Source organism: Lygodium microphyllum, chromosome 6 (assembly GCF_053477565.2).
Source record: "Lygodium microphyllum isolate KBCC chromosome 6, Lygodium_microphyllum_v1.1.10, whole genome shotgun sequence".
In the NCBI taxonomy this organism is placed as follows: Eukaryota; Viridiplantae; Streptophyta; class Polypodiopsida; order Schizaeales; family Lygodiaceae; genus Lygodium; species Lygodium microphyllum.
Window position 1 is genome coordinate 51248364 of NC_141140.1, and position 72089 is coordinate 51320452.

The window sequence follows — 72089 nt, forward strand, 5'->3', positions numbered from 1 at the left end:
TTGGAACATACTTGCGAGAAGTGATATAGGGTTTTCCTAAGAATCTCTCGCTAAAAAGATGAAACTCGGAACCCTAGGACCAACAATGTCGGCCTAATGCAATCAAGAACGGATTGTTATATCTAATCATGATACCGTGATTAGAAGACATCGTTGATGGGTAGAATAGTCCCATAGTTTGATGTGACACTTGTGCAACAAGTTGCAGAGTTGCATGATCTTGTGATTTGATCAAAAGGGAATGGCCAATTCCTCGGAATGAGATTGGCAGATTCTTACGCAAGTTTATCTTGCAAGAGGATGAATAATTGTCCTAATATAGTACCTTTCTTAGGTAAAGTGACCAAGATACGAGGATTAGATATTTGCTTGGAAGGAAAAGACCAATCAATAAATTGGAATAATATATGAACTTAAGGTATTGACTAGGTTGGGTTAATAGGGTACGGCCCTAACCCAAGGATATAGGGTTAACAAACAAACCCTTGGGGATCTTGCCAAGTTGCAATTGATCCCAGATCGAGTGTTGGATGCATTCGGAAAGAAGGATTCACTCCTTCGCAGCTGGCCAAATAATGACCAACGGAAATGATTATGCTTGTAACAGTTTTAAGAGTACTGTTTTGCTTTGTTTGCTCAAAGAATTTAAAGGATGAAAAGATATATAATGCTTCAGGTTGAAGGCCAAGTGCGTCCTAAAATATCCCCTCCCCAGGATTTAAACCCATTCTCGTGGGTTTCTTTCCCCCCCTCCACGGAAATATCCCTTTTTAAGGTCTTTTATACCCTTTGCCCTTTTTCAATCCGCTAAAGTCCAGTTAGTACCCTTTTTCCCGTGGATTCCTATCCGAGGCCTTTAAAAAGCCTCGTCAAGCCTTTTTTTTTCTCCTTGGATTTCCTACAATCTCCCAATTAGCCCGAGTGCTAACCCCCTTCCCGTGTAGACAATTTGCACCCCGGAGCTTCTACAAAAGGAAGGAGAAATTAATAAGTTCCATTTCTAAGGATCGATTCTGAAGGACAGTGGAATCACAAAGGAAGTTTTGCTTTGTCCACCAAGTGCGTTCTAAACTATCCCCTCCCCCGGATTTAAACCCATTCCCGTGGGTTTCTTTCCCCCCTCCACGAAAATATCCCTTTTTAAGGTCTTTTATACCCTTTGCCCTTTTTCAATCCGCTTAAGTCTAGTTAGTACCCTTTTTCCCGTGGAGTCCTATCCGAGGCCTTTAAAAAGCCTCGTCAAGCCTTTATTTTTCTCCTTGGATTTCCTACAATCTCCCAATTAGCCCGAGTGCTAAACCCCTTCCCGTGTAGACAATTTGGACCCCGGAGCTTCTACGAAAGGAAGGAGAAATTAATAAGTTCCATTTCTAAGGATCGATTCTGAAGGACGGTGGAATCACAAAGGAAGTTTCGCGTGCAAAGGAGACGGCTAACATCATAAATCTGCATCCAAGGTGGAAAGGCCGAATTCACGATGGCTCCTAAGAAAGCTCAAGGCGCAATCGCAGGAGGATCGTCTCCGAACATCCATGTGGATATTTCACCACAAGTCCAGGTTCCTCTTTCTAAATTTGATTAACATTGTAATATTTCAATTATGCATGGATCATTTGAGGAATAAGGATGCATGTTTTTTTTTCGATTGAAAATACTTTGGCTAATAGATCACAATTGAGGGATGCGGTCATTAGTATTTTTCAATAAAACGAACAAAATAAAGTGAGCATAAGATTTCTATGCATTTCTAGCAAGTCATTTTTATGCATTGCAAAGTAATGAAATTAGATTAATTAATGTCCATTTTTACAAAACAGAATTATGATAGTACACTTCCATTAAGCATGGAAGGAATAATCCGCATATCGCATTATTAAACATCTTTTTCGAAATGATTCTTAAAGAAAGTTACTAGCAACCGTAGGAAATTACTAGGGATGCATGAAGAAGATTTAACTCTAGGCAAGTGGCCTAAAAAATCAATTCAACGAAATGTTATGTAAGTTCAGCATATGACAAATTCATTCGAAAATGAAAGTAGAAAAAGACTACTTGTTTAAACATAAAATATTAAAGCTTAGTAGCATGAATCTTGTTGCATATTATAGGATGATAAATTGGAATTATGCTATAACTTAACCTATGCTTTGACCTTAACCCGAAAAGTTAGGGTTTGTAAATCTATACGTAGGAAATGAATCATGTGGTTATACGGAAATGATAGCGTAATTATCTTCAAGAATAGACAAGTTAAATTGGTTTAAACCTAAACACCTAAAACCGAGAGGTACTCGTTTAGAAAGGGTTAATTCAATGCAACATATCCCAAAGAGCTAACTAGGGTTAGCATGCTGAGGACATTACCTAGTTGCTCGTATTACCAAAACTGAAACTCCTATAGCCTAAAGACTTGCCCACATTCACGGAATGTAGGGACATTGGAACATACTTGCGAGAAGTGATATAGGGTTTTCCTAAGAATCTCTCGCTAAAAAGATGAAACTCGGAACCCTAGGACCAATAATGTCGGCCTAATGCAATCAAGAACGGATTGTTATATCTAATCATGATACCGTGATTAGAAGACATCGTTGATGGGTAGAATAGTCCCATAGTTTGATGTGATACTTGTGCAACAAGTTGCAGAGTTGCATGATCTTCTGATTTGATCAAAAGGGAATGGCCAATTCCTCGGAATGAGATTGGCAGATTCTTATGCAAGTTTATCTTGCAAGAGGATGAATAATTGTCCTAATATAGTACCTTTCTTAGGTAAAGTGACCAAGATACGAGGATTAGATATTTGCTTGGAAGGAAAAGACCAATCAATAAATTGGAATAATATATGAACTTAAGGTATTGACTAGATTGGGTTAATAGGGTACGGCCCTAACCCAAGGATATAGGGTTAACAAACAAACCCTTGGGGATCTTGCCAAGTCGCAATTGATCCCGGATCGAGTGTTGGATGCATTCGGAAAGAAGGATTCACTCCTTCGCAGCTGGCCAAATAATGACCAACGGAAATGATTATGCTTGTAACAGTTTTAAGAGTACTGTTTTGCTTTGTTTGCTCAAAGAATTTAAAGGATGAAAAGATATATAATGCTTCAGGTTGAAGGCCAAGTGCGTCCTAAACTATCCCCTCCCCAGGATTTAAACCCATTCCCGTGGGTTTCTTTCCCCCCCTCCACGGAAATATCCCTTTTTAAGGTCTTTTATACCCTTTGCCCTTTTTCAATCCGCTAAAGTCCAGTTAGTACCCTTTTTTCCGTGGATTCCTATCCGAGGCCTTAAAAAGCCTCGTCAAGCCTTTTTTTTTCTCCTTGGATTTCCTACAATCTCCCAATTAGCCCGAGTGCTAACCCCCTTCCCGTGTAGACAATTTGCACCCCGCAGCTTCTACGAAAGGAAGGAGAAATTAATAAGTTCCATTTCTAAGAATCGATTTCTGAAGGACGGTGGAATCACAAAGGAAGTTTTGCTTTGTCCACCAAGTGTGTTCTAAACTATCCCCTGTTAGAAATGCGGGATCTAGAGCATGACATAACCGGAAGCTATGGAGGATGGAAGGAGAAGTGTAGACTCATGATGGAATGGACACTGTTTGTTACACAAGTGAATTAGGTTCCAAGATTGAGACTTGGACTCATAAACACAATCTTGTGTATGTGGACAATGACATTGACACTTTACTGAAATGAAAAGAGTACTATCATTGCATTAAAAAAGGAAGCAAGTACAATGCTTTATAGGAAAGTAGGAAACTGCAGTAGGCACTATTGTGCATATGGGATAAGTTAGCCTGCATGTCCTTGACCCTGAGACTCCATACAAAGAGGCTGTTTGAGTGTGATTGCTGATTCTCAACACCCCTCCTCAATCACAACTAGGAAAGGCACAAAGTGTGTAGAGGCTGTAATGAGAACCACCTGCAAAGTGTGGGCATACCACAGACATGGCAAAACACCAGAGGCTGTCGCAGAAAAAGCTAAGTGTGGGTACCATAAACATGGTGGACATCCAGAGGCTGTTTTAGGGGCCTCACAAAGTGTACAGGGACTGTAATGCCAAGTTACATAAGGATTTTACAAAGCTTATGGCAGGAAGCATTAGGGTAAGGAAAATACAAGGCTATTAAAACAGTCTATCAGAATTATGAGAGTACAAGGACTGATGAGTCTTGTCCTTCCGATCCTGGTGATCTTCATCTTCTTCTTCCTTTGCTTCATTTTCTTCTTCTTCTTTGACTGCGACTAGATAGGCCTTTTGGGATCTCTTTCTTGCGTGGCAGAACTTCTCGGTGTGTCCGGTCCTTTTGCAGAAGTCACAAAAGAGCTGACCTTTCTTGCCTTTGTACCTGTTGCCAACATATAATGCATGCTCATCTCTAGAGGTACTTGGTTCTTCTTTAGTTTTTAGCTTCTTTTCTTCTTCTAACAGTGATGCCTGGATATCAACAAGTTCAGGATTTGGCATGTTGATTAAAGTTGTTGATACGTTATTATATTCAAGAGGCAAGCTCTTAAGTAGAACACCGATGCAAACATCTTCATCCATTTTAATGTTTATTCCTGAAAGCTGGGTTAGGAGTCCTTCCATGTAATTGAGATGTGTGGCAAGTGATGTGTTGGACTTCATTTCAAGCCTGAAGAATTCAATCAGGAGACCATACTTTGATGATTTAGATTGTGCACCGAACAGGGTGTCAAGTCTTTTCCATGTATCCTGTGAGGTCTCACAGTTATCCACATGATGGATATAACTGTCGTCTAGCTCCAATTTGATAATGGCCTGGGCTCTGTCATCATTCTTTTGCCAAGTAGTTGCAAGGTCCGCGTCCCGCGGTTTCTTCTCTTTGCCATTTGTGATGGCCCAGAGACCCTTCTTCATCAGGATGAGCTTGATTTTGGTTTGCCAAGTGTGGAATCTGACTCCTTTGAATCGAGCATTTGGCGAGTCTTTGCCCATGTTAGATTTACGGGAACAGTAGCAAATCAACTTCAGACTTTATTAGATTTGAGCAACAGAAGAATTGATTGAGAGACACAAGTGCTAAAAAGCACTAACTTAGTGTCAATGAATACCAAATCTGCAAAAGTCTTTTACTCCAAGTGATCTTCCCCTTCTTGATTTGATGCTGATTCCTTCAGATCTGAGTGACAGTACTTTAACGAACTTCAGAGAGTATTGCTCAGTGATTAAAATCACTGTTGATAACTTCAGTGAGAGAAACAGTGAAAAATGTCAAGATTTTGAAGCTTTTGGCTATGGTGGAATTAGGGTTTCTGAGACAGGCGCCTGGTTTTTTGCTGATTGCAGGAGCTACAGTGCATCATTTTCAAAACTTTTTACATATCTAGGAAGCTTATGTCATGGGCTACCAAAGCCCCATCATGATCATCAACATCGTGGTCAATATGCAGCGCGCAGGTGCCGCGAACAGAATCGGCGCAGATCTGGACAGCGAGGTCGAATTTGAGCAATGCTGGAGCTGTAGATCATCAATGTTGGTGTTTAAAGTGACAGGAAGCTGCGCCCTGAGCCAAGGAACATTTTTCCAGAATAAATCGTGTTGAAATTCTGTCTGGTTGAAGAGTTATGGAAGCTCCAAGCAAGGTAGGTCCTGTCTGGCTATGGCAAACACAGAACAGAGATTGGGGATTTTCACAATGCTGAGCTCCAGATGGTCCAATGTCCTGGATTGATGTGATACAAGGAAGCTTTATGAGTTGGGGAATACTTTTCCAGAAGGAAGCTCCAAGAGATTTGACCTGTGGAGTGAGATATAAGCAGTTCAATCTGACAGGGTGCTGCTGGCTATGGCTGCCATGGAAGCTTCAGTGAGAGTAGAGTTGAGAAAAGAAGTCATACACTGACACTGAGCTGGATGGAGGTTCAGAAGAATCAAGAGAGGCTGAAGAAGCAATGCCATGCCCAACTGGGCTCTGATACCATGTTATAAATGCGGGATCTAGAGCATGACATAACCGGAAGCTATGGAGGATGGAAGGAGAAGTGTAGACTCATGATGGAATGGACACTGTTTGTTACACAAGTGAATTAGGTTCCAAGATTGAGACTTGGACTCATAAACACAATCTTGTGTATGTGGACAATGACATTGACACTTTACTGAAATGAAAAGAGTACTATCATTGCATTAAGAAAGGAAGCAAGTACAATGCTTTATAGGAAAGTAGGAAACTGCAGTAGGCACTATTGTGCATATGGGATAAGTTAGCCTGCATGTCCTTGACCCTGAGACTCCATACAAAGAGGCTGTTTGAGTGTGATTGCTGATTCTCAACATCCCCTCACCAGGATTTAAACCCATTCCCGTGGGTTTCTTTCCCCCCTCCACGAAAATATCCCTTTTTAAGGTCTTTTATACCCTTTGCCCTTTTTCAATCCGCTTAAGTCTAGTTAGTACCCTTTTTCCCGTGGAGTCCTATCCGAGGCCTTTAAAAAGCCTCGTCAAGCCTTTATTTTTCTCCTTGGATTTCCTACAATCTCCCAATTAGCCCGAGTGCTAAACCCCTTCCCGTGTAGACAATTTGGACCCCGGAGCTTCTACGAAAGGAAGGAGAAATTAATAAGTTCCATTTCTAAGGATCGATTCTGAAGGACGGTGGAATCACAAAGGAAGTTTCGCGTGCAAAGGAGACGGCTAACATCATAAATCTGCATCCAAGGTGGAAAGGCCGAATTCACGATGGCTCCTAAGAAAGCTCAAGGCGCAATCGCAGGAGGATCGTCTCCGAACATCCATGTGGATATTTCACCACAAGTCCAGGTTCCTCTTTCTAAATTTGATTAACATTGTAATATTTCAATTATGCATGGATCATTTGAGGAATAAGGATGCATGTTTTTTTTTCGATTGAAAATACTTTGGCTAATAGATCACAATTGAGGGATGCGGTCATTAGTATTTTTCAATAAAACGAACAAAATAAAGTGAGCATAAGATTTCTATGCATTTCTAGCAAGTCATTTTTATGCATTGCAAAGTAATGAAATTAGATTAATTAATGTCCATTTTTACAAAACAGAATTATGATAGTACACTTCCATTAAGCATGGAAGGAATAATCCGCATATCGCATTATTAAACATCTTTTTCGAAATGATTCTTAAAGAAAGTTACTAGCAACCGTAGGAAATTACTAGGGATGCATGAAGAAGATTTAACTCTAGGCAAGTGGCCTAAAAAATCAATTCAACGAAATGTTATGTAAGTTCAGCATACGACAAATTCATTCGAAAATGAAAGTAGAAAAAGACTACTTGTTTAAACATAAAATATTAAAGCTTAGTAGCATGAATCTTGTTGCATATTATAGGATGATAAATTGGAATTATGCTATAACTTAACCTATGCTTTGACCTTAACCCGAAAAGTTAGGGTTTGTAAATCTATACGTAGGAAATGAATCATGTGGTTATACGGAAATGATAGCGTAATTATCTTCAAGAATAGACAAGTTAAATTGGTTTAAACCTAAACACCTAAAACCGAGAGGTACTCGTTTAGAAAGGGTTAATTCAATGCAACATATCCCAAAGAGCTAACTAGGGTTAGCATGCTGAGGACATTACCTAGTTGCTCGTATTACCAAAACTGAAACTCCTATAGCCTAAAGACTTGCCCACATTCACGGAATGTAGGGACATTGGAACATACTTGCGAGAAGTGATATAGGCTTTTCCTAAGAATCTCTCGCTAAAAAGATGAAACTCGGAACCCTATGACCAATAATGTCGGCCTAATGCAATCAAGAACGGATTGTTATATCTAATCATGATACCGTGATTAGAAGACATCGTTGATGTGTAGAATAGTCCCATAGTTTGATGTGACACTTGTGCAACAAGTTGCAGAGTTGCATGATCTTCTGATTTGATCAAAAGGGAATGGCCAATTCCTCGGAATGAGATTGGCAGATTCTTACGCAAGTTTATCTTGCAAGAGGATGAATAATTGTCCTAATATAGTACCTTTCTTAGGTAAAGTGACCAAGATACGAGGATTAGATATTTGCTTGGAAGGAAAAGACCAATCAATAAATTGGAATAATATATGAACTTAAGGTATTGACTAGGTTGGGTTAATAGGGTACGGCCCTAACCCAAGGATATAGGGTTAACAAACAAACCCTTGGGGATCTTGCCAAGTCGCAATTAATCCTGGATCGAGTGTTGGATGCATTCGGAAAGAAGGATTCACTCCTTCGCAGCTGGCCAAATAATGACCAACGGAAATGATTATGCTTGTAACAGTTTTAAGAGTACTGTTTTGCTTTGTTTGCTCAAAGAATTTAAAGGATGAAAAGATATATAATGCTTCAGGTTGAAGGCCAAGTGCGTCCTAAACTATCCCCTCCCCAGGATTTAAACCCATTCCCGTGGGTTTCTTTCCCCCTCTCCACGGAAATATCCCTTTTTAAGGTCTTTTATACCCTTTGCCTTTTTCAATCCGCTAAAGTCCAGTTAGTACCCTTTTTTCCGTGGATTCCTATCCGAGGCCTTTAAAAAGCCTCGTCAAGCCTTTTTTTTTCTCCTTGGATTTCCTACAATCTCCCAATTAGCCCGAGTGCTAACCCCCTTCCCGTGTAGACAATTTGCACCCCGCAGCTTCTACGAAAGGAAGGAGAAATTAATAAGTTGCATTTCTAAGAATCAATTTCTGAAGGACGGTGGAATCACAAAGGAAGTTTTGCTTTGTCCACCAAGTGCGTTCTAAACTATCCCCTCCCCAGGATTTAAACCCATTCCGGTGGGTTTCTTTCCCCCCCTCCATGAAAATATCCCTTTTTAAGGCCTTTTATACCCTTTGCCCTTTTTCAATCCGCTTAAGTCTAGTTAGTACCCTTTTTCCTGTGGAGTCCTATCCGAGGCCTTTAAAAAGCCTCATCAAGCCTTTATTTTTCTCCTTGGATTTCCTACAATCTCCCAATTAGCCCGAGTGCTAAACCCCTTCCCGTGTAGACAATTTGGACCTCGGAGCTTCTACGAAAGGAAGGAGAAATTAATAAGTTCCATTTCTAAGGATCGATTCTGAAGGACGGTGGAATCACAAAGGAAGTTTCGCGTGCAAAGGAGACGGCTAACATCATAAATCTGCATCCAAGGTGGAAAGGCCGAATTCACGATGGCTCCTAAGAAAGCTCAAGGCGCAACCGCAGGAGGATCGTCTCCGAACATCCATGTGGATATTTCACCACAAGTCCAGGTTCCTCTTTCTAAATTTGATTAACGTTGTAATATTTCAATTATGCATGGATCATTTGAGGAATAAGGATGCATGTTTTTTTTTCGATTGAAAATACTTTGGCTAATAGATCACAATTGAGGGATGCGATCATTAGTATTTTTCAATAAAACAAACAAAATAAAGTGAGCATAAGATTTCTATGCGTTTCTAGCAAGTCATTTTTATGCATTGCAAAGTAATGAAATTAGATTAATTAATGTCCATTTTTACAAAACAAAATTATGATAGTACACTTCCATTAAGCATGGAAGGAATAATCCGCATATCGCATTATTAAACATCTTTTTCGAAATGATTCCTAAAGAAAGTTACTAGCAACCGTAGGAAATTACTAGGGATGCATGAAGAAGATTTAACTCTAGGCAAGTGGCCTAAAAAATCAATTCAACGAAATGTTATGTAAGTTCAGCATACGACAAAATCATTCGTAAATGAAAGTAGAAAACGACTTGTTTAAACATAAAATATTAAAGCTTAGTAGCATGAATCTTGTTGCATATTATAGGATGATAAATTGGAATTATGCTATAACTTAACCTATGCTTTGACCTTAACCCGAAAATTTAGGGTTTGTAAATCAACCTATACGTAGGTAATGAATCATGTGGTTACGAAAATGATAGCGTAATTATCTTCAAGAATAGACAAGTTAAATTGGTTTAAACTTAAACACCTAAAATCGAGAGGTACTCGTTTAGAAAGGGTTAATTCAATGCAACATATCCCAAAGAGCTAACTAGGGTTAGCACGCTGAGGACATTACCTAGTCGCTCGTATTACCAAAGCTGAAACTCCTATACCCTAAAGACTTTCCCACATTCACGGAATGTAGGGACATTGGAACATACTTGCGAGAAGTGATATAGGGTTTTCCTAAGAATCTCTCGCTAAAAAGATGAAACTCGGAATCCTAGGACCAACAATGTCGGCCTAATGCAATCAGGAACGGATTGTTGTATCTAATCATGATACCGTGATTAGAAGACATCGTTGATGGGTAGAATAGTCCCATAGTTTGATGTGACACTTGTGCAACAAGTTGCAGAGTTGCATGATCTTGTGATTTGATCAAAAGGGAATGGCCAATTCCTCGGAATGAGATTGGCAGATTCTTACGCAAGTTTATCTTGCAAGAGGATGAATAATTGTCCTAATATAGTACCTTTCTTAGGTAAAGTGACCAAGATACGGGGATTAGATATTTGCTTGGAAGGAAAAGACCAATCAATAAACTGGAATAATATATGAATATAAGGTATTGACTAAGTTGGGTTAATAGGGTACGGCCCTAACCCAAGGATATAGGGTTAACAAACAAACCCTTGGGGATCTTGCCAAGTCGCAATTAATCCCGGATCGAGTGTTGGATGCATTCGAAAAGAAGGATTCACTCCTTGGAAGTTGGCCAAATAATGATCAATGGAAATGATTGTGCTTGTAACAGTTTTACGAGTACTGTTTTGCTTTGTTTGCTCAAAGAATTTAAAGGATGAAAAGATAAATAATGCTTCAAGGTGAAGGCCTGAAGGGACAGGCAACTTCAGTTACCCGCGACTGACGCTTGGGTGCCAGAGGGGGCTCTGGCCATAAATCCCTTGCCTTCCGGGCCCTGCACAAGAGGCCAACGTGACTCGGGATTGGATCTCGAGGCCTGCACACTAGTCTACGGGCAGAATCTTGGATTAGTAATCCCTGTGGATTACTGGATAGCCTTCGGGCAGATTATGGATAAGCCTACAGGCTGGACTTTATATATTTCAAAGATAAATATGATAACATGTTGAAAAGGAATTTGTTTGACATTGCTTTTCTATGTCAAGTGCTATGATTACGTGAAGGAACCAGTGCCTAACGGACTAATTAAGGAAGCCGATTGATGCATGTCCAACTAAATGTGGTAGGTAGTTAGATAACTAAAACAACTTGAGGAAAGTGCGGTGGATGTGGCCATGGGCCGTCCTACGGATGGGTGGTCTTGGTTGGCCGGGAACTTTTCTCAATCATGATGGACAGCGAGGAGATCGTTCAAAGGATACGAACAGAAAAAGGACGCTGACCTAGAGTCTAAGTTATAAATGATCCTGATTTACGCTATTTTAAGGGAACGGAATGGGACTATGCCTTATGGCAAAGAGGTTGAGCTTCACATCCCTCTCGTTTCCCATTCTCCTTGAACCAAGTGCAGCGTGAATCCACTTCGGACCTGGCATTTCTGCATAAAGTAGTTCGCTCAGGTTCGACGCTAGTTGCCATTAGGAAATGACCAATAGGGAAAACCCTAAGTCAGGTCGGTCCTAAGTGGTAAGTGGGAATGGCTGGAATACTTCCACTACGTGGCAGACACGGAAAGTCCTAGATCACAAACCCCGTAACATTCCATGAGAGTGCCGAGCGGAGCTTTCTAGACATCCTTTCTGATGGACTACTAAGACGTGTCCTGAAGATAACAGGTGGATATGTTACATCTATTGATGGATTTTATGAAGATGTTGCAGATTATGGCTGATTCTATTAAAATCTGTGGAAGATATCGAGTATGATGCTGCATGAAGATTTGTTTTTTTCCTTGTTATGGTTCTCAAAAGAATGAAACAAAAGCTTGTTGATGCTACAAGATAGTTTTTCTTGTAGTAGAAACCCCTTTTCCTTGATGTTCCTCTTGGGGCTCCATGTTTTTTGTGCACAGCTGGGAAAAATTCCCATCAACAAGCTTCAGAAGAGGCTGAAAAAGAAAGAAATGGCATTGCCAAGAAGAGAAGAATTCAATGGATGTTGCAAAGTTCCTTCTTCCACTGAAGAGTAAGAGATTATTATTGTCAAAGCCACTTTCTACAAGAAGTTCATCCCACAATGGTGAAGACATATTACCATCATGATGCAAGCTCTACCTAGTGGACTATTTCCTCTTCCTGTTGAAGCAGCAGAAACTTTCATCTTGGTGGGAAATTGTTTGGGAACAAACTGAAGGGTAGAAACAAAGAGAATGACCATCCACGGAAGATTTGGCATTCATTGAGAAGTTTTCAGACATCATCAAGTGGGAGATCCTGAAGAAGCTGCTTAAGGAGTCGTGGTCAGTGGACATTCACGAAAATAAGAAAGGAAAGAGTTGGAATTTGTTTGTGGATGCTTAACATCAAGATATGTGGGATGCTTGGTGCACTGACAACCTCCTGTTTGTTCAATTAAAAACCCATTGGAAGTTGGTAGACAAAGTGTTTTTCACAACATATACTATTCAAAACCCTCAAAAGCTGGCATTATTATAATGATGGCACAACAAGGATCCTAAGAAGAATGAGTTTTGATACTTTTAGAATGGAATGTCTCCCCCTCTGCAGTAGTTTGAAAGCTAAATTTAGAGATGTTGAAAAGAAGGAAGTGGAAGAATTATTGGCCAAAGAGTCCTCTAGAGACTGAAGCCCCTTTTGATTCTATTTTGTTGAGTACAAACCAAGGGTTGGAGCCAACCCCCTGATAAATGACACAATCAAGAGGCAAGTGTTAGAACAAGTCTAGAGGTATATAAGAAGAGAGAAGGCAAGAATCAAAGCTAAGAACAAGCTTGCAGTAGAAGCCTCCTTTGATGCCCTAAAAGCACTCTTTATAGAAGTTCCCATGGTGACTCAAGGTCTCCTTCCTAGTCAGATTTGTCCTGGACATATTGATGACATGCCAACAAATGTAGTCCCATTGCCAATTTTTAAGGGAGAGTACAATGAAGACCCTAATCTTCATGTAGTAGAGTTTATGGTGGCATGTGTGGCTAACAATGCTAGAACCCCTAAGCATTTGTTAGCGATATTCCCAACCACTTTCAAGGGCGCGGCATTTCAATGGTATGAGAGACAAGTAGCATGAACTTTTAGCACATGGGACGACTTGAAGTTGGTCTTCCTCACTAAATTCAAGCGTGAAGGTTTTGAAGAGCGGATGCGAGAGGAGTTCATGAACTTAAGTCAGTCTTCTGGAGAAAGAGTAGAAGCTTATGTCTCATGAATGGAATCCATCTTGAAGAGATGGACTAACCGTCATTTGGATAAAGGTATCCAGAAAGGAGTGTTTCTCAGAGGCCTACAACCAGAAATTTGCAAGTTCATGGAATTGAGAAGACCAGTCAATCTGTAAGCTATAGTGGAAGGTGCAAGATTGTATGAAGAATTTGAAGCAAGGGTATCAATGACTCCTGGAAGAGGTGTCTTACCTCCTCCCATGCCAGGAATGGTATACCCACCAAATGCAATCCCAGAGACAGTTCCCTACGCCTATTCCCAGATGCAAATAGTGCCGCAGTACAATGCACCTAATCCACGGTGGCCAGAGACAGCAATGCCTCAAATGATGGTTCAACCACAACAATAGTGGCCTCAAACAATTCCTCCAATGGTGACTCAACAAAAGTGGAACCCTACCAACTGGAGTCAATAACCCCAAGTCTCAACAGGAGCCCTGAATCAGAATCAGAATAGAGAATCGTCTAGATCAACCCAACCAATGTATGCAGTAATAACGAAAGCAGCTATAGATGGATGTGATTACAAAGCAGCTACAGATGCTGAAGGTGAATATCACCAATATATCTACTCTTGCGGGAGCTGGGAGAGATGTGATGTGTTCTAATACATGGTGTGGAAAGTGTCATCAAGGGGGACATTTAGCGACTGAATGTACCCAAAAACCAACCATTCTTGGAGCCTTCTGTTCCTACTGTTTGAGGAAGAACTATAGAGAGGATATCTGCTCTCTGAAAGAGATGCACGAATAAAGACAAAGATGAAAACACAATATTCAACTTACTAGAATCTAAAATGACAACATTTTTTGGGCTGATTTTTTGTTCTTTTTGTTGCTGAATGGTTGTTTTTGGTGATGGATTGTTTAAATTTGAAGATTTTTTGAAGTTTTTGGAATGGTTTGAGTATGTTTGACGGGTTTATGATGGTTTTTGATGAGGATATGTTGTTTTGTATGGTTCTGTAATCTTTCTTGTTTGGTTTTGTAATTTCTGATTTTCTTTTGTTGTCCTCTGTTTTGTTGCTATTTTGGTAGTTGAGATGGTTGAATGAATGTTTGGAGAGATGGTTGAGGTTGTGTTAAAAGTTTTATGAAAGATTGAATGGGTTTTGGTTTGGTTTTTATGGTTTCTATCATCTTTGTTGATCTTCTATAAGGTTCTATGGTTCTGTTGTTCTGTTGTTCTGTGCTCTGTTCTGTTCATTTCTCTTTAGTGTTATACTGGGTGTATGGATGTTTTGGGAAGTGTTTTTGTATTAGGAAAGTATGAATGCAAGATCTATTCAAGCTAATTGAAGTGAAGAAGTAGCTGCTGAAGATTCACATAAGGTTACAGAAGGACAGTGACAAAATCTAGATCTCACAGGACACTACGATGTCTCTAGTACCTCTTCGCATCAAACATACCTTTTGGGAGGTGTATCCACGACCAAGAGAGGATATTTGAGTGCCATTCTTGAGTATTGTAATGAGGCTATGATGTATTATTGAGAGAGCAAGAGTACATGATAAAAAGAAGTGAGAGAAACTCAGTTTTATGCCTAAAAACAATGCATCTACTATGAGAGATAGAGAGAGAACTATGAAGACATTGAAGATGAATACTATATGATTATTTCCATTCAAAAATGGTGTATTCTTTTGTGTTCCTTATCCTATTGATGGATTTTATGAATATGTTGAAGATTATGGTTGATTCTATTAAATCCATGGGATATATCTACTATGATGCTGCGTGAAGATTTGTTTTTTTCCTTGTTATGGTTCTCAAAAGAATAAAACAAAAGCTTGTTGATGTTACAAGATATATTTTCTTGTAGTAGAAACCCCTTTTCCTTGGTGTTCCTCTTGGGGCTCCATGTTTTTGGTGCACAGTCGGGGAAACTTGCCATCAACAAGCATCAGAAGAGGCTGAAAATGAAAGAAATGGCATTGCCAAGAAGAGAAGAATTCAATGGATGTTGCAAAGTTCCTTCTTCCACTGAAGAGTTAGAGATTCTTATTCTTAAAGCCACTTTCTACAAGAAGTTCATCCCACAATGGCGGAAACATATGACCATCATGATGCATTCTCTATGTGGTGGACTATTTCCTCTTCCTGTTGAAGCAGCAAAAACTTTCATCTGGGTGGCAAATTGTTTGGGAACAAACTGAAGGGTAGAAACAAAGAGAATGACCATCCATGGAGGATTTGGCATTCATTGAGAATTTTTAAGACATCATCAAGTGGGAGATCCTGAAGAAGCTACTTCAAGAGTCGTGGTCAGTGGAGGTTCACGAAAATAAGAAAGGAAAGAGTTGGTATTTGTTCATGGATGCTCAATAGCAAGATACATGGGATGCTTGTTGGTGCACTAACAACCTCTTGTTTGTTCAATTAACAACCCACTCGAAGTTGGTAGACAAAGTGCTTTTCACAACATAAACTGTTGAAACCCTCAGAAGCTGGCATTATTATAATAATGGCACAACAATGATCCTAAGAAGAATGAGTTTTGATACTTTTAGAATGGAATGTCTCCCCCTCTGTAGTGGTTTGAAAGCTGAATTCAGAAATGTTGAAAAGAAGGAAGTAGAAGAAATGTTGGCCAAAGAGTCCTCTAGAGACTGAAGCCCCTTTTGATTCTGTTTTGTTGATTACAAACCGACGGGTTGGAGCCAACCCCCTGATAAATGACGCAATCAAGAGGCAAGTGTTAGAACAAGTCGAGAGGTACGTGAGAAGAGAAAATGGAAGAATCAAGGCTAAGAACGAGCTTGAAGCAGAAGCCTCCTTTGATGCCCTAAAAGCACTCTTTACAGAAGTTCCCATGGCGACTCAAGGTCTCATTCCTAGTTAGATTTGTCCTGGAAATATTGATGGCAGGATAACAAATGTAATCCCATTGCCAATTTTTAAGGGAGAGTACAATTAAGACCCCGATCTCCATGTAGTAGAGTTTATGGTAGCATGTGTGGCTAACAATTCCAGAACCCCTAAGCATTGGTTAGCGATATTCTCCGCCACTTTCAAGGGCGTGGCATTTCAATGGTATGAGAGACAAGTAGCATGAACTTTTGGCACATCAGATGACCTGAAGTTGGCCTTCCTCACTAAATTCAAGCATGAAGGTTTTGAAGAGTGGATGTGAGAGGAGTTCATGAACCTAAGTCAGTCCTCTGGAGAAAGAGTAGAAGCTTATGTTTCATGAATGGAATCCATCCTGAAGAGATGGACTAACCATCATTTGGATGAAGGTATCCAGAAAGGAGTGTTTCTCAGAGGCCTACAACCACAAGTTTGCAAGTTTGTGGAATTGACAAGACCACTCAATCTGCAAGGTGCAGTGGAAGGTGCAAGATTGTATGACGAATTTGAAGCAAGGCTGTCAATGACTCCAGGAAGAGGAGTCTTACCTCCTCCCATGCTAGGAATGGTAAAGCCAGCAAATACAATCCTAGGGACAATTCCCTACCCCTATTCCCAGATGCAAATAGTGCCGCAGTATAATGCACCTAATCCATAGTGGCCACAGACAACAATGCCTCAAATGATGGTTCAACCACAACAATAGTGGCCTCAAACACTTCCTCCAATGGTGACTCAACAAAAGTGAAACCCTACCAACTAACGTCAACAACCCCAATTCTCAACAGGAGCTCTGAATCAGAATCACAACAGAGGATCGTATGGATCAACCCAACCAATGTATGCAGTAATAACGAAAGCTTCCCAAAACCCTACCACAAGTACTTCAGGAAGTGAAAATCTGAAGGACTACTTATCCAACTCAGTCACAAGTATCAAGAAAGACTTTATGGATGTGATTACAAAGCAGCTACAGATGCTGAAGGTAAATATCACCAATATATCTACTCTTGGGGGAGCTAGGAGAGATGTGATGTGTTCTAATACATGGTGCGGAAAGTGTCATCAAGCGGGACATTTAGCGACTGAATGTACCCAAAAACCAACCATTCTTGGAGCCTTTTATGTTCCTACTGTTTGAGGAAGAACCATAGAGAGGATATATGCTCTCTGAAAGAGATGCACGAACAAAGACAGAAAGATGAAAACACAAGATTCAACTTACTAGAATCTAAAATGACAACATTTTTTGGGCTGTTTTTTGTTCTTTTTGTTGCTAAATGGTTGTTTTTGGTGATGAATTGTTTAAATTTGAAGATTTTTGGAAGTTTTTGGAATGGTTTGAGTATGTTTGAAGGGTTTATGATGGTTTTTGATGAGGATATGTTGTTCTGTATGGTTGTATAATCTTTCTTGTTTGGTTTTGTAAGTTCTGATTTTCTTTTGTTTTCTTCTGTTTTGTTTCTATTTTGGTAGTTGAGATGGTTGAATGAATGTTTTGAGAGATGATTGAGGTTGTGTTAAAATTTTTGTGAAAGATTGAATGGGTTTTGGTTTGGTTTTTATGGTTTCTATAGTATCTGTTGATCTTCTGTAAGGTTCTGTGGTTCTGTTGTTTTGTTGTTCTGTGCTCTGTTCTGTTCATTTCTCTTTAGTGTTATACTGGATGTATGGATGTTTTGGGAAGTGTTTTTGTATTAAGAAAGGATGAATGCAAGATCTATTCAAGATAATTGAAGTGAAGAAGTATCTGCAGAAGATTCATAGAAGGTTACATAAGAACAGGGATAGAAGCTAGATCTCACAGGACACTATGATGTCTCTGGTACCTCTTCGCATCAGACATACCTTTTGGGAGGTGTATCCACAACCAAGAGAGGACATTTGAGTGCCATTCTTGAGTATTTTAGTGGGGCTATGATGTATTATTCAGAGAGCAAGAGTATGTGAGAGAGAGAAGTGAGAGAAACTTAGTTTTATGCCTAAAAACAATGTATCTACTATGAGAGATAGAGAGAGAACTATGAAGACATTGAAGATGAATACTATGTGATTATTTCCATTAAAAAATGATGTATTCTTTTTTGTTCCTTATTCTATTGATGGATTTTATGAAGATGTTGAAGATTATGGTTGATTCTATTAAATCCGTGGGAGATATCTATTATGATGCTGTATGAAGATTTGTTTTTTTCCTTCTTATGGTTTTGTTATGGTTCTCAAAAGAATGAAACTAAAGCTAATTGATGTTACAAGATAGATTTTCTTGTAGTAGAAACCCCTTTTCCTTGGTGTTCCTCTTGGGGCTCCATGTTTTTGGTGTAGAGCCGGGGAAACTTGCCGTCAATAGGCATCAAAAGAGGCTGAAAATGAAAGAAATGGCATTGGCAAGAAGAGAAGAATTCAATGGATGTTGCAAAGTTCCTTCTTCCACTAAAGAGTTAGAGATTATTATTATCAAAGTCACTTTCTACAAGAAGTTCATCCCACAATGACGAAAACATATTACCATCATGATGCAAGCTCTATGTGGTGGACTATTCCCTCTACTTGTTGAAGCAACAGAAAGTTGCATCTTGGTGGCAAATTGTTTGGGAACAAGTTGAAGGGTAGAAACAAAGAGAATGACCATCCATGGAAGATTTGACATTCATTGAGAAATTTTTAGGCATCATCAAGTTGGAGATCCTGAAGAAGCTTCAGGAGTCGTGGTCAGTGGAGGTTCACGAAAACAAGAAAGGAAAGAGTCGGAATTTGTTCGTGGATGCTCAACAATAAGATATGTGGGATGTTTGGTGCACTGACAACCTCCTGTTCGTTCAATTAACAACCCACTGGAAGTTGGTAGACAAAGTGTTTTTCACAACATACACTGTTCAAAACCCTCATAAGCTGGCATTATTATAATGATGGCACAACAATAATCCTAAGAAGAATGAGTTTTGATACTTTTAGAATGGAATGTCTCCCGCTCTATAGTGGTTTCAAAGCTGAATTTAGAGATGTTGAAAAGAAGGAAGTAGAAGAAATGTTGGCCAGAGAGTCCTCTAGAGACTAAAGCCCCTTTGATTCTGTTTTGTTGAGTACAAACCAACTGGTTGGAGCAAACCCCCTGATAAATGATGCAATCAAGAGGCAAGTGTTAGAACGAGTCGAGAGGTACGTGAGAAGTGAGAAGGCAAGAATCAAGGCTGAGAATGAGCTTGCAGTAGAAGCCTCCTTTGATTTCCTAAAAGCACTCTTTACAGAAGTTCCCATGGCGAATCAAGGTCTCCTTCCTAGTCAATTTTTTCTTGGAAATATTGATGACAGGCCATCAAATGTAGTTCCATTTCCAATTTTTAAGGGAGAGTACAATGAAGACCCGAATCTTCATGTAGTAGAGTTTATGGTAGCATGTGTGGCTAACAATGCAAGAACCCTTGAGCATTGGTTAGCGATATTCCTCTCCACTTTCAAGGGCGTGGCATTTCAATGGTATGAGAGACAACCAGCATGAACTTTTGGCACATGGGACGACCTGAAGTTGGCCTTTCTCACTAAATTCAAGCATAAAGGTTTTGAAGAGCGGATATAAGAGGAGTTCATGGACTTAAGTTAGTCCTCTAGAGAAAGAGTAGAAGCTAAGTTAGTCCTCTAGAGAAATAGTAGAAGCTAATGTCTCATGAATGGAATCCATCCTGAAGAGATGGACTAACCATCATTTGTGTAATGCGTTCTCGTGTCCACTTGTAGGACACGTCTTAGCAGTCCATCGGGAAGAGAGTCTAGAAAGCACCGCCCGACACTCACAAGGAATATCACGGGGTTTGCGATCTAGGTCTTCCTGAGTTTGCCACAAAGCGGAAGCATTGCGGCCGTTCCCACTTAGGACCGACCTGAATCAGGGTTTTCCTGATGGTCAAGTTCCTAGGAGGTAGCTAGCATCAAATTCCAGATGAGCTCCAGACGAACTACTTTACGAAGAAACATCAGGGTCGAATCGGATTTATATTGCACTTGGTTCAAGGAGAATGGAAAACAAGAGGGATGCGAAGCTCGACCTCTTTGCCCGTAAGGCATAGTCCCATTCTGTTCCCTAAAATAGCAAAATTGGGACTCTAGTTCTATAGATTCTAGGTCATTGTTACCTCACTATCAATTTCCTTTGAGAAAAGTTCCCGAACAATTGGGATCACCCTTCCATAGGACAGACCCAGGGTCACATCCACCACACTTTCCTCGAGTTTCTTTAGTTATCTAATTACCTACCACGTTTAGTTTGACAAGCAAAAACAGCTTCCTTAATTAACCATTTAATCACTAGTTCCTTCACGTAACTTAGGAACTGACACAGAAAAACAATGTCAAGCAAGTTCCTTTTTCAACATTTGATCTTTATTTATCAGTCTTTGGAATACATCAAATAACCTTCCTGAAGGCTATTCCAGCAATTCTCAAGGATCGGTATTCCAAGTTCCGCCCATTGACTAGTATGCGGGCCTCGAGATCCCATCTTGAGTCACCTCGGCCTCTTGTGCAGGATTCAGAGGCAAGGGATTTACGGTCAGAGCCTCCACTGGCACCCAAGCATCCTCTTGCTCCAAGTAGCATCCACAGAGAGACCTCTTGCGGCAGGTTCGGTCCACGTACCCAGTACGGCTAACAACTATCTTGGATAGGGTCAGGTAGACAGTCGGAGGTAACTGGTATTGCCTCTCCCTCTAGGCTTTTAACCTAAAGCATTAGTTTGTTTTTCCTAAATTAGTTCCTTGAGCAAAGAAGTACAAACAGTGCACCTAAGTGTACAATCACGAGCATTCCAGTGGTCGTTTGTACGGCCAACTGCTAAGGTGGGATTCCTTCTCCCCAAATGCTTCCAGCATTCGATCCTGGATCAATCGCGACTTGGCAAGATCCCAAGGTTTTCGTAAGCTGAGTTGCTTGTTTACCCTCTTTCCTTGGGTTAGGGTTTATACCCTCTTGACCCAAATTGTCAATACCTTAGGTTTCCTTATATTAAGGTCAATAAATCCTAGGCAACCTCGTCGCCCTAACTTGGTTGCTCAACTACTTTCTTGGAAATTTGTAACTTCCCTAGCTTGGCAAATCAGTCCCAAGGAAGAGTGATATAGCAGGATGACTACTCATCCTCTAGAAAATTAGACTTGTACTTAGATCTCGCCAAACTTGGTCTAAGGAGTGGGCAATACTATTTTGTGATTTAGACACAAGACCATACGACGTTGCAGCTTGTTGCACGAGATAGGTGTCAACACCTAACTTGTGGGATTATTTTTCTCATCACACAATATTCCTTGGTCAAGAATACCTTTGATCAAGATGTAGGGTTTGGGAGTCCTATTGACCCAATCCAAAACCCTAATCCTACTAGGCCGATAAACGTTTTGGTGCTAGGGTCCCTAAATTCCTTGCGGGAGTCTAACATTTTTGCATGACGAGTACTTGCATTTGCTTGCATTTCCATGGGTAGTCGCATAAGTTGAAAGATGGATTTGTGCAAAAGCGTCCTTGTTGCATCACGCAAAGGATAGGGCATATAATACATAATGTACTTATATAACAATTTTCCAATTGTGACTCGTGTATAAGATAATCGTAGACATCCATTAAATGATGTCCGAATAGTTTCAATGCATGCAATTCTTTTATCAAAGTTTGAATTTGGGAAAGGATGCATCTTCATATTAAAGCTTGAATTCAATGCATACAATGTAGGGTTTATAAGAATAGCTTTGAATGTAAGTCAACGTTGCATAAGGCAAGGAAAAGAAAGATCACTATAGATCCTATAGTTGCATAAAGAAAAAATGTCTATGGTCTTGAATTTGCATATTCGCATGGAATGATACATCTCATACATCTTGCAGTTACTTGCATCCTTTAGGAAAAGTATTTGCATCTCTAAGGGAAAGATCACCTTTAATTGTAAGACAATTAAAACAATTAGGTAGATCGCATGTAAATTGTGTGACTCGCATGAGATTCACAAAGGCGTGAATAGTTAGCATATGACAAAAACCTCAATATGCTGGGTTAGGTTAAGTTATGTTAAAATTCTGCCTAGTATCGCACTTAGGATGCCGATTTAATATTTAGGTCCTACCCACATTCTCAAAATGTTAGGATTATCTAATCACCCGTGCAAGAACGATCTAGGGTTCTCACCCTAAGGATCTTCCTAGGATATCTAGCCATCCTCAAAGGTTACAACAGACTCCAAGCCTTCATCATGTGGTTCATAATATGAGCCAAAAATGGATTTTAGACAGCTTTGTTTGACCGCATGTTCCTGATTCTCAAGGTCCAACTCAGGGCAATCTGTTTGGATGTGTCCTAGTTCATTGCAGTGGAAACATCCGCAGTTGGGGCATCCCTTAGGGATGTGTCCTATCTTTCCGCACTTGTGGCACCTCTTGTCTTGATCCTGTGAGTCATCTTCATCATAGTTGTCTGATTTAAGTTCTTGGACGATTGGATTCTCTTGAACACAATATTAGTGAGTTTGGAAATCTCCCAATTCCCATTTTTTGAATACTAAAAAGGTGGCACATGGATAACATGCCCATAAGTTTCTCAAAACCATATGATGTGACCTATAATTGGAAAGCGCTTGAAAAATGGAATCTATTGAGCTATAAAGCACTCGATTTGGAGTTATAGTATTCAAGTTATGACAAATCCAAAGATTTGACCATGTGTCCCAAACTTATAGGAAATTCCCATATTCCCCAATATGGTGTTCTTGAAGTAATGTGTCTTGCAAGTCTGTTGGGCACATTGATTCCAATAGAGTGTTATGGGTGGATTCTACCGAGCGCAGAACTTTGACACCTGTTGTGTCATATCCACTGGGGGTTGCATACTTTAGGAGTGAAACAAACTTTGAATAATATGCTTCAAGGGATAATCCTAGCTACTTCAAGTCATAAAATTCATTCATCTTTTGTGTGCGGTAGGCAGGTGGCAAATACCTCCCTCGCACAGCTTCCTTAAGCTTACCCCAAGTGACTATCCCCTCTGAGATCGCTTGCTCTCTGCACCACTGTTTCCACCAAAGTCTCGCTTTGCCTGTAAGATTAAGTTTGGTGAGCATGGATTGGTTAGCAGGTGCAGTTCCTACTGCCTCAAAATAGTCCTCCATGGACTCAATCCACATCTCGACGTCAGCTTGAACAGTCCTTCCCTTGCCATCAAACTCGGGTGGCTTAATTTGCTTGAGAAGGAACTTCTTCTCTTGCATGTCAGCATACGTGGGTGTAGAAGGTGCCTGACAATCAAGCCATACCACTTAGGTTATTTCTGTTTAGGATATGTCCATGAACCGAACAATCATGTATCATTATGAAGTTTTTCTCTAATACCAATTGTAACGTGCCCGCTTCTCAAATCGCGAGACACGTCTTAGCAGTCCATCGAGAGATATATCTAGAAGACGCTACCCGGCACTCCCAAGGAATGACACGAGGTTTGCCAACTAGGGTCTCTCGAGTTTGCCCCACAATGAAACTTATACGGCCGTTCCCACTAGGATCGACCTGAAGTCCGGGTTCCTAGCCAACATTGTCTAAGGTCATAGACTGACTTTTCCTAACATTTCTCGTTAACATTTCCTTTGAAGAAAGCTCTCGGCTAACCGAGACCACCCTTCCGTAGGATAGACCCATTGAGGTAATAAGTCTTGTACTTGGAGTAAATCCTATTTAACCCTATGAGTTGTGACAAGTTGTTATTTTAAGTCAAGAATTTGAGTAATCAAAGTAGCATAGTGAAAGCGTGATGGGCCCTAACCCACAGGCTCTAAGGCCTAGTAGTGCTTGTCTCTCCCAGGTCTTTTCGAGATGAGGACATCTTGATTCCTCTAAGGGGGAGAGGATGTAACATTCTCCCCCCCCACCCCCCCCGTGTGCCCTATGCCTCACCCCATAGAAACTCCCCTCCCTTTTTATTTTTTTCAGATTTTTTAATCCCTATCCCTCCCCCCCGACAGTACATTGGCGGGAGAGAAAGAGAGGGAGTGAAGTGGGGAAAGGGGGGGCATGCAACCCAGGTGGCGGCGGACAGTTGCGCCCCCCTTATAAAGACGCCTCCTTGTCAAGGATAGGCCCCCCCCACCTTCTATGCAGGCGGCCCCCCTTGCTAGGCTGTGAGCATCAGCGCCTCTCTCTAGATGTGCACCACGTCTCCCCCCCTCCATCTAGGGTATAGGGCACCCCTCTGGCATCCAATCAGCAGCCCTTCCCCCCTTGTGATCATTGAAGAAAGAGGGGAGAGAGAGAAGGGAGAAAAGAAGAGAGAGAAGAGGGAGAGAGAAGGAGGAGAAGGAGAAGAGAAGGAGGAGAAGAGGGAAGAGAGGAGAAGAAGGAGAGAAGGAGGAGAAGAGGGAAGAGAGAGAAGAGGGAGAGAAGAAGAGGAGGAGAGTGAAGGAGGAGAAGAAGGAGAGAAGGAGGAGAAGAGGGAAGAGAGGAGAAGAAGGAGAGGAGAAGAAGAGGGAAGAGATAGAAGAGGGAAAGAAGAAGAGGAGGAGAGAGAAGGAAGGAGAAGAGGAGGAAAAGAAGAAGGAAAGGAAGAAGAGAGAGAGAGAGAAGAAGAGAAGGAGAGAGAGAAGAGAGGAAGGGAAGGAGAGAAAAAGGGGAGAGAGAGAAGGGAGAAAAAGAAGAGAGAGAAGAGGGAGAGAGGAGGAGAAGAAGGAGAGAAGGAGGAGAAGAGGGAAGAGAGAGAAGAGGGAAGGAAGAAGAGAAGGAGAGAGAGAAAAAAGGAGAAGTGAAGAGGAAGAAGAGAGAGAGAGAGAGAAGGAGGAAGAGAGGGGAAGAGAGTTGGAGAGTGAAGACGGTTCGAGGAGCCACACTCAAGCCACCCCCTCATCTGCAAAGGATCCCCGGCCTGTGACCTTTCCCTCCCGAACCGGTCACCTTGAAGGCCCCTAAGGCCCGGACTATCTAGACCCTGAGTAGAAATGGAAGAAAATCACGAGAAGTGTAGGTGCCAAAGCTACCGTTCGTACCGGTAATGCAGGAGAGGCAAGTGAAGCGACGAACGCAATAAACGCCCCTACAAACACAAATCAAACTCAAGTTCTTTAAGATTTATATTTAATTTATTTCTCGAGGAAGAAATAAAAGGATTAGCTACAAGCATGGAACAAGAATGAGTCGTAGGATTTTTTTTGTTTACTCTAAGCGCTCGGTTGCATGCGTGAAGTGGTAGGGTATGGAGTTTGCATAAGTTTAGACTCATGAAATGATAGCTTTTACACACATAAAATGATAACATTTTCGCATTATTTCACATAAAATAATAGCCTTTAAACTAATTAAGTGCATGAATAGTCATTTAGAATTCATGCTTCGCGATCATGACTAAAAGCAACACATGAAATGATAGTTTTCGATGGATAGAAACCTAGACCCTCATGGGATCCGGTGCATTAAGAATAAATATAATTGCATGCGAAATTTTTTTTCGATCATGTTGTGGAATATCGCAAATGGATATGCTCCTAGCTTAATTGAAGCTGGTGACCTAACCCTAAATGGATTGTTGACCCAAGTTATGCTTGGTTGTTTGAAAAGGTTGTAAATCCCTTGAGTAAGTGTTTTGATACATCCAAGTTAAATTCTGATTGTGCATGCAATGGGATTGTGATGCCTTGAAGCAAGAGGGTGTGCATTCAACTATTTGTTAATATGGTTTTGGATGTTAACCCAAGTGGGGTGTGTTTGATGATTGCATGGCTGGGTCTGAGATGATTGATTGCCATGGAAACAAAAGGGATATTTTCCCTAGTAATTGTTTTTTAAGCTGGTTGCTTCAGCTGTGGGTGATTTCCAAAAGGGATAATTAAGAAAGGATGGTGCTAGCTACCACCCGCGAACCATCCAACCCTAACGAAGGGGATTGTGAATCCGTGCCGGGAATGTGGGCCGAACCTGCTGCGAGAGGTCTCTCCGTAGAAATTACTTGGCGTAGGAGGACGCTTGGGTGCCAGTGGGGGATTTGGCCGTAAATCCCAATGCCTCCTGGCCCCACACAAGTGTTCTACGTGACTTGAGATGGGATCTCGAGGCCTTGGTACTAGTTACAAGGCGGAATCTTGGTAGGATAAAACCTTCAGGGTTTGTTGCCGGGAGACGGAAGGATTTTCTACAGAGGCAGAAATGAACACTTAATTCTCCTGTATAGGCGGGAGACAAACATTAATCTGAAGATAAGTTAAGGAAGTGTTTGATCCTGTTTTATCTTGTCTTCATGTCTGTGCCCTAAATTATGTGAAGGAACATGTGACTAACGGGTTAACTAAGGAAGCTGCTTTTATGTGTCAATCATAACATGGTAGGTAATTAGATAACTAAAACAACCCCCGAGGGAAGCCTGGTGGATGTGACCAATTTGTCTATCCAACGGAAGGGTGGTCTCAGTTAGCCGAGAGCTTTTCTCAAAGGAAATTTTAACGAGAAATGGTAGGAAAAAGTCAGTCTATGACCTTAGAAAATGTTGGCTAGGAACTCAAACTTTAGGCCGATCCTAGTGGGAATGACCGGATAAGTTCCGTTGCGGGGCAGAATCAAGAGACCCTAGTTGGCAAACCCCATGTCATTCCTTGGGAGTGCCAGGCGGCGTCTTCTAGATATATCTCTCGATGGACCGCTAAGATGTGTCCCGCAATTTGAGGAGCGAGCACGTTACACAGATCATGAAGGACCTCTCCCAAGAGGTGGACGTCCACTCTCCTTTGTAAATACATTTCTTTTCCCTCTTAGACAAAAAGTACCAACTTTTCTGTCAATTAGTAAGCTTATTATTTAAGCTTAAATTTTAAAGGCTCCCAATTTCAACGATGAGTGGCGCGAGGGCGAACTCAATGGCATCGATTCTCATCTATACATACCGTCGTCGTGCCATGATTGATTCCAAATAGTTAAGATTTTTAAAGCTTATACTAAAGCTTCAATTCAATCTTAAATCTCCTTCTTCCTAGCGAGTGTTCACACCGAATTAATCCTGAACCCGCTTCACAACTCCAACAAGCCTTTGTTCCAACCTGCACTTTGACAGAGTTGATTTCTAGCAAGCAAGCTATCATACACAGTCTATTTCTCCCTTGGAAGAAGACCATCATCAATTGCCATACCTGCAAAAAAAAAGATCATAAAAGCCTTTTTTTTAAAAAGGCAAGCTGCCTTGTAAACCCAAATTTGAGCTACGCTCATCCTCCTAATGAGATTTGGAGTGTGTGGTTGGTTGAGATTTTTGCAGGATGTCCGATCAAAACATGGAAAATTTTATGGGTGAAGATGATTTACAAAAACCAAGCATGGAGCAAAAATTGGACCTAATTATGATGCAATGTCAAGAAGAGTGAAGAGCAAGTCAAAATTTGCAAGCACAACTAGCTACACTTCAATGATCCACTATTGATCAAGATGGAGCGCAACCCAAAAATGTTATTCGACGTACAATTGACGCGACACTTGATGCATAGTCTCTCAAAAAAGAAGCTAAGATAAGTAAAAGAAATTTCAAATTCTGTACTTTTAATGGGCAATGTGACGAAAATTTTGTTCTCGCTTTTATCAATCAAATTGATTATTATTTCCATGAAGAGCAATATGCTGAAAAAGATAAACTTAAATGTGTCACTAACCATTTAGCAAACAAAAGCATCATTATGGTGGATTGTTGTCTGCAAGAGTATTGATTGTCCCACTACTTGGGAGGCCTTTCAAAAGAAATTTTTGCCAAATTTCCTTCCACCTCAATTCCATGAAAAAGCAATCAAATAGTGGGATCTTCTGCAACAAAGAGATCGTGAATCCATATTGCAATACATTAAGCGTTTCTGGAGTTCCTTACTACAACTTTGAATGCTTGAAGATGTTCCAAAGGTGATCCACAAGCGCAAGTATATGTTCAGTTTTCTTGGTCACTTCTATGCGGAAGTGAACATGTTCAAGCCAAAGACTTTGAAAGGTGTGATTTCTTTAGGGCATGATACTGAAGACAAAATTTGTGGATGAGAAAAGTGACCACAACAATTTCCAACTAATGGTAACTTTGGTAAAAAGAAATTCAATTCTAACTTTCGAAGATTCAATCAAAATCCCTTTGTTCCTTCTTCTTTCCATAAACCCTCCTTGCTTTACCATCAAACACACATTCAAACCCTAGGCCATCTCTCCAATTTCTAGCCCTTACCAATAATGTTTCCAACGCAAAGTCTATAGTTTGTTACAAGTGTCAACAACCTAGGCACTTAGCAGTGAATTGTCAATCCAAGAAGCCAACTATTCAAATCAATTACTTGGGAGGAACGGAAGATGAAGACCATGAAGATATGCCAAACTTCACTGAAGATGATGATGATATCAGTGATGCTTCAGATACTTTACCAAGTATGCCAAATCCTCATTCATTATTAACGATGAAATGTTTTGTGCATGGTCAAGAAAATATTATTTTACATGATGATGGAAGCATGCATGATTTTATTTCTACAAAGTTGGTAAAAGAATTGAATCTACCTACTGTTCCAACTCATTATTGCATAAAGGATGCATTCTTAGGCACTAGATACAATGGTACACAAGAAGTTCATGATTTAGAAATTAAAATTGGTGATTATGTTGAGCGAAGAAACCTCTTGGTTGTGCCTTTGCAAGCTAGTGATATTATTTTAGGAATGGCTTAGCGTCACAAATATAATCCTAATATAGATTATTCCACACATTCCATGAAAATTTATTCTAACAAAAAACAAATCACATTACATGGAACGCACATCTTTGATCATTTTCCCTTGCTTAGGCACACATAGGCTAAATGTACATTGAGAAAATGTAGCAAATCATACTTAGTATGGGTGAATGAAATTGAAGTTAAGGAAAATCAAATACATCCTAGGCATGCAAAATTTATTTCACAATTTAAAGATTGTTTTGTTGCTTACTTACCACCTGGTTTACCACCTACATGTCCTGAAGATCATAAAATAGACTTAATTAGTGGTTCTCAACCACCATGTAAAGCACCTTATAGACATAATCAAATGAACTGAGGACTCATTAGGCCCGGTAGTTGTCCTTTTGGTGCACCTATCATGTTAGTCAAGAAGAAAAATAATACTTATAGGATGTGCATTGACTATCGTACCCTAAACAAGATCATTGTTAAGAATAGATATTCGTTTCCTAGAGTAGATGACCTTATGGATAAACTACAAGGAGCCACTATTTTAGCAAGATAGATCTCAAATATGGATATCATCAAGTAGAATTGGATACACTTGACATTTTCAAGACTACATTTAGGACTCAATTTGGTCATTGTGAATTTCTTGTTATGCCTTTCGGTTTGACTAATGCACCAACTACATTCAGTCGTATGACGAATTGAATATTTTTGAAGTATCAAAATTGTGTAATTGTTTTCTTTGATGACATATTGGTTTTTATAAGAATGAAAATGAGCATTGTGAACATCTATCTTTGGTTTTCAAATTGTTGAAAGAGAATCAATTGTATGCTAACCCTAACAAGAGTGAATTTTTCCAAACCCAAATTGAATATCTAGGTCACATTGTTTCTTTTGATGGTAGTGTTGATCCTAAAAAGATAGAGGCAATTTTGAATTGATTAAACCCTAAAAATGTGCATGAGTTACATTCTTTCTTAGGACTTGGCAACTTTCATTGCTTGCATTTCCTTTGACGAAATTGTTAAAGAAAGGTGTTGTGTATCATTGGTTTGATAATCAGTAAAAGTCTTTTGATTTATTGAAACATGCTTTAACACATGCACTTGTTTTGCAATTATTCGATTTTAATCGACATTGTTTCAAGTAGTCATCACTGATGCTAGTGGATCAGGAATAGGAACTGTCCTTATGCAAGATTCACACCCCATAGCCTATTCTAGTTGCAAACTCAAACCCTTTGAACTAAAGTATTCTACCTATGATAAAGAATTTTTAGTTGTAGTTAAAGCTTTACATCAATGGAAACACTATCTAATGGAATCCGAATTTATGATCAAATCTGATCAACAAAGTATCAAACATCTCCTTAGTCAACCACAAATTTCTAACCATCATATCAAATGGGTTTCTTTCATTCAAAGTTTCCATCCACTTATCCAATATCAACCCGAAAGAGAGAATGTTGTTGCCAATGCATTGAGTAGAAGACCAAGTATTAATAATATTTATGTTCTAACTTTTGATTCCCTTATTCCTAGAAGGATACCTATGACCATGACCCCAGTTTTCAAGCTGATTGGAACAAATTAGTTGCTAATAATTGGATTCCAATTGATTATTTGTCTTATTTTGATGGATTTATGTTTAATGAGAAAAGATTGTGTGTCACTATTCTACTTAGATCATTTGTGATGCATGAAATTCATTGTCACCCATATCAAGGCCATAGAGGCATTATTTCTACTTTAAGAACATTGGTTGAAGATTTTTACTGGCCACAAATGGAATCCGATGTTTCTAGCTTTGTTTTTGAGTGTTTAATTTGTCAAAGAGTCAAGCGACACCATGGTAAGCAATATGGTTTTTTTGTGCCTTTACCAATTCTTGAACATCCATGGGAACATATTTCAATGGATTTTATAACTGGTTTGCCTAACACGCAACCTAATCATGATATGATTTGGACTATAGTAGATCAATTTAGCAAACAAGAATATTTCCTACCATGTAACAAGAAAACATTAATTGCATCTCAAGCTGCACAATTGTTTTTGAATATTGTTTTCACTAACCATTATTTACCAAAAGTTATTATTTTTTATTGTGATTCTAGATTCTGTAACAATTTTTGGACTACTTTGTTTGCTAATTTAGGTACTAAGATTGATTTCTCATTTGCATTTCATATTGAAACCAATGGGCAAACAGAAGCTATTAACAGTACAATTCTAGATCTCTTGCGTGCATACACAATTTCAAAACCACAAACATGGGATACACACTTGCATCTACTTCAATTTGCATACAATAATACACCACACATAGCTACACATAAAGCACCTTTTGAAATCATTTATGGACATAGGTTGCCTACACCTGTTACATCATTATCAAATAAGGTTAAAGCTACTGATGATATTGCCAATACGCATGCTGCTACTATTTTCGCTGAAGTTAAAGACATGATTACAAAAGCCTAGCAAGCATATACTAAACAAGCTAATAAGAAAAAAAATCCATGAGTTTCAATGTTGATGATTATGTTTGGTTACGCATTAAAAAGAGAAGATTGCAAATTGTTGAGAAACACCGTGTTGCTAAAATAGCACCTAGATTTTATGGACCTATCAAAATAATTCATAACATCAATGACAATGCATTTAAATTAGAACTACCCCAACATTGGAAGATCCATAATACTTTTCATATCATTTTACTATGACCTTTTGGAGGCCAATTACCTATCCACCCTATCTATGAAAACCCTCCTTTGTTAGAAGAAGAAACTGAAATCCTTGAACCTGAAACTATTCTAGACATTGACTTTATGACCACTAGAATTGGCTATAGATATCCTAGATATTTGGTTAGGTTTAAAAATCATACTGTTGAAGAGGCCCAATGGATGCATGCTCTCGACCAAAGTGCTTACCCCTCACTGCTTGCTCCACATTGAGCTAATAGAAATTGAGGAAAATTGCTATCCCACCCCAGAGGTATGATGCCAGGAGGCATATTCCACAGTGGATTTCGTGAGGTTTTTGCAGTGGATTTTGTGAGGTTTTATGGTGGATTCCGTAAAACTATATGTATTTGCCAGGGCTCATTCACAAGGTGGATTCCTTGTGCAAGAAGTTCATGGGAATGCATGTCTTTTTCGGATGTCAGATTAATTTAATGTGCATGTGGGTGATTCCATAGCGAGTGATTCCACAAAATACATATTTAAATTAATGGAAGTTTATGAGTTTAGAGTACACTCATATTAAATTAAGGTTAATATAGAGTTTCAATCTATTTAATTATTTTGTAGTTGAAGACTGCTAGGTATTCTTTCTGTGGGTTTTATCTTATTATTTTCTAACAATTGTGAATGCTTCAGTTGATGTGTGGAGCAGACAGTAGTGGCGTTGGGAAGCACTGGATGATGGCGTATATTCAGATTACCTAGGAGAATTATTATTTTGATGGGTGTGCATCTTATTGCTTAAGGCATGGCATCAATATTTCTTTAGGCGCACTTATTTATTAAAGCGCTTGACAAACATTTATTATTTTGTATATGCATAGATGCTCGATTTTAAATATTTCATCATTGGACATTGTATTTGGGCACAGACCGACTTTTGGGACTCCCAAACTCTTTACTTTTTATTTGAGAAAAAGCAAACACAAAAGCCAAAAGCATGCTAATTGTAAATTGGGTTATTTTTTAGCTTGGATATTAATAAATTTACAAATACTGCCTTGTGAAGCACTCACAGAAGGCATGGGGGGAGATTATACGCAATTTGTCTTCTTGTCTCATGTCATGCAAACCTCTCTTCTTGCTTGTGAAGCGCTCACAGAAGGCATGGGGGGAGATTATACGCAATTTGTCTTTTTGTCTCATGTCGTGCAAACCTCTCTTCTTGCTTTATGAGCTTTTGTAGAGTTCTTTGTTCTTGGGGACCTTTCAAAGTTCACTCTGCATGCATAAGCATCTGATTTGCACACCAATCTTGCTTCAATCAATGCACTAGTTGATGATGATTTGTTATGTGTTACTTTGAATGGACTTGGACCTACATACAAGTCCCTTGACACCTCCATTTCTAAGAGAGGTGGCTCTATGCCTAATTTTGAAGAGTTTATTGATTTGCTACTTATAGAAGAAATTAAATTTGTTCTTAATGCATCTAGGAGTGGGAAGAATGCAAGTCAAGATAGTGTATTTTATCATCAGAGAGAGGTCGTGGCAGCTCATCTAGAGCTAGAGGACCTTCATATGGCCATGGAAATAGCTTTATATGTGGGCAAATCTTTTGGATGTGGTGATTTTATACCTAGAGGCAAGAGAGATCTGATTCTAGTCCACAAAGAGATGGTGCATGTCATTACTATGGGCAGTTTGGTCACTTTGAGAGGGAATGCTATCATAAGTAGAATGCTATATATAGGAGTCAAGGAAGGACCTAGTTTGGGCACTATGCAAGTGGATATGTTGGTGGCGGCTATGGTTCTAGAGGTGGTTCATCACCTAGAGGTCATCTCTTTGCTATGGAGCATGTACTTGGTAGTATGATGCATCCCCCTAGAGAGAATGGTTGCTTTTTGGATTTAGGAGCAATAAACCATATGATACATCAGGCATAATGGCTTGATAGAGTGTAACAAATGTAGAGCAAAGAGGATATGGCTATAGGAGATGGCATATTGCATAAGATAACTCACATTAGCAATGTTCACTTAATGACCAGAGATGGAACATAGAATAAGTTTGTGGATGTTTTGTATGTGCCTACTATCACTAAAAATTTGGCTTTAGTTTGTCAAATGGCTGATCAAGGACTGTGAGTAAGGTTTAATAAATATGGAATATACTTCATCGAGGAGCTTAGGAATGGAAAACTTGGCAATCTTATTGCTTGCCAAAAGAAAGGTATGTTAGATATGATCAATGCCCCACCCTCATTGGGTGCTACCAATGATCCATGGTGCTCAAAGTTGTAAGGCCCCCATTATGAGGAGAAGCCAAATGTGAGCCTGGACATTGGTTGAGTCCTGACTTGTATATCAGATGAGGTCTATGTGACCGGATGGTAAAAAGGTGACCATTGTGGGTCTAATCTTTGGATTAGACGGAGTGGTTAAGCTGGTAGCAACTCGAGGCACATTGCATCAAGTTGTGGGGTAAGGGAGTTAAAAGGGGCCCCTATTGTGGGGTTCGGGGGCCGTGGAAGTGGCCCCTGGCGGGGGTCCGGGGGCAGCGCCCCCGGCCCGATGGTAAAGGGAATATTCCCTCGAATATTCCTTGGCTGACTAATGGAGGCTTATATGGTAGGTCGGTCAGGCCAACCTCACGGCCTTCGCAAGCTATAAAAGCTAAACCCCTTCATAGCCATCAATCACTCATCTTTCACCCAGTCAGAGTTGTTGTTCCAGCTAGCCTTAAGCTCTTCACCTATCTTCTGTCTAGATCGCCATCTAAGCTTCACACAGTGGAAGCGCACGGGTGGACAGAGCCATCTTTGTATCAGTTGTTTGAAGTTAAAGAATTTACTGATTCTCCTCTTATCTGTTGTGTACTCTCTATCTCTTTCTCAGATTCTGTTCGCTGCGCCGTGTAATATTTTACAAGGTAACCGTATGTTGAGATTGGGCTCGGATAAGACATGTCGAATTATGGTATAGAAGAATTAGGCATGTAAACTTATAAAGGTTTAAATAGATGCAGTCTAGATAGGTTGTTCATGGGCTTCCATAGTTTGGTTATGTAAACTATGATCATATGTAAGGCTTGTCAATTTAGTAAGTAGTCTAGACTCCCATAAGAGGAAAGTGTCTATGGTAATGGCAACCTAGCTAGTATTAGCAGTGTTAGCACTACTTCTCATAAGTGTAAGCAAAGTGAGGAGGTGGTGAATGGTGAGAGCACCCCATCAAATGTTCCTTTGGGAGCAATGCAAATGTCAAATGAGGAATTATCAATACAAAGGAGGACTTTAAGCTCAAACCACCGATAGTTCATGTTACACATCTTGGTGAAGTCAATAAAAAAGACATGGAAGAGAGAGAAGGTGGGTCTTCAAAAAGAGTGCTATTGGATCTTGACAAGATTTACTCTACTATTCTAAAGTTTAATACAATACTTGTTTCAAGTCTTCTTCATAAGAAGACCCCCCAAAGGAATAGATTAGTCCATTCATATACTCAAGAATGAGGGAGCTATTAATCGGATTTGCTATGGATGTAAATGTTTCTTTGAAGTGATATTTGATCTAAATAAAAAACCTTATCTCATGGCATTTTATATTTGGATTCTTAACCTAGAATACATCATGCCTTGGCAACCAGTTGGAGACAAGTAAAGACAATCTTAGAAAATGTATTGTGCAAGTTGAAGTCCCACAACTTCCAACATAGCTTTGGAATCTTCTTTTGGACATCACCAAATTGTTCAATAAACTTTTTTATACCACCTACAACAAGCATATTTAAAAATGAAATGTGACTCCTTTAGGAGATAGGAGATACTAGACCACGATTCATGGACATTAATGCAGGGCATGTTGAAGCATTCAAACATAAGCTAGTGTGGAGTAAGTTTGTGGATGCATGCTACAATTGTGGGATATGGGGGCATTATTTCAAGAATGTTTGTCTAACATTGATGATGGTGATCCTACCAAAACCATTGCCAATATAGTGTCATGGGTAGATATACTCAAAAACAAGTAGAAGGCTAGAGGAAAGTTATTAAGCATAGGGCTCTAAAAAATATTTAGATGGGGGATGACAATTGGTTAGAGACCATAAGGGAAATAAACTTCCCTTGCAATAAAGGGTGGATGATCCTTTTAGTGCATTGGTCAAGCTTTCACAGGTTAGAAACTTCTAAAATAATGTAGTAATTCCGAAAGGTCAAGGTGGGAAAGCTAATGTATTTACTCGACTCAATAAAATAGCATTGAATCAGTTAGACTTGGAGTGATGAGGGATGGATGCAAAAATACATATGGCTTCTAATTATGTTGTTGCAAATCAATATTGTTGCATATGTAGCTAGCAATCATGGGTGATTTGCAACTCAATTCACCATATTGGAAAAGGAGAAATGGATTCCTGTTAATTCTTGGTTTAATGACCAAGGAGCCTTGGAATATGGGGATATAGGGTTTGGAAGACTTAAAAATGTGGATGCACAAGGAATTAATGGCCCACGAGAAAATTAACCTAGCTATTTGCAGTGTTGAGTGACTTAATGAAAAGAATTTTGGAAATATGTGCTTAATCTCAACCTAGATGAGGTGTTGGTATAGGAACACAAGGTGCATGGAAAAAGTGAAACTAGACTCAACTATTGGGATTGCATCTGTTTTGCAAGAGGAGAAAATGAAAGAAATTTTGGATGCTTGATCATTCTCAAATCATGTAGAAATCCTTAATATAGACAACATGGTAGATTTTTTGTTATATCAATCAACTAGGAAAATGTCAGGTTGGAATCAATAAATATGCATGGATATAACAAAGAATCTAAGGAAATATTTATGGCTTAACCTAGGCAATCATGATTCCTCAAGGAGCCTAAAAGGAGGGGATTTAAATATGAACTTGGAGGAGAAGTATGCCTCCTCACTTTCATCCCAATTGCAAGGTGAAGAATATGAAGCTTGGGATTATGCAATGGAGCAATTTGGATTGCTTTATTACATGATACACCTCTTACTTTTAACTCCCTAAGTTTTCTTGGATATTGGGCCAGTATAAACAAGTGGTTATATACAAAAGGAGGATATTGGCTTCCTTTAGTAGAATATTTGGAAGTTTATCTTAAATGCTTAATATTTGTCATGAATTTGGTCCTGTTGGTGCTTAGGTCTTTCAAGATTGATAGAGTCAAGGAGGAGCATAAGCAACTAATTGTTAATGTCAAACATTTTAAGCAGTTTTCTTTTATCTACATGGTTGGAGGGATGATTGAAAAGCTAGCAACACACATCAATTGTGGGATACATGATCCTCGAGCTAATTTTGTGTTTTTGGTGTAACATACTATTAACCTACAAAAGAACTATGGATAAGTGATAAAAAGAAAGGAAGGAGCTCCTATGAGTAAAAAATTTGTTACAATTCTTGTAGAAAGAGCTTACTGTTTCTCTAAAGAGGTTAAGAAGTAGAAAAACACATTGATATGAATTCAAAAGCTGATGTCCCACTCAAAGAAACATTCTAACATGGAGCCCAAATATTCCAATGTACCATTTCCAAAGGACAAGTGGTCACTCTCCCCCTCTTTGACAATAGTTTTTGAAAATATTGGTACACTTGTTGTAAACAAAGATGGAAGTGAAATATATCTTTAGAAACTTGTTAGTCCCACACCCATCCCATTAAGCGCATAAATATATTTAGGAAGGGAAGATTCCCGGCCCAGAAGTGTTTGTCACGTAGGAAATGCAAATGAAATAGAGATTTAATGCACAAGTTGAAAAGTTTGGTCACACTCCTTTTGTTGTAGAAAAGAATGTGTTTGTTGGTTTTTCACTTAAATTATGGGGGTTTCCTTTACTAATCCCAAAGAATGCACACCTTGTTTTTAAATTAAGTGAAACCATCATATTTTGGGCACATACAATACTTTTCTAAGCACTTCAATTAAGGCTCCCCATTTGGCCAATTAGAGATGAAAAGGAAAGATACCCACATTGAGCATTCAAACATAAGGATGTTAATAAATGCAATTTTTGTTGTCCCTGGGGGAGCATTCCGAACTTTTTTTTCCTCATCAAACTTGTCCGTCCATCCTTGTGGGTAACTAACTTAAGAAATCGAAAAGAAAGCACTAAATTTTATTATAAGGTGCCAAGATCCACCCATATGAGTGAGGTTATACAACTGAGCCACCCTAGGAATCGAACTAAGCCAAGACGCATCTAAGGCTGTAACCAACCTAAGAATTATGTGAACCTTTTAACCAACCTAAGAATAGGGCAAGCCTAAGAATTGTGTGAAAGGTAGATGCCAAAGTTGTTTGCAATAGGCCTAGCATTGATTAGAGGTGCAACTATGTGACATTTTGTAATGATATTTTTTGTTATTTTTTTGGGTTAAAGAAGGAAAAAATAAGCGTACACCCAAATTTTTTTTTTAAAAAAATTAAGAAAAGCTTAAATGTTTGAAAGCTTTTAGTCTTTTCAAGTTTGTAAAAGCTTAAAAAAGCTTTAAAAAAAGCTTTGAACATTGGGAAGCCTTAAGCCTATATAAAGGGGGTGAGTTAAGTAGTATGGACCATTCTCTTCATTATGAAATTCGTCTCTTATTTGAGGAGAGAGGAAGGTCATACACAAGTGTGCGGAGACGCGTACATCAGTTCCTTGGTTATTGTGTTTGAAAGATAAAAGGTTAGATTCAAATCTTCATCATTCATTCTTTTTAGGATTAGTTTAAATACTTTTATCCTTTGTCTTTTTAGTTTATTAAGGTTAGATTCAAATCTTCATCATTTGTTCTTTTGAGGATTAGTTTAAAAAAATTTGACCTTCGTCTTTTTAGTTTATTATAATTATTCAACGTCGTTAGTTAGTCTTCATCTATCCTTTTTAGTTTATTATAATTAGTCAACATCATTAGTTGGTCTTCGTCTGTCCATATGATTAGTTTATTATAATTAGTCAACATGATTATTTATTTAGTTTTTGTCCTTCCTTAGAATAATTAGTTTTGTCATAGTTCAAAAGACTAGGTTTAACATTTATACTAGATGATCTTTTGAACATATGGCGAAAACAAAAACATAACGAACTTTTGAACGTACTAAAAAAAATGAAAACGTCAAACTTGAAAAAATTGGATATCTTGAATGGACGAGGGAATGGCACCTTCTTCCATAATTATTCAATTACGAAGAGATTTGTGCTAACTCTTCGGCATGCTATATAGCAAGTTTTCTCATTTCATTTACTTTTTTAAAAAAGTTTTTGAAGTATTGTTATTGTTTATTGATTTCATTTATTTTTAATGTTTACACTAGATGATCTTTTGAATGTATGGTGAAAACAAAAGTGTAACGAACTTTCAAACGTACTGAAAAAAAAACGAAAACATAAAATTTCAACAAACCAGATACCATAATTATTTAATTACAAAGAGATTTGTGCCAACTCTTCGACATGCTATATAGCATGTTTTCTCATTTCATTGAGTTTTTTTCTTTAGTTTTTGAAGTACAGTTATTGTTTATTGATTTCATTTATTTTTAACATTTACACTAGATGATCTTTTAAACATATGGTGAAAATGAAATCATAACGAACTTTTGAACGTATTGAAAAAAAGAAAAAGTAAAGCTTCAACAAACCAAATATTTTTAATGGACAAGGGAATGGCCCCTTCTCCCATAATTATTTAATTACGGATAGATTTGTGCCAACTCTTTGGCATGCTATATAGCATGTTTTCTCATTTCATTTAGGTTTTTTTAAAGTTTTTGAAGTAATGTTTTTGCTTATTTATTTTATTATAATTACTATTAAAAAATCATCATCCTTGCATGTCAAAAAAATTAACTATCTAATTTTTTAAAAAATATGAAATTATGAAGTATAGCATGTTTTGTTTGTGAACGTGTCCCGTAGTTTTATGATAAAAACATATTGTTCTCATCAGTATCAATGGATGCTACAAAGAAACAAAGTCATAAGGCATCCTTTGAGACTTCTAGAAAAAGGAAAACTATGGCTTCTAGAAAAACATCACTAAAACCGTTTGCTACAACTTGGTATGACATAGAAAAATTCGAATAATCTTGGGTGACAGAATGTGAAAGCATCATTGAAAGACTAATAATGTGCACATCATGTGGTATAGTCACAATGCAACATCATGTTGTCAACTCGCAAAAGAACGATCCATCTATAGAAGAAATACAAGTTACAACGGCTTTGTCAAGCACTATTCTCATCCTTACATGCCACATGGAGCCAACATGATGATAACTAAATGATGGAACCTAGAACGGGCCGGCACTGGCTCGTGCACTAGCCGGACCTCTATCACACGCGCTCAACAACCCCACGGCCTCGCGGCCAGGAGCGTTGATGACACATACATTGCCTTCCTAAATGTCTTGTGTTTGTATTACGTCATTTGTAGTCCACTCTTCTCTCACCCACTACTCCTTAGAGGGAGTCCCTTACACATTGCCTAATGGCATGAAGCACAGACATAGGGGGTCCTCCAACGGCTAAATGCCGCCACCCCTCTACGACTCTCCTACACCTTGGGGATTGGCCCCTCGATGCGTCGCTCCACATATAAACATTTCACACAAAATCCACTCAAGGTACCATTTAATCGTATACAGGAATGTACCATTGTCCTTACTTCTCTTTCCCCTAGACCCCACGACTAGCCTATGGCTTAGGGTGTCCTGTCTCTCACGCAACGTGGGTCAAGATCCTAATGAAAACAATTGCTGTGCATCTAGGATTTCTGATACCTTTAAATATTTCCATGATTCATGCATATTGTGGATGTCAAGTGCTCAAACAATTTTAAAATCAATATTGTGCACATGTGGAAAACATCCTTTCAATGATTTTCAACTACCGTTCTTATGCGGCGTTGCACAAACCTAGCACCAAGGAAACCCTCGTGCTACTACGCCCTTATTTTATAATTATTCACCGACCTATATGGCATGCAAACAAAAACAGCAATCTTTTAATCATGTTACTCCACATTTAGACACATTTTGACCACTCTACCCTTCCATCGATCAAATGTTGCATTGTTGTATAGATTTATAGGGTATTTTGCCATCATTTTATGTGTAGAAAGCGGGAAAAACACACTAGAACAAGAAGATGGGGTTGAACTGAGACAAATCCTCATGCTTCAGTCCCCACAAACATTCACAAACATTGTTCTTAATTTTCATTAATTTTCCGCACCCAAAATGCATTTTTCCCCTATTTTTAGTGATTTTCCTCTATTTTCCTTGTATTTTCCCTTATTCTCTGTATTATTTAATTACTAAAAATTCAAGATAGGTTATGGGCTGTGGCCCTTAGTTCCTTCTTGCAGCAAAAATGAAAATTTAGTTGGTGTTCCTATTCATTTTTCCATTTTTATGCCCAAAAGCATCATTTTCCCTTGATTTTCCATATTTTACATGTTTTAGTGTATTATTTTGATCCATGAGATGCATATTTTTCTAATTTTTTGATTATGATCAGCAAGTACTCATGGAAAACAGCAACATAAACAATTTTTTTGCCCACATGAACAACATTTTATCAATCAAAAGCCATAAAATCTCAAATTTCCTTTGAAAAAATTGAATTACCTCTTAGTTGCATGTTTCGGGTTTCATGTCCATGGCTGCAAATCTGAAAATCAGCAACACTTCATGCTCAGCACGATCACAAATCACCATTTCCAGCCCGTGGAGCAATCCGATCCATGCCGGACAAGCCTCCACCATTCTTTCTTCTTCCTTCTTCTTCCCACATGAATTCCCTCTTAGAGGAGAGAGAGGGAGGAGAGAGAAAGACTGAAATTGCAGGTTTCGATCCTAGCCACCATATCTCGCGCGAGGGGTGGCGATGCGGAGCGCGGAAGGAGTGCAACACCCTGCTGTGCTTGGATTCATAGCTTCCATTGAAGCTCTCATTTTGATTTTGGGGGGGGAGGGGGGGGGCGCCGTTTTTTTTCGGTGGCTTGAACAGCCGCCGCCCCCCCTCCATCATGATTTTTTTAGAAGGGGGGTACCCCTTCACAAAGGCACCCCCTCATTTCTCAATTTTTGGGCACCCTCCCAATTCTTGACGGGCCGTTTGGCCTTTTCACTGCCTCTCGCGCATACGGTGTCCAAATCGCAGTCTGAAAATTTTTGTGAGCTCGTCTCGGCATCCCGCACTGACTGATAGCTCCACTAACTGCCACAGACGCATGGAAAAATTACTAAAAATCTGCAAGTGTTGCCTAGGCGCCCTTAGAGCACTTTGACGCTTAAAATCGTCCTAGGTCGAGCCGCCGCCTTTGACATTGGTTATTTTTCCCTTGATATTCATATTTTTAAGCTATTTTTAAGCACTTTTTGGCACCAAAATGCCGCTCTCATTGGCGACCACGGGATAGGGCGACTCAGCCCGTCGAATCCACGAACATATCTGCACATAAACAACCAAAGAAGCATCAAACTGATACAAAACAAATATATATTAAAATTCAGCACAATGCTCACCCTACCCCCTGACAGAACCAAGGCATGACATCCACAAGGAGTAGGCCTAGCATCATCTAATAGAAGATCCAAAGCGAGTCACTAACCAACTGCTCCAACACAACCAAACTAAAAACCCCTATCAAAGAGGTTGCCCTAAGTGGTAGTCTAAACTACTTACCAACTAAGGACAACACAACTAGGAGCTCCTACAAGGCGAGGACTCCTATAGCCTGATCAAGGAGTATTGTCTTTCAGTACATTTCTTTTTTTTAGGGTTTTTATTTTATCAACATACTTGGGCATGTAAAAAGGAGGGAGCTGAGCGTAGTGATTCAAGGAGAACAGGGCATCGGTCTCAGGACCTGTCTCGGTACCCAAGAACCTACCAAGCCCTCGCAAGGCAACACTTAATCCTTTTCTAACGCTCACTTTTATTTTCGCTCCAACCTTCCTTGTTTTGTTATTATTTTCAGCAAGAAGCCACCCCTAGGAAGACAAGGTATCGGCCTCGGGTCCTGTCTCACCATCAATAGATATATCGGGACAAGGGCCACAATTAAAGAAGAGGTCTTCTTCATATGCAAAATTAGCCAATGAATCGGCAAACTGATTCCAATTTCGTGGAATCAGTTGAAAAGACACTCTATCGAATTCGTCTAGCAGGGCTATGGTAGTATGATGGTACATGCAAAGGATGGGGTTTCGCACCATGTACGTCCCGTTGATTTGATTTAAAACCAACTGAGAGTCCCCTTTCACCAATAACTGGCGGATACCACCCTTCTTTGCAATATTCAAACCCATAATCAGGGCTTTGTATTCTGCCATATTATTGGTAAAATTCACCCCGAGATAAGCAGCTAACTTCATGACAATGCGTCGTTGGGGGTCTCAGATGACAACTCCTACACTTCCTTTTTTGCATGCACCCCTGGACGCCCCATCAAAGTACAAGGTGTATGTCCATAAAGGGTTTACATATCCCGCCATCCTGAACTCTACTCATAATTATGGTAATCGAAATTCAGCATATTCAACGGGAGAACTGTAGGCTCCATCCCTCCATCATCATTGAATTCAACAGGGATGCTCGTCAAAATTTGTAGGCAATGATAGCAGAAGACCTTGATTTCCCAAATAAATGTCCTGCCTTCTTGCTCAGTCACCTTATATCCTTTGCTCCACCAAATGAGCTTTCCCTAATGATACCGCTGTTCTAAATATGGGTGTTCTAAATAAGGGATCAGACGACCCATCAACCTCTATCACGATTTCCTTTTGCAGATATTTGATCGATCTCGCCTAGACCTGCAAGGCAGTCATAGTATTAGTGCAATCAGAAATAATAAGGTTTAATCTTATTAAGATTAACCTTATTTTTAAATTCTATCCCCTCAAGGTCAGCTAATAAGACTGTGGACTTATTCTTTCCCATTGTAACGATCCTATAGGGCCCATCCCATTTGGGCTCTAGCTTGCCTGGAAATAATTCACGTCGTGGGTCATAATACAGAACAAGCTGCCCTTTCTTGAAGGTGTATTTCTTGGCTTTGAAGGTGTATTTATTGCCACTTCTTGGTGCAATAAGCTCTGTAGCTTAAGCTCATCTAAATGTGCCAGTGTCGTCAAGCGCTCAAAAAGTGTGTCTTCATCACTCAAAGAATGATTGATGGCAAACCGAATAGTCGGCAGCTCAATCTCTAAAGGCAAGACACACTCCTCCCCATATACTAACTTGAACGGGGTATGTCCAGTGGCTCGTTTGAAGGTCGTATTATAGGCCCACACTGCCACGTATAACTTTTTATCCCAATCCCGTTTCTTTTCTGACACAATTTTGGACAGAATGCCCACAAGCTGCTTGTTGGTGCTTTCAACTTGTCCATTGGCTTGCGGGTTATATGGGGTTGTCTTGTTATGCTTGATTTGCCAAGTCTCTGTCAGGAAATGGGTTCCGCGGTCCGACACTAATTCTTTCGGCGGACCAAACAGGCATATTATCTGCTCTAAAAGGAAACTAGCAGTTTCTTTAGCATCATCTTTCCTTGTTGCACGTGCTTCTGACCACTTTGTGAAGTAGTCACTTGCTACAATGATGTACCTCTTTTGCGTAGTCGACGACGGAGTAATAGGACCCACAGAGTCTATTCCCCACTTCTCAAACGGAAGTATCGCCATAATAGGGGTGAGTGGTCGTTTCCTATTCTCTCGACTATCATGTCGTTGGCAAATATCACATCTCTTAACATACGCAAACGCATCCTGGAAGATGGCAGGCCACCAATAACCTGCTCTTAAAGCCTTTTGTGCTGTAAGCCGTCCAGCAAAATGGCCACCGCAAGCAGAATCATGGCACTCTTCCAAAATGAATGGCACCTCGTCAGGCATCACACACTGGCGATAGATGTCATCAACCCATTGCCGATATAATGTACCTACGATCAAAGCAAACTTTAACGCTTGCTGCTTAATTTTCCTTCTCTCAGCTTTAGATAGTTCGGATCCCGCCTCTCCCGTTGATAAATAATGTGTTATTGCAGCATACCAGGAGGGAATAGATGCCGTATCTATTTTAAATAACAACTCCATGTCACTGCCTTCAGCCACAGATTCTTTCAGCTCCCCAAAGTCCACTAGACATTCTACGATGCCTTGCAACCTTGGTGGCTTACTCCTAATTTTATAATCAAATTCCTGCAAAGTGATTAACCACTTCACTAGACGATCAGGCGGCTGTAGCTTATTCATCAATAATCGAAGTCCCTCCGCCTTCGTATAAAGCACGACTTTCTCATAGAGAATGTAATGCTTGAATTTCTTGGTCCCAAAGACCATCGCTAGACACAACTTCTCCATGTAGGTATAGTTGATTTCGGATACCCCCAGCTTCCGGCTAGCAAAAGCAATCGGGTGGTACTACTTCTCTTCCCAAATTTGGGCTAAATAGCAGCTGATACTATACATGGTGGCTGCCAAAAATATATAGAACACCTCACCTCTTTTAGGTGCTTTTAAAACGGGCGCTCTTGCTAGTTCCTTTTTCACATCCTCAAATGCTATCTTACAAGGGTCACTCCATACAAACGAACAGCTAAAAGACAATAAATTTGTAAGCGGCAACGTTCTTTCTGCCAAGGCGTTTATGAATCTACGGTAATAACCAACCAAAGACAGAAAGCTATGAACTTCCTTTGGAGTGCGTAGTGGACCCATGGCAACTATAACTTTGACCTTCTCGGGGTCTGTCGCAATTCCTACTGAACTGACCACATGACCCAGCAATAGCCCATAAGGTACTCCAAAAACACACTTCCGTGGGTTTAGGGCGATGCAGAATTGTCTACAGCGCTCAAAGCATTTTCTTAAAATGATCAACTGCCTTCCTCTCACGGTGGCGGCCCCTAAGTCATCAATAAACACCTTCAACTCTTCAGGGGATATGTCACCGAATGTCTTATCTGTTGTTCATTTCCACGAACCAGGCGCATTGCATAAACCAAAGGCCATCACATGGTACGCAAAAGTACCAAATACAGTGATAAAAGTTGTTTTCAACTTGTCCTCTTCTGCAATTGCCATCTGGTTATATCCTGCAAAGCAATCCATGAACGAATATATCTCCCTACCGGCTAATTGATCCAAAATCTGGTCAATAAATGGCAACGGGTAGTAGTCCTTGACTGTCTGCTTATTCAGCTCCCTAAAGTCTACACATAATCGGATTTGATTATTCTTCTTCTTTCTGATCACAACTGGCGAACACCATTCCGTGTGTTGCACAAGAAAAATCAAACCCGCTTTTCGAAGCTTCTGTAACTCTTCAAACAGCCCGTCCCTCAGTTCGAAAGGCATACGCCTTACTTTCTGTCGTACAGGACGACTGCCCTCTTTCAACGGAATTGTATGAACAGCAAGACTAGGAGGAATGCCTCTCAACTCATCATAACTCCAGGCAAAGATATCACGGAATTCCTGAATCAAGGCCACATAGTCCTCCCTTTCTGCTGTGTTGAGCATAGAACCTAATTTGATTGGCCGCGAATCATCGGGCGTACCAAGGTCTAGCTCGATAACATCTGCATCTCTTATACGATCTTGGCCCTCTATTGGCTCATTCAAAGTGATCTGATAGATATCTTCCGTGGTGGATCCCTCTTTGGACTCATCACTCGATGATGTCTCACTGGCAGATAAATCTTCTAATGTCTCCAATTCTGTAGAAGATAGAGGAGCTCTCTCACTCTGCGGGGACTCAGGATAAGCATCAACCACTACACGCTGGGCACCTCTAGGCACCTCTACCGAATATTAGTCGACCGGCGGGTATATCTACTTGGCGAATATTCGACCGGCGGGCACCTCTGCCGAATATTAGTCGACCGGTGGGTATATCTACTTGGCAGTCCACTTGCAAGATCCAAGGTCGTCCGAGTAATACTTGGTAACTTGGACGCCCTGCAAAACGAATTACCCTAAAGTCTAACATGCATTCTACATTTGCAACAGTGACATGGACCTTAGTAATGCAGCCTTCCGGCTGTCTCAAACAATCATCTGCCATTCTGAGAATTGTGGAGGTATCTTTCTGGATCGCAAGACTCAACCTTTCCATCAGTTCAGAACTCATAATGTTAACAGATGATCCCATGTCGACAATGGCATAATCAACTAATATCCCATCGACATAGGCTGCAACCCTTGGGCAAGGCTTCTCACCATGCTCGAACCAGTCATCACCAACTCGCGCAATACCCAAAGGTTCTACAATATACCCGGTACGTAGGATCTTTCTAAATTCCTTGCGTACTCCTGGGGAAAGCTTAATAAGCTGTAAGAGATTCACATCCGGCTTGACTTTGCAAAGAGAGCTCGCCAAATCAAATTCATGATAATTCGATAGAGCTCGCTTTTCACGCCAAACCATCCGCTCTTTAGGTCGCTGAACCGGCTTTATTGCCTCTTTTTTAACTTTCACCTTCTTCTTTGGTGATTCCTTATCGGCTTTACTTTCCACGGGCTTCAAAGGTACCCCTTCCATGGCAGGATCCAAAACTTGCGTTCCTTTGTCGCCTTGTTTAGGGTTTCCGTCGCGACAGGCTTATCCTTGTCGGCTTCTCTACCCTTTTGACCTCTTGTAAGAACAGCTCGCAGATTAGAGGTTTCAGCATCGTTAACGCGTACAGCCTCAATCAAACTAACCCCACTACCACTTGGTAGCTCCTCCACTGTAGTCTTTGGTCGTTGAAGTATTTGTTTAGGCCCGTCTTCTCACTGGGAATCATTTCCTTGGGCACGATGATTAACAGGCCCTGGTTGCTGACTACCTCGCTGGAGGGAACTGATCTTACTCCAGCAAGTAGCTGCTAAATGGCTGGATTTTCCACAGATATCGCACTTAACATTTGGGCAATTTCTTGGATAGTGCTGCCCACCACACCATTTACAACTAAACCTCGAAGGTGCACCCTCCTCTGGGTATCTACTTCCTATCAAATTTTGTTGTTTTTTAAGGAAGTTGACATCAACGGCTATTTGCTGATATTGCTTCGTGATCATGTCGATATAATGCTTCATCATGTCCTTAACCTCGCCAAGAACATTGGAAGCACTCGACTCATAGCCTTGGTCATTACCATGTCGTTCCATTGGCCTAACAATTCGATTAGGCACCGGTTGTTGAGCCACAGGCATGGCATTAGAATTGACCGCCTGGCCTCCACCATTTGGAGTCATTTAACTGCCCGTAGGCATCGATATGCTAGGGGGAACTGGTAATAAAGGGACATTCTACATCATGTTCCCTCTCCCATTAGGGTTAGCCATCGCTATCCCTTGACCACTACTGCCATTGGCCATCGCCATATTGTTTCCCAATACTAAACCCATATTCGAATTACCTCGAGAAGCATAGGCTGCTTGTAGTCGGGATTCCACCTCTTGTGCTCGTGTAATGGCAGTATCTATATCCCCCAAGGGGACACTACTCAACTGCAATTGGATATTAAAGTCCAAACCATGTAGGAAATATTGCAATTGGGCAGCTGCGGGGATAGGAATAGAGGTGTCCAACTTACGAAAAACCTCTTTTATTTTCTTCGCATAAGCACGAATATCCTCGTGTGGTTCTTGGCGGGTCACGTTAAGTACACGCAACCAATATTGCCCACCCCTTTCAGGGGCAAACTCCCTTCAAAAAGCTCCATAAAATGCATCAATATTCAATATGGTTCCGGCTTCTAAACCATGATACCATATGGCGGCTCTTCCTTTGAGAGTCATATTGAAGAACATCATTAAATGTCCTTCTTCTTGAATGTGACAGTTAAACATCAGCTTTTGAAACTCCCTAATGTGGAGTTCTGCATCTTCCTCAACTAACCTATTAAAAATGGGTAGCGGGTAACCTAGAGCCGGAAAATCCGTCGTTCCTGCCGGAATTGCAATAGGCTGCGCCATGACGAGGATTGGATTTGCACTAGGAATAAGGGAAGGTGGGGTTACACCTCTCGCACTTGATGTAGACCGGCTTATGAAAGGAAGGGGAGCACTAGGGCTTCCACCTTCTCCTAACTTACTGCTTGTGGCCCCAAGACCACTAGATCCACTCCCTCGTAAGGGTTCAGCACCGCTACGCTTAGGGGAATATCTCCTAAAAATTTCAGCACGTCGCCTAGCTCTTTCGTCTCTTTCTTGCTTTTGGATTTCTGCTAGACGATGCTTATCGATAAATAACGGATCAATCTCAGTATCCTTTGGCATAAACTGCTAGTTGGTCCCTAAACAACCAGGATTCAAGGACCGCCACTTTTAAGCGGCTCCCGGCAGAGGCACCACTGATGGAACCTAGAACGGGCCGGCACTGGCTCGTGCACTAGCCGGACCTCTATCACACGCGCTCAACAACCCCACGGCCTCGCGGCCAGGAGCATTGATGACATATACATTGCCTTCCTAAATGTCTTGCATTTGTATTACGTCATTTGTAGTCCACTCTTCTCTCACCCACTACTCCTTAGAGGGAGTCCCTTACACATTGCCTAATGGCATGAAGCACAGACATAGGGGGTCCTCCAACGGCTGAATGCCGCCACCCCTCTGCGACTCTCCTACACCTTGGGGATTGGCCCCTCGATGCGTCGCTCCACATATAAATATTTCACACAAAATCCACTCAAGGTACCATTTAATCGTATACAGGAATGTACCATTGTCCTTACTTATCTTTCCCCTAGACCCCACGACTAGCCTATGGCTTAGGGTGTCCTGTCTCTCACTCAACGTGGGTCAAGGTCCTAATGAAAACAATTGCTGTGCATCCAGGATTTCTGATACCTTTAAATATTTCCATGATTCATGCATATTGTGGATGCCAAGTGCTCAAACAATTTTAAAATCAATATTGTGCACATGTGGAAAACATCCTTTCAATGATTTTCAACTACCGTTCTTATGCGGCGTTGCACAAACCTAGCACCAAGGAAACCCTCGTGCTACTATGCCCTTATTTTATAATTATTCACCGACCTATATGGCATGCAAACAAAAACAGCAATCTTTTAATCATGTTACTCCACATTTAGACACATTTTGACCACTTTACCCTTCCATCGATCAAATGTTGCATTGTTGTATAGATTTATAGGGTATTTTGCCATCATTTTATGTGTAGAAAGCGGGAAAAACAGACTAGAACAAGAAGGTGGGGTTGAACTGAGATAAATCCTCATGCTTCAGTCCCCACAAACATTCACAAACATTGTTCTTAATTTTCATTAAATTTCCACACCCAAAATGCATTTTTTCCCTATTTTTAGTGATTTTCCTCTATTTTCCTTGTATTTTCCCTTATTCTCTATATTATTTAATTACTGAAAATTCAAGATAGGTTATGGGCTGTGGCCCTTAGTTCCTTCTTGCAGCAAAAATGAAAATTTAGTTGGTGTTCCTATTCATTTTCCCATTTTTATGCCCAAAAGCATCATTTTCCCTTGATTTTCCATATTTTACGTGTTTTAGTGTATTATTTTGACCCACAAGATGCATATTTTTCTGATTTTCTGATTACGATCAGCAAGTACTCATGGAAAACAGCAACATAAACAATTTTTTTTCCCACATGAACAACATTTTATCAATCAAAAGCCATAAAATCTCAAATTTCCTTTGAAAAAATTGAATTACCGCTTATTTGCGTGTTTCGGGTTTCATGTCCATGGCTACAAATCTGAAAATCAGGAGCGCTTCATGCTCAGCATGATCACAAATCACCATTTCCAGCCCGTGGAGCAATCCGATCCATGCCGGACAAGCCTCCACCATTCTTTCTTCTTCCTTCTTCTTCCCACATGAATTCCCTCTTAGAGGAGAGAGAGGGAGGAGAGAGAAAGACTGAAATTGCAGGTTTCGATCCGGGCCACCATATCTCGCGCGAGGGGCGGCAATGCGGAGCGCGGAAGGAGTGCAACACCCTGCTGTGCTTGGATTCATAGCTTCCATTGAAGCTCTCATTTAAGGGGGGGGGGGGGGGGAGGGGGGGGGCGTTTTTTTTCGTCGGCCTGAACAGCCGCCGCCCCCCCTCCATCACGATTTTTTTAGAAGGGGGGTGCCCCTTCACAAAGGCACCCCCTCATTTCTCAATTTTTGGGCACCCTCCCCGGCCGTTTGGCCTTTTCACTGCCTCTCGCGCATACGGTGTCCAAATCGCAGTCTGAAAATTTTTGTGAGCTCGTCTCGGCATCCCGCACTGACTGATAGCTCCACTAACTGCCACAGGCGCATGGAAAAATTACTAAAAATCTGCAAGTGTTGCCCAGGCGCCCTTAGAGCACTTTGACGCTTAAAATCGTCCTAGGTCGAGCCGCCGCCTTTGACATTGGTTATTTTTCCCTTGATATTCATATTTTTTAGCTATTTTTAAGCACTTTCCGGCACCAAAATGCCGCTCTCACTAAATGCCAACCATGTCTTGAGAAGAGATAGAGAAATAAATGTGTGGTGTCACTCTTACCAGACTAAACAAAACAAATTCTCAATGCAAAGCCTTTACAGCTTCAACTATTGAGCATCATTGATAGATCCATCTTGATCTCCAAAATGACAAGAATGATTGTGAATGGAACCTTGGGCTATCGATCTATTCTCGATAACCCTCTAGTCTCTTGGAATGATGGATCGCTTTCATAGCCATCTACTAGAATTGACTTGACTACATTAAATATTACAAATGTGTTTGCTTTCAACATGCTACATAATCCACTAATCGAGAAGTACATAGCTATAGCAGAACATCCACATCCAAGGTTAGGGCTTTGCATCCTCAACAAGCAATCAATCAAAATATTTATAGAGCTCTGTCCCATTAGAGCTAATGCTCCAAGCAGATCATGAGAATGAAAGATGTTACAATTTGCTCAAAAATGTAGTTGAGCCAAGGCATTCCAAAGAGCTGATCAGCATGAGTTTACATGTATCATATTACGGAATAATAAGTGTTTCATTGAAAGAACAATGACATTCAAGACAAACGACTTGCCTACAAGAATCTCACCCTGCCTAGATATCGCCTTGGAAAATGCAGTGTTTCTGTTCTTATTCCCACTTGGCCATGGTGCCTACGATGGCAACATCTATCTTATTGGATATATCAAGATGCGGGCTTCAACCCTATTCTTTGTGTACATCTTGCACAAGCCTCACATTTTGATTCTATACCAGCTAAAACAGGCTATCTTGATTGTGAACAACACAAGTACGACTTGCCTTCAAAGGGACATCGATAACTACAAGCTCGTAAACAAGTATATTCCAATGAGGACGTCATCTGGCACATCCTCCGATACAATGTTCCCGCCTCAATACCAGGATTCTCATCTTGACACCGGCATAACTTGAAGGACCTTATCACAATGGTCTATGCATGGGGAATGCCTCATTTCTTCCTCATGTTCACTATAGACGAGGTCACCAGTAAAATGTGGGCCAAGATCAACAAGTTGGAATGCATCACAAAGGAGTTCAATCCTGAATTCTCATGGAAAGGCTATCCCATCAAGTGTGCCATCTTCTTCCACACCAGGTTCCATATTTTCTTCAACCAGTACATCCTTGGTAGACCGTCATTAGGTATGAGATCCAACATAGGGGCTCCTTACATGCAAACATAATCCTATGGTTACATGAGGTAGATGTTGCAAATACGACTAACGAGATATGCACGTACATTCTATCCAAAGATGATCAGTGCAATTTGACAAGAAAACTAAGAGCCCTCATCATGGCAAAGCAAATTCATAGGTGGCATTATGCCTGCTACATAAGCAAAAGTAAGGCCATGGTAAATGAAAGTGCAAATTTTCGTACACCTCATGTGACAATTTGGAACTAACAATTGACCATGAAACTCAAAGATACATCTACTACCATCATGGAGATGAGCACCAAAATGTTGTGCCTTATCACCCAACGTTACTGCTCTTATGGGAATCACACATGAATATTCAATGAGTAATGGACTCTTCCATCTCTTACTACTTGCTCAAGTACGCAATGAAGGTGGAGTCGATTGGGAAGATAAACATCTAGATAGAAGATGCCAATAGGCTTGGATTGCAAGACTTAGACTAGAACAAGCAAAAATTAATTTCCACCACAATATTGTGCAAGCGAGTGTCACCCACCACTGAAGCAGTGTTGAATTTCTTACAGATCACGATCGTCGCAAGAAGCAAGTCCATCAAGTACATCAATAGCTCCCCTACATAAATATGATAGTGAAAGCTCACAAGGACATGGAATATCATCATGCACCTTGTAGACCTTTACTATGCTTGGTCATCAAAGCGTAGATCATTTAACATTCTACCACTACCATAAAAACTATAGCATCACCAAAAGCACCACTACATTTGATCACGAACCCACTCTCCGCGACGCTTATGGAAATATAGTGCAAGAGCATATGAGATTGGTATGTTTCACCGATTTTCACCCAAGCCACCAAACTTAAGGTTTCTTCTTCAACACATTACCGCAACAAAAAACCTTCAAGTCAGAGAGTGAACTAATAAGTGCTGAGAATACAACACAATCATACTACATCGAGTGCCAAATCCATGGTCTTGTGTCCAATGAGAAAGACCTTGAAATGTTCATCACGGACTACATGCAAAGAAACTTGCTCGCCTACGGAGCCGAACATGATCATTCAAAAGATCCCTTTCATCAAAGACAACCCACCAACACATTTACATTACCTCCAGCAGCTTCTAAATGCAAAAGTTCCATTGCATCAATACGGATAAAGATGTTACAGCTCATGAAAGAGTTCTGAATAATTCCTGAAACTAATCTAACAATAGAACAACAAGCTATCTACAACCACCTTGTCGATGCAACATACAACCTACACATTGTTAACGGCACACCAGGCAGTGGAAAAATCTTCCTCATACGTTACTACAATTGCAACCTCATTGCCAAGAATAAGAGCATTGTTGTGATATTATGATGAGGACACAGTGTGAAAAAGTATGGAATCCATCATCATCCAACTTCTTTATTGATCTAGAGAGTCAATGTGATCTGAGCCATTAGTACTAGTGTGAGTTGCATGGATTATCCAAAAATACTAGATTTTTGGATAATTTTAGCCTATTTTTTATATTATTTATTGTAAAAATCTAAAAAAGTTAGAAAAAGCTTCTAGATTAGGATGGCATGCAAAAAGCTAGTTGCTTTTTTAGCCAGTTAGGGGATTTTCACAAGAAGGACATATTGACAAAATCGTGCACATCACGATCGCTGTAAATAGGCTAAAAACTGCAGACTGAACTAAAAGAAGAAGAAGGAGTGATCTAGGAGATCTGTGACCAGGTGTCAAGTGTCCTGGGTTTTACCCCCCTTTTGGAGCCAACAAAGGCATCAGATTTGGGTTCCGAGCAATAGAGAAGGAGCTGTAATTTTTATGCACGTTTTGTTCTACGAAGAAGCTCCAGGGGATCTAATGCCTGGAGATTGCTTTTGAGTAGTGCGAAGATTCTAGGTTCTTTCAATACATATTGATTCAATTCATTGTGATTTGTTTTTGTCATGTTTACCACTTGGGTATTCTCTATCTTCTATTCCATCTCCTATCTCTACTTCCTTCTACTTCTGATCCCCAGTGGATTTAACATTTTGACAAAAACCCCTCCGACATTGGTGAACCCAACGTGAAAGGTCATCACAGAAGAAGGAAAGACAAGATGGGAGAATCTTCAAATACATTCTCCAGTTATGTTTTGCAATAGTTGGTGCAAAATATGAATATGCTTATGCAGTTACAACAACAACAACAGGTGATGCAATCTTCAGCTCAAACAGAAAGTGTTGTAATGAATGCTTTGCAAGCAGTTGAGCGTTAGGTGAAGTTAGTCAATGGCAGGAATGTATCTACATATGTACATACCTATGCTCAGAAGATGGAATTCTTTGGAGTGATTCAATCTGCATGGAGCTGGTATTTTGTATGTGTTACTATTCATGAACTGAAAGCACGGATTACTGAATTATACTTGTAGGATGCAGACTGGGTAGCCTTCAAGCAGACCCTTAGGGAAGAATTTTACATTGAGGACACCAGTTTGATTACGCGCAAGACTTTTCAAGAGTGGGTTTTACAACCCAATAAGGTTCTTGTGGCTACAGAATTGTTAAGAGAATTTGAAAGTTGATTTGAGCAGTTGGATCTCGCAAAACAACAAGCTCTTGCAAGTCAAAAAATTGAATTGTTTCTACAAGCAACTGATCCTGAGCTTCAAGAGAAGCTTGATGATTTGTTGGAGGATCAGACTACAAAGACATGTGTGAAAATAGAGTGGAGACATGTCAAGGAAGGTGATACTGCACTTGTGAAGAAGCATAGAAGAAGAGAAAGATTGCATGTCTCTAGCTTGCCCACTATTACGGGCAAAATAGTTGAAGTATCCAGTAAGCCACCCGCTTCTGTGGCTAACCCTATGGCTATACCTGCTATTGTTCCCTCTATTAGGGAAGATGTCTTGGATGAATTGGTCAAAGGGATGTGGGATCTTCAATTTAAGGTTGCAAAATTGAATGAAAAAGGATAAGAGGAAAGGGGATGGGCAGCATCCCCTAAACTTGGAAAAAGATGTATGTGGTGTGACAATTTGCAACACGAGAGAAAGGATTGTGCTGCCTATCAGGAGGCCTTGGCACAACAGCTTATCTTTTGGAAATATGGCAAGATCCATGCACAAGAAATGGGATCGCCTCTTTCTTTGAATTTTGGAAAGGAAGGTATGCAGAAGTTGTTGGAAGACTTGGCTGTCCGAAATGCTTATGCGGCAGTACATGCTTCTACTTTTGGTCTACAGTTGGATAGAATGCATGGCCAAGTGATGGTTGGTCCAAAGGTTGAAATATGGACACATGATTTACATGCAACTGAAAAGATAAAGGTCACTGATAGTGAAATGTCTCATGCAAGGCAAGACATTCGTGGCATAACTGGTTGGGAATCACCAGTAGATGCATATTCAGTGTATGCATATTTAGAAAAGGTACAAAACACGGATGTACTTGTGGAAGAAAAACAAAAAAGAGATAAAGATATTGCAGGGACATCTAAAGAAATGACAAGAAGATGTATGGATCAACCTAAAGCTGCAAATCAGCCACCTCCCGAGCATGTTATGGAAGAGGTCAGTCAAAAGAAAAAACAGGATAACAAACAAGAGGGCAAAAAGAAGGGCAAGCAACCAAGATATAAGTTGCAATCTAACGTTGAGACAGCCACAGATCTTAAGAAGGCTCTTGAAGAATGAATCTTAAAGAGTCGGGTGGAATTTACCTTGGGAGAGGTGCTTGGCATTGCCAAGTGAGAATTTCATGATGAGATCATTGACACAATTAAAAGGAAGCGTCAATTTTTTAGTGATACCACTAGTGTATTACTGCAATTTAAAGAGGAAGCTGGTTTATTGGCTATTCAGGCTGAATATGAGCATGAAGTAAGTACTGGATTATCTATGCAGGATGCTACTAATCAATGGACAACATGTGGAAAAGAGAAGAAAGTGGCTGAAAATGCATTGTCTTGTGGCAATATGCATGGTGGAGTAAGGAAAATGCAACAATATGGAGAAGAGACTCTAGGATTTATTTCTCGAAGTCACTATACAAGAAATCATTGGGTTAGAGCTACCACTGAAACGGTAGTGGTGAAAATAGGGGAACATGAAACTCCTTGTGTTGCTTTACTTGACCATGGGTCTGAGATAAATATCATTGAGCGTGGATTGTATGAAAATGGTGCATGGCCTGTAGACACTGATCATGGTTGGTGTATGAGGGCTACAAATAATTCTTTAGGAGAGTACAGGAAGAGCGACACTTCCTTGTGCAAGATAATTCCTCATATGCAGTGATTTTGGGATAGCCCTATATTACAGGTGTACGTATGGAAACAAAGGTGCTTGATGATGGTTCTGCTTATGCAAGAGTTAGAAGCAAGGATGGAGAAAATCAGTCCAATTTTTTACTGTTTGTGTTAATCATCCTAGAAATTGGGATACGCTTCGAGAGTCTCCTTTGGTTCCAAATGCAATGAAATTCAAAGACTTGGATTTTCATTAAGCACTGCTGTAATGCGGGGCTACAGTAGTGATGTTCAGAGGGTGTACTCGCCTCTTGATGAAATGAAGCATGTATTTACTATTGGTAATTCTCAGTTTACAACAAACAGTTCATGTTGGTTTAAGCCTATGGAAGCTATGTGTAGGGCTGAACGCATATCTATGAAACGGGCTACTAAGAAATTGAGAGTATTGGGATTGTTAGTTGAAAATGATGGCATTTCAGGCATCTTTTATGAGCTAAATATTAATGACACTATGGCTAAAATTTCAGCAACTATACATGTAGAAAATGAGGTTGAAAACAGAGTGTTGTCAATATGTTCTTTGGATATGTATGATGTTATAGCATTGTTTGCTCAGCAAGAAGGATTACAATGGGCTGAAGCACTTGTGGAGACAAAGTATAAGACATTTGACAAAAAGGTGAAACCAATTGCTTTGCCACTTCCACCAGAGAGTGAGGGTATGTATGAAAAAGTGTTAAGGCAGCCAAGCTTTATGCTCTAAATTTTTTACAACCTTTCAAGGTAAAAAGAGACTACAAGCAAAAACTAAGATAGAACCATGCAAGGGTCCAACTAAAAACACAGCAAGAGTAACATTTTTATTGGTTGTTATTGTGCAAAAGGCAAGGTAAAAAAAGATAGAAACATGCAAAATCTAGATACCACACTATAATGAACAATAGCCAAGAAACTTGGACAATATATTGATTGCATTGGGGGATAGGAAATGTGCATCTAAGAAAAATAATCCACTCATTGCATTTTGGTAGCTCAAATCATTTCCAAAGATAAGAGCACATATCTTTTACATTGATGGCATAAAACTCCCACATCAAGCCTTCTATTCAACTTGTAGTACTCTTCAATCCTCAATGCTCTCCTCTCTATGACACCTTAGTCAATGCTCAGCCCTTTAGATTTGCCATTGTACATTTATAGGTTCCATCATCACTAATTTCATGAATGAACAAGATGAAGGTAGCCTTTAGCAACCCTTTGAACCCTCCACATAGAATTTATTGTCAAAACTGATACTTTAATACTACAAATATTGTACCTCTTAGAAATACACTATTGGCCAGCTCTCTCCTTATTATAGTGCACTAAAGAAATGATTATGATGCCTCGATGAATCTCCTACAATGGTGGTGTAAATTCCTAAGCCATAATTAGGTACAGCTCAAGCTAACAACTCCTACATCATTATTTACTACTACTAATAATAGAGAATCAATATGCTTATTTTCTTCATTTGGAAGGAGAAAATTTAATGCTCATAAAGACAATGTTGGCCCAACTCAAACATGAGCATTGACAACCACTAGTAAGCTCTTCCCTAGCATATATAGGAGGCCAATGATCACATTCATGGGTATATTGAGACTCCCTTGGTCATGTTGAAACAAATCAAACATGTAGATCTAGATTGAAATATTGTCCTATGTTATCATCAAGTGTGATACATAAAATGCAAGACACTCACATAATTTCTCAAGGTTTAATCATGTAGGAAACCTTTGTGGTTTTATCTAAACAAGATATGCTTTTAACACACCCTTCTTTGAGGTTCTTATGTTACAAGAAGAGACAATAATTTTAGGAAAGAGAGAACAGAAGATAGGCAACCAAAAAGTGGAGGGAACATGACTTCTTTTTTTTGTGGGTTACCTGCTTTTGGCTTCTTGAGGCTAATGTCATGAGCTGCAATAGTATTCATCACCTAATCTACTATAATTTTTGCCTTCTGGATACATACAAGCTACCACTAAGATGAAGGATTTGGGAGAGCTGCGTTATTTCTTGGGCATTGAGGTGATTAGATCACCAAGTGGGATACAGCTCTTGCAGAGGCAGTATGGATTGGACATGCTATCCAAATATGGGATGACAGGCTGTAAGCCTATTTCAGTTCCTTTGGAGCAGAATGTGAAGCTGAGCGCAGATGCAGGTGAGCTTCTGGAAGACCCTACTATGTACAGACGCATAGTAGGAAGCTTGATTTATATGACTATTACCAGGCCAGATTTGAGCTATGCTGTTGGATTGGTAAGTCAGTTTATGCAGGCTCCAAGGAAACCACATTTGGATGCAGCTAGACGCATACTCAGGTATGTGAAGTCCACATTGCAGTATGGACTATTTTATGAGACTGGGGTTCAGATACAGCTGCATGGATACACTGATGCTGATTGGGCTGGTAGTATTTCTGATAGACGATCTACCAGTGGATATGTGTTCTCTTTTGGGAGTGCTGCAGTCACTTGGAGCAGCAAGAAACAGCCTACAGTTGCCTTGTCGAGCACAGAGGCCGAGTACAGGGGTGCAGCAATGGCTGCATGTGAGGTAGCTTGGTTGCATAAGCTACTTTATGATATGCATCAGCCTACAGATGGGCCGGTTGTCATTTATTGTGACAACATGAGCAGTATACATTTGGCAAATAACCCAGTCTATCATGCTAGAACAAAGCACATTGAGGTGCATTATCACTATGTGCGGGAGAGGGTTTTACTAGGTCTTATTGATCTAGTTTATGTCAGCACAGAGGATCAGGTAGCTGACATATTCACGAAGGCATTGGGCGCAGAGAAGCTGCGCAAGTTCAGAGACCTGCTTGGTATGCAGGAATTGGGATTGAGCTCGAGGGGGAGTGTTGAGATATCGAGCTCCACTCGTGATACGCCAGGGTGACCGTTGTGTATTTATGTCACCGACTTGTCAGTTGCAGACGCGGTTGGTACACCGCCCATGAATAATAGCTACATGATAGCTATCCTTATCTACTCTAGTTCGTGGCTCAGTTAGTATGCCACCTTAGTTAGTTGAGTTTGGTTTGAGACCCATATATAGGGTTCTTCTATTTGTTTGTATGAGAGTTCTTTTGGCTTACACAACTAAGAAGAGGAAAACTGTTTTCAGCCTCCACCCTTGTGTGTATTCCCCCATTGTGCAAGCAAGAAAGCTACAAGTGAGACTTCTTCCTTCTCTCCCACAAATCTTGACATGGTCCTCAAGACACAAGAGTTCAATGTTTAATATTCACCCTACATAGTGTGTTTGTTGCATTGAAAATGATATATATATTCATCCTACAAATTGTTGAATGGGTATTTGATAACATCAATAGCCATATGTCCTCCAACAAGCAGGTGACTAGTAGGGCAATGTGTCAACATAGCAAACACGTACAATAGCTCCAAGCTGATGCAGTAATTGCAAATGTTGAGAGTGCTAGAGGTAGTAGGTAGACCATGAATTAACTAGGCAACAATTAAATAGGCATGCAATAGCTCAAGAGTGTCCCAAACCAACCAAGCAACAAATGTATACTAGGAATAGCAGTAGGATAGCTAGTAACAAGGCCGGTAATCAGGTCACCTGGCATTGTAATAGTTGTGGACAATAGGATAGTACTTCAACAAAACTCTACAAAATGGCAATGTCCTCCCAAAGGAGTGAGGCCAATAGTGGGCATCAGAGGGATGAATGATAGCTAGCTAAAATAAATACTCTATAAATGGATTCCTATTTATAGAGTATTTGAGATGTAATCTACTACCAAAAACAAGCCATTTATTAATAATAAAATAGCACAGATGCGCTTTTGGGGCTAGTTTAAGGAGTCTTAACCATGGATTACTAGAAACCCTAAAATTAGTGGCTAAACAATTACTCCATGGCTACGACAACTTTCCATGCCTCAGTAAGTTACCTAGATGTTGCCAAAAGGCCAACCATACAAGAAAAGTGATCTAGAGTAGGTGTCATGCTATGGTCTTTATGCATTATCTTGAAGTAGTTCACCCAAGGGGACTAAGATAGCGTGGATACATGCAACAAACACACAAGTATGTAATGGAATCTACCTTAACACTTTGTTGTGGCATGTGCTCAAAGCAATGTCTAAACATTTCATCCTCCTAGTTTTCACCATAGATCTTAATCATTGTTGTCCTTGCCACCACACCTTGGGAAGGCATCTTGTCAAACACTCCACAAGCTTTTCCTATCAAGCCATATTTTTTGATACATGTCTATCAACATAGTATCCACAAAAAAATCATTGTCTAGAATTTTCCTGACCTCTACTATCATGGCATGTTTCGACAGCTACTCGGGTGCTACAAGATTCAAGCAAAGAACATATGTGGGAGGATCTATAGACATGCCTACAAATTACATAATCTAAAACAGTCCAACACCTCCTTGGCACACCCCTATTTGGAGTACCTTGCAACTGACAAATTGTCAAACATATTTCTTTTATTGACAAACCAGTGAATATAAGTGAGCCACATTGGTGAAGTGGGATTGTGTGAAAGCATGTCTTAATAATGATAATAATGGTTGGAATCTTGAATGAAGGCACCAATTTTGTGGAGCTCTTCCATCTACACTATTTTAGTAAAGGAAAAAAGAAATAAGGGTCCTCTATGCTATAGAAATAACGATTCTATGCTATAGAAATAACGATTGGCACTACCCACCACCCAAAGTCTTGATTTATTACAAAGCATGTTGCAAACCTTATGATGGTGGACTGATGTGTAGTTGTTTCTTTTTTTGCAAAGTCCGTTCGATGCTCCTTTGCAGTGGGATGATCTTCCTTGATCTCTAAAATTGTCGAATCTTTAAGATAGGGAAATACCCTTTGTAGTGACTCACTGCTTTTACAATATCCCACTTACCATTTTCATTGGCATTTTTCAGTCTCTACAATGCCAACACCACTTCCTTTGAAAATGCTCTACTCTCTGACCTAAGAAGCCTGCTTGCCTCCATGACACGTTTTCTTGCGGAGTTCTCCTCCTGCCCAGATCCCGCATTCATAACCACTTGTACTTACCTTAGGCTCCTTAAACTCTTACTTAAACAAGACCCGGCACGCAAGAAAGCGGCTTGCCTCCTCTCTTTTTTGATCCTAATGCTATCGATAGTTGCGCCATGACCCGCTTAATGATGCGGGTTAGCCTTCTACCTTCATTTTGCTTAGCGCTCCTAGAGGATATGAGTGACAGCCAATTCACTAGGTGTAGCCATCCCTTCCTATCCACCACCTCTCTCCATGTCTGCATGAACCTGAAAGGATACATGCAGAGCCATCAATTTTTATGCAAATCTATCCGCCCGCCCTCCCCTCCTCATTCTGATGACAAAAGCTAGCCTTGGCTGTCCTGATCCTCCTGTAATACTATCCCGCAATGTGGCAAAAAAAAAAGCACCTAGGGGTTCTTAAGTTAGGCGTGTCCAATGACTCGGTCGGCTGGCTCCACTCCTAACCCCCTAGCCCTTTTTGATCTCCCCATGTCACGCTTAGGGCACCTCAATGGCAGGACACACCTAGGGAAGTAACACTCCCCTATGGTTCGACTTGTCACCCTAAGCCACTAGCACCACTCCCCCTTGGCACAAATGGGGTCAAGTGTGGGACATCACCCGGGTTCCCTGCGATTAGACCCACTTCCCCATTTCACTAGCACGAGCACACCGCACCAGCATGCTGACGACAACTTCCCCCTTAGGTAAAGCACTACACCTTCTTCTTCAAGGACACCACTTCCGCTCCACCACCAACTTCGGAGGCCCTCGTTCACCTATGCAATCCACTGCGCTGCTCCGACGACCATCGTTCTTAAGTTGCCACAAACCCCTGAGTCTCCATGCTTCCCTTAACCTTACATCCATGCCAAAAGTGCCATGGGACTGGCACCCGACTAGGAGGGGGGGTAATGTTAACCCCAAGTCAAGATGGCGAAGCCAAGATGGCGAAAAATGGAGAAAAAGCAAAGGAGCATGAAGAAAAAGAGCGAAGACATGCAAGCGGCCCCTAAAGATGGACCGGGGCAAAAAGAGCAACCATAAAAAAAATGCGCCTCAAAAACTCAAAAAATCTTTGTAAAAGAGCACCAGGCTCCCTCCTGTGCCCATTGTAAAATATTAGACGGGTGTAGGCTAGAGGCACGAGGCTAAAAGAGGAAAATGGAAAAAGGACCTTGCCACAATGGCCGGTCATGTAAAAAAGGGGTGGGTGCCCATGGGATTTTAGGGTTTGTATATATAAAGTTCAAAAAGTGAATAAGAGATCATTCTTGTGTGTGGCAAAAAGTGGCTCTCCTCCTCCTCTTCTTCTTCTTCTTCTTCTTGTTTGCTTGAGCTTGTGCTTGAGAGAGGGAGTGTGAGAGTGTGAGGGAGTGAGTGTGTGAGGGTGAGGGACCGTGGGGTGGAGAAGCTCTCCATCTTCTCCTCTCTTCTTCTCTTCTCTTGCTCACGGTGATGGAGCTTGGAGCGTGGAGCTTGAGGATGGAGCTTGCTTGAAGCTTGCACTTGGATCGTGGAGCTACCGGAGTGCGCGGGAGAGGAGGTAACTTGAACGGCATGGAGGTAAGCTCACAACACCCGTAGATATGGATGGTGCGTCGGCTATGTGAGAGGTAGCCATTAGTGCTCGGCTTGGAATGCTTGAAACAATAAGCGGTCAGTGGGTCTTGGAGGTTGAGCGAAGGCTCCCACATTAAGGTAAGCTCACTACACTCGTAGGATCGACGGCGCGTCGGCTAGGTGAGAGATAGCCATTAGAGCTTGCTTGGAATGCTTGAAACAATAAGCGGTCCGTGGGTCTTAGCAGTTGAGCGAAAGCTCCCACATTAGCTTCTTGAGGTTTGCTCCCATTAGTGGGTTTGTTGACTTATGTTGTTATTCAAAATAATCCTTCAATGCTACATGCACTCAGATGCTAGTGGGGTATTCCTGAATGTGCACTGTGTAAAATTAGGCTTTCAGCTTTTTTGGTGCATGCCAAATATTTAATTGATGCAGTGTGTGAATTCAATGAAAACAATACAGTGTAGCACACACTTTTCTTGATCATTTTGTGCAAGTGATGGCCACTCTAGCTGGTTCGTTTTGGTCTCTATGGCATTCTAGACATGTGGTCTGAGGGGTAGTAGGTTTGGTAAGTTAGTCTGAGTCTCTATCAAGATAAGAAACTAATGGTCAGTGATGAACACAGTCATTCCCAGATCGTTAAGTCTCAATTCTTGAGTCTGTCAGTTCTATGAGCCGTTCTACATGTCTCGAGGTCTATAGGGGTATCGCTTAGCTTGGATTCAGGCTCTGCTAGCCTTGGAATGGGTTTGCTGTGCTAGAATTATCATCTTGTAAACTCATTTGAGTGGCAGTGTCCGAGTTATAGTGTCTGAGTGTGGCACACTCGAACATCCGAGTTGCATATCCGTTTGAGTCTACCATATCCGAGTTTGAGTGGTCTGGTGCTCAATCATTTGAGTCCATGTGGATGGTTGTCCGAGGCTGATTAGGTCCAAGGTTTGCGTTTGAGTCTTGGACTCAGATGGTTTTGTGGTTGTTCTAGTGAACTTGTGACTTGGACTATCCGAGTCAGCGGAGGCCATGTGAGACCACAGATGATGACTGAGTGCGGCGGCCAAGGGTCCAAAACAATGAAAAATCACTCAAATACTCCTTGTGCCTATTTTAACATTGCAAATAGGGTCCTCACTAGGATCAACAAGCATCAATTGACACTCAGAGCATACCTATAGGGCTTGGGAATGTGGGAACGTGAACCAATGAACAAATCTGTGCTCCTACCTTGTAACTCTCTCTCTCTCTCTCTCTCTCTCTCTCTCTCTCTCTCTCTCTCTCTCTCTCTCTCTCTCTCAAGCTTTCCCTTGACTAAATGCACATAAAAGAAGAAGAAGAAGAAGAGGAGGAGGAGATCTAGTTTTGGGCACATATAGGAACAAGCTTCTTCATTCACTTTTTGCCTTTTATACAAAACCCTAATCCTCTTTGGGCACCCATCCCTTTTTTACATGCCATCTGACCATTTTAGCCTAGGTCCTCTTTTCCTGTTTTCTTCCTATTTGGATTGTGCCTTTACCCATGACTGTCTACATTTATAAATTACATAGGAGGGATCTTGGTGCTCTCTTACAAAAATTTAGGGTGTGTCTTTGCATTTAAAATGCACATTTCCTCTTTTGTGCTTGCATTACTTTTAAGATCGTCCTTATGCTTTTGGCCTTTTTTCCTCCTATTTCTTTAGTCGAATCACCTTGCTACCTTTTTTCAAAATTTACTATGTCTTTTTAATTTTATTTTTGCTTTATTTTCATTGGCGTCAATAGTAATTCATTATAACTCATTGTAATTCCAATGTGCTATTGAGAGAGAGCATATGTGAGAGAGATAGAGTATGAGAGATAGCCAATTTTTATGAGAAGCATAGTATCTACATGAGAGAGACTATGAAGACTATGAAGATGATAAAAGATGAATACTATGTGATGAATTCCATTCACAATCGATCTTTCCTTTGTGTCATTGTGGTTCATTGATGGTTTTATGAATAATTTATTGAAGATTTAATGTGATAAATTTGTAGGAGAATTACTATATAATGTTGCATGAAGATTTGTGAAGATTGTTGTTTTTCTTCTTGTGGTTGATTAAAATATGAAGAACATGCTTTCGGTGTGACAAGATGGGGAAAAATTGCCATCAACAAGCACCAACCAAAGGCTGAAAATGGAAGAAGTGGCATTGTTATGAAGAGGAAGAAAAGCAATGGAAGATTGTAGAATTCCTGCTCTAATATTGAAGAATTGGAGATCTTCATTGCCAAAGCTACTTTCTACAAGAAGTGCATCCCTCAATGGCAAAATCATATCACTATCTTGATGCAAGCTCTATCTAATAAACTGATCCCACTATCTTCTAAAGCTATAGAAAGTTATATCACTATAGCCAATTGTTTCCCACAAAATTGAAGAGTGAAGTAGAAACATTGAGAATAATCATCCATGGGAGATGTGGCTTTCATTGAAGAATTTATAGACATCACACGAGCGAGAGATTGAGAAGAAGCTTCAAGAGTCATGATCAGTTGAAGTTCACAAGAATAAGAAGGAAAAGAGTTGGAATTTGTTTGTGGATACTCGACAACAAGATGCTGGGATGCTTGTGCACTAATAACCTTTTGTTTGTCCAATTGTTGGCAGCCCATTAGAAGTTAATAGATAGAGTGTTCTTCACAACCCATGCTATTGAAACCCTCCAAAGTTGATATTATCAAGACAATGGTACTATGGCGATCTTCATAAAGAATGAATTTTCATACCTTCAGAACTGAATATCTTCTCCTCTGTAGTGGGATGAAAGATGAATTTAGAGATATTGAAAAGAAGGAAGTAGAATAAATATTGGCAAGAGAGACCTCCTCCAAAGACTACATTCATGCTGATTCTATTCTATTGAGTAAAGATAAACTGGGTGGAGCTAATTCCCTGATGAATGATGCAATCAAGAGGCAAGTACTAGAATGAATCTAGAGGTACATGATAAGAGAGATGAAAAAAATAGAAGTTGAGAACAAGCTAGCAACAGCAGCATAACAGAAGCCTTCTTTGATGCCCTTGCAATGCTCTTTAAAGAAGTCCCAATGGCAAATCAAGGTCCCCTTCCTAGCTAGAGATCTATCCTAGAAACATTGATGAACAGGCCATTCTTGTTGCCAATCTTTAAGGGAGAGTACAATGAAGACCCTAATATTCATATAGATGAGTTCATGGTAGCATGTGTAGCCAACAATGTTAGAACCCTTGAGCATTGATGGGCGATACTTCCCACCACTTTCAAAGGCATGACATTTCAATGGTATGAGAGACAAGCAGTAGTAACTTTTGGCACATGGGACAACCTAAAGGTGGCCTTCCTCGCTAAATTCAAGTGCGAAGGTTTTGAAGAGCGGGTGGAGAGAAGTTCATCAGCCTAAGTTATTCCTCTGGAGAATATATTGAAGCATATATCTCTAGAATGGAATCCATACTAAAGAGATAGACTAACCCTCACTTGAATAAAGGTAGCCAAAAAAGGGAGTTTTTCTTAGAGGCCTACAACTAGAAATTCATAAGTTTTTGAAGCTAAGAAGACCAGTTACCTACAAGGTGCAGCTAAAGGTGCCAAATTTTATGATGAAGTTGAAGCAAGGTTTTCGATGACCTCAAGAAGAGGAGTCTTACCTCCTCCCATTCCAAGAATGACATACCCACCAATGTAGTCCTACGGACTATTCCCTATCCCTAGCCTTAGACAAAAATAGTACCGTAGTACAGTGCACCAAATCCACAGTGGCTCAAATAATGGTTCACAACCACAATAATAGTGATAAGAAGTAACTATGTATAGTATCAGTTGTTGTTTGGCCCAAATTTGGGAAGCAAAGTGGTACCATCCAATGGCTTTTGCTAGTGGAAAGTTGGGCATATTGGAAATTAACTACACTTATATGGAGAAGTTGTGCCTTGCGATGGTATTTGGACCAAGAAGTTTGGGCACTACATTCTTTATGAGAGGGTGGTTTTTTATACGAAGGCGGAAGGGCTTTGATTGTTGTTGAATAAGTTACAGCCGCCTAATTGTTTAGCAAAGTGGTTAATCACTTTGCATGAGTTTGATTATGAGATTAAGAGCAAGCCGCCAAAGCTTCAGGGCATTGTCGAGTGTCTTGTGGATTTCGGAGAGCCAAAAGAGGTCGTGGCTGAAGGAAGTGACATGGAAACATTGTTTAAGATTGATAAGACGTCTATTCCCTCCTCATATACTGCTATAACATACTATCTTTCTACAGGAGAGACTAGAGCTACTCTATCGAAACCCAAGAGGAAGATTAAACAACATGCATTGAAATTTTCCTTGATCATATGGACATTAAATCGGCAAGGTTTTGATGATATTTATCACCGATGTGTGATGCCTGACGAGGTTCCCTTCATTTTGGAAGAGTGCCATGACTCCGCTTGTGGAGGACACTTTTTTGGGCGGTTGACAGCATAGAAGGCTTTACGAGCTAGTTATTGGTGGCTGTCCATCTTCCAGGATTCATTTGACTATGTTAAAAGATGTGATACATGTCAAAGACATGATAGTCGAGAGAATAGGAAGTGTCTACTTACGCCTATTATGGCTATCCTTCCATTTGAGAAGTGTGGCATTGATTTTGTGGGACCTATTACCCTATCGTCTACTACTCAAAAAAGTTACATTATAGTAGCAACTGATTACTTTACAAAGTGGTCAGAAGCATGGGTGACGAGGCAGAACAATGCAAAAGAGACTGTTAGTTTCCTACTTGAGCAGATCATCTGTCGTTTAGGTTCCCCAAAGGAAATAGTATCGAACCGTGGAACTCATTTTTTGAATAAGGTAAATAGAAGCCTGACTGAAGCGTGGAGCATTAAGCATAACAAGATAACCCCCTATAATCCACAAGCCAATGGACAAGTTGAAAGTACCAATAAGCAGCTCGTGGTTATGCTATCCAAGATAGTCTTTGAAACGAAACGCGACTGGGATACAAAATTACATGTGGTGGTTTGGGCGTATAATACGACGTTTAAATGAGCCACTGGACACACCCCATTCAAATTAGTTTATGGGGAGGAGTGTGTCTTGCCCTTATAAATTGAGTTGCCGACCATAAGTTTTGCAATCAATCATTCTTTCAGTGATGAAGATGCCTTATTTGAGCAATTTACGACTATAGCCCACTTGGATGAGCTCAAATTGCAGAGTTTGTTACACCAAGAGGTAGCTAAATGTCGGATGAAGCAGTTGCATGATCTAAAGGTGAAGAAGTATACCTTTAAAAAAGGATAATTAGTTATGTATTATGATGTGTGTAGGGAGTTATTTCGATGAAAGCTGGAACCTCCTTGGGATGGCCCTTACAAGATAGTTCGGATAGGTAAAAATAAGTCCACGGTTTTATTAGCTGATCTACAAGGAGTGGAATTTAAGAATAAGGTTAATCTTAATAAGATTAAACCTTATTATTTCTAAATATGCTAACACACTAAATGCATTGCAGGTCCATGCTAGGGCTGATTTGAGACCTACAGGAGAGCTTAAACTGGTTGATGGAGCGATTATTTCTAAATATGCTAACACGCTAAATGCATTGCAGGTCCATGCTAGGGTTGATTTGAGACATGCAAGAGAGCTTAAACTGGTCGATGGAGCGATTAATCTCTTATTTGGAGCACCCATATCTAGAGCAAAGATATCATCAGGGGAGGCTTATCTGGTGGAGCAAGGAATACAAAGTGGTTGAGCAAGAAGATGGTACATTTGTGTGGGAGATTAAAGTTTTCTGCCATCACTGTTTACAAATCTTGACAAGCATCCCTGTTGAGTTTAATGAAGAAGGTGGGATGGAGCTATCAGTTCATCCTCTAAATATGTTGAATTTTTATTATCATAATTATGAATAGGGGAGTTCCTAATGGCTGGTTGTGTAAAGCCATTGTGGACGTACACATTATACTTTGATGGAGCGTCCAGGGAGCCTCACAGAAAATGGAGTGTTGGAGTAGTCATCTGAGATCCTTGATGTAGAGTTACAATGAAATTAGTTGCTTATCTAAGGTGGGATTCACTAACAACATGGCAGAGTATAAAGCCCTGATTATGGGATTGAATATTTTGCCAAGAAAGGTGGCATTAGGTGGTTGTTAGTAAAAGGGGATTCCTAACTGCTCTTAAATCAACTTAATGGGACATATACAGTCCGGAATCCTATTGTTTGTATGTATTATCACACTGCTATAACCCTACTTGATGAATTTGAGAACATATTGTTTGTATGTATTATTGCACTGCTATAACGTGGAATGAGATGAACATATCTCTTCATCTCATTCCACGTTATTGGAATAAGTTTGCGGATTCATTAGCCAATTTTGCTTATGAGGAGGACCTCTTTTTCAACTGTGGTCCTAGTTTGGATGTTGTTATTGATAATGAGACGGGACCTGGTTGCTTGTGGGAAATGTTATCAGACCATGCGTTATATGGTAGGTGATGGTTGATATGGGTAATGAGGAGAGTAGTTGATACCCATCTACCACTATTATCTTGGACCCATAGGTTGATTCGACGACATGTTATGCGTACGTCTCTTGCTGTATATGCAGGAGTTATGGATCATAACTTGATGCATTTAGTTTAGAGTTGAGCGCCCTGTTTTTCCCCTTGGAGTGGAGAGCATTTTTGTATATCTACCTTCTTCCAAGGAGGGATCTATATGAGTAGGTTTGCTTGATTTCCTTAGGCCAAGAGGGCCAGCTATTTTCAGATTTTAATGATCTATTTCCTTTGTCCAGGAGGGCCAGCTAGTTTGCAGTGAAATGTGCTATTTCTTTAGGCCAAGAGGGCCATTCGTGTGTTTGGTGCGGGTATAGTTAATGGTTTTTTGTTATAGTGATTACATCATACAAGTTAACGAAGTCACTAGAGGGAGCCTTTGCTGTGAAGGAGCTTCTTGTGGACATTTCAGGTGGTTTCATTCCCTTTCTGAGTCTTTTTCCTTAAGCAAATAATGATATATGTGCGTGTGTAAGGGTTACTTTCTTTTGTTTGTTGCGGACTGGCACTCAAGGCATGAAGTCCCAGGTTTAGGCTTTGTGTGTCTAGCAGAGGCCTGAGTAGTCATTGCCTCCTCCAAGGCATTGTCAGGCATTGTAAGACCTATTTTAGATGGGAGTTCTAGTGACCCTGTTCTGATGACCTGCTAGGCGATCGTTCTAGGAGTTCCTGTTAGTTGTGAGGTAGTTAGAGAAGCCTACTAAAATAATGATGGAAAAAGTCAAAACCCTAAATATCTGAAAGATAATATATGAATATACGGAGGTGTGTAAAAAGGGGTTCTAACCCCTATCAAAATAGAAATGGAAAGAAAGAAAAATCCTTGAGCTATTGTTTATCGCCTTGCATGAGCTTGGTAGGTTCCTGGGGACGAGACAGACCTGGGGTCGATGCCTTATCTTCCTAGGGGTGGAATCTAGTTGAAAAACAAAGAATACAAGAAGGTTGGAGTGAAAATAAAAGTGAGCATTAGAAAAGGATTAAGTGTCGCCTTGCGCGGGCTTGGTAGGTTCTTGGGTACTGAGACAGGACCTGAGGCCGATGCCTTGTTCTCCTTGGGTCACTACGATCAGCTCCCTCCTTTTTACATGCCCGCTTATGGAAAATAAGAGGTTAAAGACTCAATGTACTAACAGATAATATTGTTAGATATGATCAATGGCCCACCCTCAGTAGGTGCTACCAATGTTCCATGGTGCTCAAAGTTGTAAGGCCCCCATTATGAGGAGAAGCCATATGTGAGCCCAGACATTGGTTGAGTCCTGACTTGTATATCAGATGAGGTCTATGTGACCGGATGGCAAAAAGGTGACCGTTGTGGGTCTAATCTTTGGGTTAGATAGAGTAATTAAGCTGGTAGAAAATCGAGGCACATTGCATCGAGTTGCGGGGTAAGAGAGTTATCAGGGGCCCTAGCCAATGCTAAAGGGAATATTCCCTAGCCAACTAGTGGAGGTGCACATGGAAGGTCAATAGACACATGGGCACATGGAAGGTCAACAGACACATGTGCATATGAAAGGTCAACAGACACATGTGCATATGGAAGGTCAACAAACACATGGGCACATGGAAGGTCAACAGACACAAGTGCATATTGAAGGTCATCCATCATGACCCCCTTCACAAGCTATAAAAGATAAACCCCTTCATAGCTATCTATCATCCATCTTTCACCCAGTCAGAGTTGTTGTTCCAGCTAGCCTTAAGCTCTTCATCTATCTTCCGTCTAGATCGCCATCTAAGCTTCACAGAGTGGAAGCGCACGGGTGTACAGAGCGATCTTTGTATCAGTTGTTTGGAGTTAAAGAATTTATTGATTCTCCTCTTATCTGTTGTGTACTCTCTCTATCTCTTTCTCAGATTCTATTCGCTGCGCCGTATAATATTTTACATGGTATCAGAGCCCAGGGGGCTCTAGAGATCGGAGAGCGTGCAAGAGGCAAAGGCTTCAACAGCAAAGAGAAACTATGTCGACTTCCGGAAGCGGTGCAGGAGGTGGTGTTGCTGTACCGGATATTCAAACACTGAGGATTTGTCCACCAACCTTCAGTGAAGGCAAGTTAGATGGTACAAACTACACCTTGTGGAAGTTCAAAATTACAACTATCCTTGATTCTTATGAGCTTTTGGAGACTGTGCTGGGGACTGACGCAGAACCACAGCCTACCCCTGACCCATCAAATCCTAGTGTGATGATTCCTCTGAATGCAGATCTTCTACGAGCTTGGAAATGAAGGAATGCAGATGCATTGTGTGCCTTAGTTACAAGCTGTTCTGACAGTGTTTTGACTTTGATTCAGCATACAACCAATGTCAAGATTGTGGGAGAGAAGGAAGGAGTCTCACTTGTAGCTTTCTTGCTTGCACAATGGGGGAATACACACAGAGGTGGAGGCTGAAAACAATTTTCCTCTTCTTAGTTGTGTAAGCCAAAAAGAACTCTAGTACAAAGAAATAG